The 72,089-nt window shown below is 40.8% G+C and overlaps 1 protein-coding gene and 1 non-coding gene across 2 annotated transcripts; both read left to right on the forward strand.

Moving 5' to 3' along the window:
- The first annotated feature begins 14,431 nt into the window (after window positions 1-14,431).
- LOC145415346 (galactosylgalactosylxylosylprotein 3-beta-glucuronosyltransferase S-like) lies at window positions 14,432-29,810 on the forward strand. Its single transcript, XM_080284622.1, has 6 exons — window positions 14,432-14,573; window positions 17,769-17,923; window positions 18,258-18,434; window positions 19,776-19,886; window positions 25,255-25,349; window positions 29,630-29,810. The coding sequence occupies exons 1-6, from the start codon at window positions 14,432-14,434 to the stop codon at window positions 29,808-29,810; spliced, it is 861 nt and encodes a 286-aa protein (XP_080140748.1).
- A 15,799-nt stretch (window positions 29,811-45,609) lies between these two features.
- On the forward strand, window positions 45,610-45,728 carry LOC145415514 (5S ribosomal RNA). Its single transcript, XR_013900110.1, has one exon. It is a non-coding gene; the product is annotated as a 5S ribosomal RNA (ribosomal RNA).
- Window positions 45,729-72,089: the final 26,361 nt, after the last annotated feature.

The raw sequence follows: 72,089 nt of genomic DNA on the forward strand, positions 1-72,089 counted from the left end.
CGAACTAGAAAAGAATTTATATATTTAATCAGTCACATGTCCAAGAGGGTGTTTGTATCTGCTGTGTACCTTTAACGATACAGGTCTGCCAGGTCATACTTCAGCGCGCGCACACACACACACACACACACACACACACACACACACACACACACACACACACACACACATACACACACACATTATATGTGTGTGTGTGTGTGTGTGTGTGTGTGTGTGTGTGTGTGTGTGTGTGTGTGTGTGTGTGTGTGTGTGTTTCCAGTGTTTAGTTATGTACTGTTGCCACTTTAACTTAACCGAACATTGCCATGTCTCTGCAGTTTAAATGCTGAACTGTCATGTGATGTTACCGCTAAAAGACAGTGATAATCTGGAAAAATTGTCATGAAATGTTATTTGAGTTTTAGAATTACGTGAAACTCTGGCAGATTATGGTGGACAGCCTGTAGTTAATGATCTGTTTGTTATGCATGTAGGGATAGTATGACGTTAACTTATCTCAAATGAGCACGATAAAATGTGAAATTATGGCCACTTAGCTTGGAACTGTGTCATGGAGCTGTCTTGTGAAGAGGGTGGTATTTTATGCAAGCAAAGTTTTTCCATTCATTAGCCTCCATTAATATTATCTTTTGAGGCCGTACTCCTGTGACCTTGACTTTCGACTGATTGTTCGCAGAATCGACCTACCTCATTCCTAATTGTCTCTCATCCTTTCCACCAACTTTGGTTCAAATCAGAAAAAAAATAATGATTTAGGTAACCCTGCTATGATCCTTGACTATGACGGATTGTTCTTAAGTTTGAATCCCGTCGCCCTTGCATTACCCTGATCCCTTCCATCATGCTTGGTCTGAATCATAACATAATTGTAAGGGTAAAATTTGAAATTCCATATGATATTGATCTTTGACCAATTGCTATCAAAATCACATCCATCCATTCTTTCATTACAATGAAACGTTCCACCAACTCTGATCGAATTGATGTTAAAACTGTATGTGCCAACCTTGCCATGTAACCTTAAACGTTGATGTATTGTTCTTCAAATCATTATGTCAACCTCTCTGACTGTCAGTCAGCCTTTACACCAAGAATAGTCGAATCAGATCATAAAGTTTTTTGACACACACACACACACACACACACACACACACACACACACACACACACACACACACACACACACACACACACACACACATTTTTGAAACAATAAACCTGAGAGCCAGCGCTTCACCCACTAACCCTTCTCACCTCATTCTCGCGCCTCCTACTTCCTGACTCCGCCCTTCTCCCGAGAAAACGATTAAAGCGTCATCTGTGGCTGAAAGCTCTAGTAAGCTGAGTCTTAGATTTTAAGCCTTAGAAGGTACCTCTCTCTCAGGTAAAGCAAAACAATTAAGAATTTTAAAAACAAAAAACTAGTTTTATGAGAAAGTATAACTCAGAGTATTCATCATCATCATCATCATCAGCCGTTTGAGCGTCCACTGCAGGACCGGCCTATCCCGACCGAAGTGGGGACGATACAGCCTATGTATCTCTACCATGTGGCTTAGGCTGTCTGGTTGAGATTGTATGTAGGGTAAGAAGTGCTTGTGAGTGTGACTGTAATGCTGCAGTGGCTTTGGATGTGTATGTAGTCTATGAACCAAGTATAATCAGCCCGCACAAGCCGACTGGGTGCAAGCATACTTTCTAATATGCGACACTTGTTCAACCACAGCACCCCGTATGTCTGCCGAAGCTGGAGGAACGCTCCCAAAGTTTATTACCCCGAAGGAAGCGAACCCTGGTTCGCACACTCTACCAGCGTACCACAGAGGCTTCAACTTAGGGTATTACTTAATATTATTTGAAATGCTGAATTCTCTCCAGCTTCATTAACTTAGCCATTATTGTTTACTTGGAAAAATAGAGAAATGGGAATTAGGGTACCTTCCTGCATCAGCTCACACGACATAGGAATTTCGGGAAACTGCTATGTAGATTTAAAGCTTATCACTGTCTCCGCCGCCACCATAGTACACACAGTCTTACAGTTTCAGTGGAGTAATTACATACCTGGGATGAACAGAGGGTTATGAAGACCTCCCGAAATCCGCACTGGAAAGGGCAGTTATTACTATGACTGCAGCCCTTCTCCCTCAGTCACTACGAACGTTGTGTTTGAATCTAACTTCCTGGCTGGGAGTAAAGTATCATATGACTCTCACAATGACGCCGGGAAGACACAAAACTCATGGATTTAATACAACACTTTTTTATTCACATGAATATATTATCCCTTTCACTAAACGTTTGGTAATGATGATTTTCGTCTTAATGCACTGATATTTCACCGTTGTGTTATAATATTTTCCTGTATTAGTTGATACACCGTGCTACAATGGCGAAGCTTGGAAAGTGTACAAGCAATATAATGTATAATACACATAAAGTACGCATGTATGTATCAAATTAGCATCTCACAGTTCCTGCCGAACACATCAGAGTGCGGCCACACTTGCTACAAGCATGTGATCAGTAAGAGGAAAAGAGGCTCAGAGGTTCAACCAACACCCAGAATCGGAAACAACAGGTCCTTCGTTTCATCTTGTCGATCTCATGTTTCGGGCAAGTGTGGCCGCACCCTTAGAGTTACATTCGGACTGACACCCTTTCATACCTGCCCATACTTACTCATGCTAACTCTATCATCTGTAATTATAATTCTTATGTGGATTGAATTATAGTTACAGGTGATGGAGTACTGGCAGGTGTGCAAGCGTGTGAGACGTGGCCAAGAGTAATTATTATTTCAAATGGACTATATATATCACCACTGACACCTAGGCATTACTAGTGATGTGGTACACGTGTATGGTGCTGTTCCTGGGGCCTGTGGGTGTGCTTTCTCCTTAGGTCCCATGACGCCCTTTTCTTTGTAGTTAATACACCACTGTACGATTATACTCAGCTTCATTTGCATCTGTTTTAGTGACAGGGGTAACTGAAGGTTGTATCTACCTGCAAATTTCGAAAAATCTCTAGTTGAATAAATTTGTCTGAAAGAAGAGAGACACAAGAAACTCTCTTCATAGACCTGCGACGAAACTATTGCAGCCAACTTTTTAGGGAGTCTCACTTTGAAACTAATATATTATGTGAACATGTTTTATTATAATGCCTCCTTATGGTCAAAATTGAAAACTGCTGAATAATCAGCTGATGCAACAGCTGACATGTCAAATAAACTCAATATTTTAAGCTGAGCAACTTTTTATTTCAAAAGAAAATTGCTCAGAGCTCTCCAAAAACACATATTCGAACTTTCCGTGAAGGAAATAGAGAAAAAAATAATCCCCAAGGTGTGCCATTTATAGACCTGTGGGCTTCGTCGCAGAAAAAACGGGGAAAAATACGCCATCGTAGTAAAAAGGTTAAGCTTCTGGGAATGAACCCAATTTTCAATGTCTATATTCCAACAGCCACTTAAAAATAACGGATATGGTAAATTCACATCTGGTATCACAGCTGCGCCTCGTCCGTGTCCCTCCATCCCATCTATTTCTCCCCCTATATCATCAACCATGTTCTCTCCTCCCTCCACACCCGCCCACGCACTCTCTCCCCTTCCTCCCCCACCCCTATCCCCTCAACCATCACCACCCCACCCTCCCTCACCCCAATCACCCCTCCCTCCCTCCCTCACCCCCTCCACCCATCCCACCATTCCTGACTCCCCCACCCCTCCCATCCTCCCTGATCCCACCACCTCTACCTCCCTCCCTCCCTCACCCCTTACACCATCACTAGCACCTGTCTCATTTGACACGTAGAACAGTACAGTACTGTATTCATTTACGTATAAGACTGCTCCTTTATACAACTATTCACTCATACAACTACCAAACTCTTCACAATTGAAGCAAGATAGAAAAAAGTGAAGAAATAAGACTAAAAATATCCAGTACTTTTTCACTGCTGTACATGATTCTTCAGTGTTAAAACTGGTTAGACCCCTCCGTGAATGTTGCCAGTGGTACTCTCCCTTATTCTTTTTCAGTACTGTCGCCTTCTTTACAGCTTACCAGTTTTAGCCCGTAATATTAGCTCGGCGACTTTATGACTGCTGCTACAAACATGCATATAACTACAGTACGCAGCAGAATGGCATTTTACTACTAATAAATATACTAAACCTTACGTTTCAGAATATCATGTCATAACTAAGTACCGTCCTTCATCACGTTTAATCTGCTGACTTGTTAATAGGGATGAGTTCAGGTTTAGCAGTGTTGGTCTGAGTCTGTTAACGTTAGTGTGTGTTCTCCAGTCAGTGGTGACCCTTAGACAGCCTAACTCTCTTTGACAGATATTGTGAATTTATATACCAGATCTGTTACTAGACTGTCATCTGCTTCTGTTACTGGATTATTGTCATCTGCTGTAACAATCATAAAAATAAAAATAAAGTTAATATGCGACTCTTCATAGTTATGGTTTTGAAAATTAAGAATTATTACAGTTTACAGGCTAGAAGGACAACGTATCCTGTATTATAAGATCCAAATAATCTTATACCACAATGTATAAAGCTCCCTACACAGACGTAAATATATCAATAGCGTCAGCACCATAAATCCGGTGATGTCCTTTTGAGTTACACCATTGTTAACTCCAGAAGCTTTTGTTCAACATCGGGTTATCTATGTCTTATGAAATGCTAGGGACACTTTCCATTAGCACTTTTCCTACATTAGCGGTGGTTGATTAGTCAGCATCGCTGGCTAAGGCTGCCGGTCCTTTAACGCCAGTGTTCGAACCCTGGCACGGGCAGTGGTGTCCATTGACTCTTTATGGGTTGGTAGGTAAAACGGATAAGTAGGGGAACACCTAGGAGAGGTAACTGTGGTAACCTCAATTATGTAGTGACCTTGTATCCCAGGATACTGGATGAATAACCTGCTACAAGCTCGAATGCCTAGTTTATACATATGAGCACCGTGGCTAAGCAAGCCAAGGCACTGTCCCCACCTTTACCTTACTTTGCCTTTTAATACCACATGGGACTCCCAAAGCCAAATTAAATGATCAGAGAGTAATGAGATAAATTAAGATACGTGGGGGAGGGGAGGGCTGAAGACGATAAAAGAGCAGTGCAGTCTAAGTGTGCGGACTCTACTGTACCATTAACCCTTTCAGTTCGAGGACGCCTTCCGTTCTTGTTATCTAGCTATTTACGAGAAAGATCTTGAACGAGAAGAGTTATAATTTAGTCTTCATTAATATAAAGCACGGGAGACGCCATTCCTCATTTTTACATTGTATAATTCATCGCTGGTAGTAAGCAGTAAATAAAACTATACCCTGTTCATATTAACTAGGCGTAATATTGTCATCTCACCATCTGGAATGCCGAGCAGTAACAAGGGATTAGCATTAGTATATGATGCAAGTCTCGAAGAAGCAAGGAAGTAGTATGGAAAGGATTTAGAGCAGTAGAAGTATCTTACTCTGCCACTGAGTTATGAGAAATGAGCAGGAAAAAGACGAAAATCTCTGCCAAACCAAAATGAACGAATCATAAACATTATTGCGCTGAAGACCTTTATATAAATGACAAAAAAGTGGTAGCAAGAACAAGGGAAAAAAAATAGCCTGAGTGAAGTAGTTAACATGAATAAGCGTCATCTACATAAAGCCTTTCTTGGGGTTATTTTCATGGGGCTGATGACGGTGACCTTACTTGACCTAAGCTTCCTCCACACAAGACGTCGCGCCCATCCTCGCAACGTTCTTAGACCACCTGATCCATCCACTGGGTAAGGGTCATTGCGATATTTATACTGTATCAATATTCATTACATATATATATATATATATATATATATATATATATATATTATTCTCTCCTACAAGGTGAGTATGTTATCACCCCTATTTGTTCGTTCGTTTGTTTGTTTGTTTGTCTATTGGCAGGATTACTCAAAAACTAAAAGAGAAATTCGGACCAAATTTGGTGGGTAGATAGCCCATGTCCCAGGACACAACCGATTGACTTTTGGGACCGACCCGGATCACATTACAGATTCTGGATCCGGCAAACACTTTTTGCGAAACCCTAACCAGTGGTGGGAAAACCTAACCCATTATGAAGAGTGGTCTGGAAATTATGTTGCCCTTGTCGGAGAGATGCGCTTCAATAAGTATCCCTCTAGTTTCCCATAATATCTGTTCTAGGTTAGCTGCCTTGGTATTTTAATGGTTTTTATTTATTTAATTTTTCATTTAATTATTTATTTATGCTTGCTATTAGACGCTGTGGCAGGTTGCCGTTCGAAAACAGGAGAAATCCACGTCATTCTCTTACATTCAGCCACTTAAATGTCACATGCAACACCCTTTGACCTGTCTACCAGCGACCCATGAGGCAAATGTGGTTCACTATACACGTTTTACTTTAACTTAGCCTGAAATTGGCATCACCCCATCTTGAATGCTGAGTTGTAGCAATGCATTAACACGAGAATATTATGCCAGTCACGAAAACCTTCTATGGAACGGATGTAGAGCCGTAACACTGTCATTTTATGCCATAAACGTACGTGGACGTAGCTGCAAAAGGACGAAAATCTGGGCCAAGTTAAGGGGAAAGAGCTATAGCAATTTCCATACAGCCTAATATGCCACAGTATTTACCATCACCCCTTCAGCCTGAGGACACAATCTTAGTTTTATTCTTGCTACTTCCAGGGCATGTCCATAAGCTTTAGTAGTAATACTGGTAGTAGTAGTAGTAACCTCAAGTTCACCTAAAACATGAACTCAGTGGAATGCAGGCTGAACTGTCCTTCCACATTCCACCATCTTCCAGCTGGAGGTATAGGAAGAGAACCGAGGGATAACAGGGCAGTGCAGCCATTCAGTACATCAGTGCCACCACGTGAAGTTGTTCCTCTCCAGCTATTTAGAGAGACCATTTGTAGTGACGGGGCTAAAAGCTGTAACCATTAACCTCCTCAGAACCCGACTGCTCTCCCTAAACTGAATATAACTCTCTCTCTCTCTCTCTCTCTCTCTCTCTCTCTCTCTCTCTCTCTCTCTCTCTCTCTCTCTAACGAATTTACTTATACATCGTTATTTTCGTTATGACCCGTATTATTAGGATCTCGGCTCAGTAACCACAATTATTCCAAATGTTCATCTTAATACATTCAGTCACATCCACGTCCATACCACAACGCTTCTTTATTTCGCTTTTTGTCTGTGTCTCCATGTAGCTCCACATGCTCCTCTTTGATAACGTATATTTTAGTTATCCATATATAGGTTTCTATAGTTTACATATTGTCTTACTTATCAGCACCTGATTAGTTCTTTTAATGAAATATTTATGATTATCATATTGTCTGAATAACTGAATCTCATTAAAACAGACTTTGCTGATACACCACAAGACCCAACGACGTCACACACACACACACACACACACACACACACATCATATCAGTCCTGAATGAAACAAGACACAGCATAGTCTGTTGGCAAGCGCGAAAACCAACAGGAGTGAAACAGAAAATATTAATCGATGCCAAAAACTAAATAAATAAGTAAAAGAAAAATTAAAACACGCTTTTGCGGACATAAATACAGATCCACCTCATTAAGATAAGTAATGAGTCAATGATCAACGACATTTTATACCTCGTAATGCAATATTCAGAATTTACAGATTTCAAAAGTTTATGCACTCGTTTTATAATCGTGTGGCTGAAAAGTGAACGAATATCATTAATTAAAACAAAAAGAAGTGTAAGATACATGGGATTCTGTGACATACAAGCAAGAACACAGACTCTGTACCCTGCCTTAGGAGTCCAGCAGAAAAATATAAACAAAGGGTGTTATGTTGCTGTTACCGTAGCTTGGCCTGAAATTGCCACGTCTCCGTCTTTAACGTGTAATAAGAGATTAACGCTAGAATATGAAGCTAGTCACAAAAGAATGCTTGAGAAAGGATGAAGAGCTGTATCATTATCCTTTTCTGATGTAGAGCTGTAGCATTATCCTTTTCTGATATAGAGCTGTATCATTATCCTTTTCTGATGTAGAGCTGTAGCATTATCCTTTTCTGATGTAGAGCTGTAGCATTATCCTTTTCTGACATAGTGCTGTAACATTGTCCCTTTCTGATGTAGAGCTGTAGCATTATCCTTTTCTGATATAGAGCTGTACCATTATCCTTTTCTGATATAGAGCTGTAGCATTATTCTTTTCTGATATAGAGCTGGAACATTATCCTTTTCTGATGTTGAGCTGTAGCATTATCCTTTTCTGATGTAAAGCTTTATCCTTTTCTGATGTTGAGCTGTAGGATTATCCTTTTCAGCCACTGAGCTACGTGAAATAAGCTGCAAAATGACGACAATCTGGGCCAAGTTAAGGTGAACGAACTATAATATTCTGTTGTTTATCGTTATGACTGTAGGTTATACAAAATATAAGGAGAATATTTTGCTTCAGAAGTTGAAGTAAGTTGTTGTCAGAATATAAAGGATACGGAGAATAGGCCCACAAAAGAATACGGAAAGTGAGCGATGATTTAACCTATCAGTTCAGGTGGCGTCGTTATTAACTTAACCTTGGTGGATTTAGACGAGTTACATAGCTTTGACAGCGGCTCGCCCTTCATTTCGAAAAGCCTCCCATCGGAATCAATAAACCCGTCCGGTGACAAAGAGAAATTAATCCATTAAATGCAATGACATGTTTTTTTCCACTCCACGGCGTGCGCGAGTGGGCGAGGCAAGACCTTTTTCCAGGCTGCTGCTGCTGATGACGATGATAATGATGGGCAGGAGGAGGAGGACGAGGAGGACGAGGACAGGAGGAGGAGGAGGAGGAAGCGAAGGAGGAGGAGGAGGAGAAGGGAGGGAGGTGGAGGAAGAGGAGGAGGAGGCGGTTCTAATCGAAAGCTTTACCTAGCAACCAGTAGCCTTACAGAAAGCTTCGTAAGGTATGGTATTGTTATGATATTCTTTGGAAGTCTTTTAAGGGTTAAATGTGGTATTGTTTGTGTCAGCTGTGAACCTGTGCATTTACAGGGTCACTTATTACTGAGCGGAGTTCCGTAATTTCAATGTGTTTGTATATTTAAGTCACTACCATCAATCAAGTTCAACTACAGGAGGGAACTACAGTAATGAAATGGTTTACGAAGTCTGTATTGAATCCCTTCAGTTCAGAAATTATTTCTTAACAGCCTAAAACAGTTGAGGTACCAAGGATACACTGACACATACATCATCATGGTGAAGGGGTTAATGAGAAAGACGTCAGAATATGATATCCTCCAGGCCACCCAGCCCAGAGACGTACCCCATTAAGAAGATCAAAGAGAAGAAGGAGCAGGGGGTCTGTTTTGAGGGACGAGGTACTTTAACTCGCAAAAGTTCGTCGACAAGAACCTGCCAGTAATATGCCCTGTCTTTCACAGTTCTCATTCCTCGCCGAACTTCAGAGAGCATCCTTCCTTCTCACAGGATTTTGTCGTGTGTTTCATATTACTGCCGCATGAGAATATTTCACGTAACACCTTCCACCACCACAGCCGGCAGGGGGATGTCTGCAATTTTATTTTCATTTATTTATTTATATTTTATCAAGATAGTACGAGAGAGCAAATTATCTACTTGTATTATTTATTTTGTGGCTGGTGATTTCCCAGTTGGTGAGGAATAAAGAAACCTGAGGCGGATGGACAAAGACATGATAAAAGTCGGCAAAACCTGATCTCCTTTTCCCCCTCTTGAGGGGTAAGGGCCCAAAACTAGGCCACCTTAATCCAGGACATTTAAGGCTAGATGACCAGAGCAATTCCCTTGGTGGCATTACATGATCAAAAAGCCTCCAGCCATCTCTTGGACTGAATTAATGACAGGCCGTCACTCCGACTGGGACGTACTTACCACTAGACCACCGTACGCCAAACTGAAGTGGAACCCTGTGTAAGGACGAAATTCTGGAGTGAAAGTTGGGAGAAGTAAAGATGTGATATTTGAGTTCTGTGAAGTTGAGAGGTTCGGTGATGAAGTGTGTGAGAAAGTTTAATGATATGAGAAGAGTAATTAGCAAGACTGATTGAACCGATCATAAAGTCAGAGGGGGTCCAGCAGAAGGAAATGATTACAGGTAGAACTTTGAGTATGAAGTTAACCCCTTTATCATGTGACGTATTTTATCAGTATTTTTTCTTGCCACAACTAATTGATTTTAGTCAGGTTAGAAGATCCCTCTAGTTCTGAAGGGAGTAATAAAGACTATATTCAACTCTTTCGATCTGAAGATTCTCTGTTACGGTAAATTAAATCGGCTGTGTATACCAAAAATGAAATATACTCGTATAAGACGTCAGTGTGTGAAAAATGTTGTATTCCAGCAGGAAGCTATGCTGTTGTTATATCTGACATAATGGAGTAAAACATGAACTGAACTTACAGGCAGCAAGGCAGAGAGAACAATTAAGATGACTTATCTATCGGTCTATATACCTAGCCTGCTTCCCCCAAGGAAAGGGAGGTAGCCGATACAGGACGACACACTCCCAATTTACTCATCCACTCAGTCACTTCCATTCGCACGTTAGCCCGAAGGGGAGAAGGGACAAATCCTCACCGCACCACACCGCACGAAGGTCAACTGCGCAGTGCAATCAGTGACATCCACAGCAGGGTCCGACAGCAGTGTTGGTTTACCCCTGCCACATCATAATGGACCCATCCCCCTACCCGCACCTGACCTGATCAGCCGATCAGACCAAATGCGGGAGATTATCCCCTCAGGGCTGTGTCGTCATTTATTCATTCACACTTTCTCTCCATTTATTTCTGTCAAGCACAGCCACTCTTCCTTGCTCAACAGACATCCCTTCCACATCCAACGCTCCCTTCACACTGTCCATCCATCGTATTCGTGGTCTTCATCTCAGCCTTACACCTCTTACATCAGATCTAGCTATCTTTTTCACCAATCGCTCATTATCCATTCTCTCCATATGCCCAGACCATCGCAACACCCTCTGCTCAACTCGATCAGCCACCTTCCACACAACTCCAGTTCTCCTTCGCACTTCATCATTGCTCACTCAATCCATACACGTCACTCCACACATACTCCTCAGACACCTCATCTCCATTACATTCAAACTTTTCCTTTCTGCTGCACTCATATTCCATGTTTTAGCCCCATATAACGCAGTCGGTACCACAACGCCCTCATACAGCCTTCTCTTTACATCCATTCTAAGCAAACGACGTCAATACACTTTTTTCATTCCTTCCAGCACCTTTCCTACTTCATTCATTCTAAACTTCACTTCCGTATCTATTCTTCCATCCACAGCAACATGTGACCCTAAATACTTAAAACACTCTACCTCCTCAAGCACTCACATTTAAAACTATATTTATCCTCCTACCATCTACCGACCTCGTACACTTCTTCACTTTACTCTTATTCTCATTTACTTTCAATTTCCTCCTTTCACACACCCTTCTAAACTCCTCTACCAACTGTCTCAATCTCTCCTCTGAATCAGCCACCCGTGCAGTATCATCCACAAACAGCAGCTGCTTCAGATTCCACTCTCCACCATCAACATTCACCAGACTCAGACCTCCACCTAACACTCTTGCATTCACCTCCCTTACAACACCATCCATATAAATATTAAACAACCAAGGCGACATCACACATCCCTGCCGCAGCCCCACTCTCACGGAAAACCAATCACTTACAGTATTTCCCACTCATACACACGCTCTACACTTTATATAAAAACTTTTCACCCCTTTTAGCAACCTACCATCAAGTCCAAACAATCTTAAAACAGTCTACAGAGCCTCCCTATCAATTCTATCATATGCTCTCTCTAAATCCATGAACTCCCCAAACACATCCTTACCTTTCGCTAAGTACTTTTCACACACCTGTCTCACACATCCCCTCCCTCTCCTAAAGCCACACTGCTCATCACTAATCACTCCCTCTGTACCCTCTCTAACTTTCTTAATTAACACTCTACTATACAGTACACCTTGCCCACAACACTCAACAGACTTATACCCCTAAAGCTAGTACATTCATACTTATGACCCTTACCTTTATACATCGAGACCACACAAGCACTTGCCCAGTCAAATGGCACCATACCTCTTACAATCTTACTAACCAGTCAACAATAGTCGCTCCACCACCTTTCAGGCATTCCACAGCACACCCATCCATACCTGCAAGTTTCCTTGTTTTCATCCCCTTTACTGCCTCTTGCACTTCCTTCATCGTGATCAAAAAATCATTTAACTCTCCCAACACATTTATTCCTTGCACCCCTCCATCTGCTACAATCTCAGCCTCCCTTTCCTCCTCTACATTTAACAATCTTTCAAAATACTCCGCCCATCTCTTCCTTACTGCCTCTATCTCAGTTAGCATCCTTCCATCCTCTGCTTTTACTCGCTGTTCCATCCCAGACACTCCCTTTCACACCCTTTTCATCTTCTTCCAAAACATTTTCTTATTCTGTTGAAAATTCTCAGTCAATAATAATAATGATGATAATAATAATAATAATAATAATAATAATAGTAGTAGTACGGTAATGATAATGACAATAATAATAATTTTAATAATAATAATAATAATAATAATAATAATAATAATAATAACAGTGACAATAAATAATCATATCATCATTATCATTATCATTGTCATCATCATCATCATCATCTTAACCCTGTTTCCCATTTATACCTGATGGTGGATGACTTACGGCCACAGGGATGCTAAGTACAAAAGCAGAACAATCAATAGAATGCCCGGTGACATAGGCCATGTATCAGTTCACTCACTGCTGAAGCCTTCGATATTTCCGACTCCATCATAAGCCCATCGATCTACACACACACACACACACACACACACATACACACACACACACACACACACACACACACACACACGTTATTGATAATACATAAGGGCCTATGGGAAAAGGATCATTCCATCCACTTCGAAGTAATATATATATATATATATATATATATATATATATATATATATATATATATATATATATATATATATATGCATCTTCATAAATACTTTATAATTTATAATTATATGTCTCTTTCTGCTTCCATACATTACCTACCTACACATTCACTTTCATCCATCCACTTTTTTCCTTCACGCCCGTGCCACCACCTACGCTCACACCATTCACCATCCTAATTACATCGATCCCTTCAGTATGACGCAACCATCTATGCACACTATGACCTATCGCAAGATCAACAGGCCGCCTCATTCTACATATTTCAGCCCTCATTAGCTGTGTGTTAACGATTTTTTTTTTTTGGGGGGAGGGGGGCGTTTGTACCTTTTTTTGCCTGGTGCACCATCAACGCGGCTAAATACAGCAGAGTGCCTATCCTTGTCTTATGTGCTCGAATGTTTCTGCATTCTTTCCTCATATCACATAATGCTAGAAGGACAGAATCATGACTGCAATAGAGACCAGTTACTTGAAAAGTGCATGGAGGACTGAACAAATAAAGCCAGAAGACAAAATGTAGTGCACTTTGTAGATGTGCTTTGCCCTGACGTGCTAAGGTGGTTTGGACTCATAGAAGACATGATGAATAGAGAAATTAAGCATGTGTGTAAACGGGATATTGATGGCAACATGAGAAAAGGATAACCAAGAATAAGAGTATATATAAAGCAGAGGGATACAACAAGATATTTTTTGGTGAGAAGGCTGGGAGTGTCGGAAGGAGATAAGATAGGAGAGAGAGAGAGAAAAAAAGTAGACACTGTCACCACCACAATGGATAACTTCGGCTATTTGGCATCTCTTAGCAGGTGAATTGCTAAAAATCGATAGTCATAAGGTATCAATGACATTTCCGCTGAGGGTTTTGCAGCTGGATGTTTTTTGCCGGGGACCTCAAGATTATATTCAATTGAGATAAATCCTACATATTAGAGGCTTCAGAAACCATCTCCAATGATCCTTTATCTGCCGTTGGTACACCCAGACATTTTATTTAGGCTAACACCAGACGATTTTGTTAAGGCGAGAGAAATTCTTGAATTAGGAAGGCTAATCCCTTCAAAGAAAATTAAAAGTTTAGTAGTATATTCTTGCTGTTGATAGACGATTTCATTAATCTTAGAACACTCACAGTGAAGAGAGCTATTGAAGGTAATATTTAACTCCTCAAGTTCGAAAATCTATCCTAAGCTGAATAAGCTCTTTTGGCGATCCGCAAGAATACAGTAAATAGTATGTAATGGCAGTAAATGCGTGAATTCAGTCTCTGGAAATTTTTACAGACGGACGATCTATCTCGTAACCTCGACCTCGCCTCGGCCAGGCCAGATGGCTGACATCATTAGGCTGGCACAAACGCTGCTGCTGGTACCTGAACTCCACTGGCTGGTGGCAGAGGAGACTGCTGCTGATAACCCAGTCCTGCTACAATACCTACTGTCAATACGGCTTGTTTTCACCTACCTCAAAGGTTCGTGACGTCAGTGGGTTGTGTGTGTGTGTGTGTGTGTGTGTGTGTGTGTGTGTGTGCCGTTATTACTGTGCACCAGTAATAATGAAGAGAAAAATATGTTAGACTCCTTCTCAGCGTAATATTAACATCGCAGTTATTCTCTGTGTTATTTATTAATTTCAGTGCACTGAGGGAGTTACAATTTCCCCCCAATATCATTTGGAACAATGTTTAATATGATGACAATGTTTCATTATCAGGAACCGTTTATTTCCTCTCTAATTAGTTAAGGATTCAAAGCTACTTTCATTGTTTCTCTATCACTGAAGTATTTTTTTTTTTTTTTTACATTCTTCTCATCTTTCTTTTCGGGGGGGATAGGGCTCTGTGAATGCAATATACCTGATATTATTGTCTACAGCGTTTTCATTTTTGCATCTCTTTCATCAGTGTCAAGCTACAATGATTTTCTCAATACCCAAAGACTTCTTTCTTCAAGTTCCTATATTATCAAGCTCTTTAATGCCCTAAGCAAACTCTTTAGCTGGATACAGTACTAAGGGGGAAGGTGGTATTAGCAGACAAAGACGAGAGCGATTTCATATATGTATATAGATAGATACAGTAAATATATATATATATATATATATCATCATCAGCCGGTGAGGTCCAGTGCAGGACCGGCCTATCCCTACCGAAGCAGGGACGATAAAGCCAATGTAGTCCCTGAATTGTTGTTTTAAGATTTTCCACAATTCAGAATTTTTCTAGCTGAAGTACGAGATAAATAGATTAAGAGACAGACAGACAGACAAACAAACGACAGAGCGATTTCATATATATATATAGATAGATAGATGATTAGACAGATAGATACATACATACATAGATATAGATACATATAGATAGATATAGCTATAGATATAGATAGACAGATAGATAGATAAACAGAGAGGGGGGCGAGGTTGAATCTTCCAATATTTTCTCATTTTCCCCCTCAGACTGTGGTAATCATCTATTCTATTGCCAGACGCCTCAATCCCGTTTGGGGTGGCCACAAACAAACAAGGGTGGCCACAAACAAATCGCCTCCAAGTCGCCCTGTCCCCCGCCATTTCACTCCCCTGCTCCCAACTCACACCCCCCTCTCTCATATACCTCTCCACCCCATCTCTCCATCTCATCCTCGGCCTCCCCCTCCCTCTTTCCCCCTGCACCTCACTCACATACACTCTCTTCGTCAGTCTTTCACCCTCCATCCTCTCCACATGGCCAAACCACCTCAGTGTGTTCCTCATAACGCTTATCATGCCAGTCTATAATTAAGAATGTGATAATGATTAATAAGTCCCGGATATGAGCAGACATTCATTTGGACTCAAGAAACAAAGCCGAGATACGTGGAAGGACCAAGATGATAACTGACCTGCCACTTCCCAGATTCAACGGGTCTCCCCTGCACATCTCCATTTTCTCTAAACCTTAAATGAACAAGTGCTACCAAAACTTTGTCCTGCATGAAAGCCATGGTAGTCCCAGTTTCAACAGCTTTAACACGAAAATTAACAGTTTGTTGAATAAATCATGGACGTCAAACACCAGCAGGTCCGGCAATGAAGAGTGTCAGGGTAGTAGCCTAATAGGAGCATGTGGCACTATATATGCCCGTGCAGAGTCTCCCTGTAAAGGTCCTATTTTCTTCACTGGCGACAGGACTTTCTAGCACGGGCTACACCCACTGAGCTCAGTGGCTACACCCCGGTTATGCAGCTATAATGAACTACACCTTGAAGTAAATAGGGTACAAACAGAACACTAAGAAGAGAATTAGCTTCTTCGTCCTTGCTTACCATGAAGTCAAACTTACCTCAAGGTCACAGCTTACCCAAAAACAACATATGGGACGGCAATGAAGAAGATTGACTCTCTTGTTTGGGCTTGCCTCAAAGGCATAGTTCCAGTAAAGACCATTGCCAGTGCTGGACAAGTTACCTGCACATCAGTTCTCCAAATATGTCATCCGACAGTACCAGCACTCATTAAGGTGCATTGTCTGTTGTACGGGCATCTCTTGCTTCTTGAACCATCACTAGGGTTTAAAAGCAATCAAGATGCCCTGAACTTTGTTATCCTGGAGGAGAATACAGCGCCCCTGTGAAAACAAATTATTTCATACCTATGAATTTCCAGCACAACTAGATCTTTACGGGAATAGATACTACACCAAACACCCATTTACCGAAGAATTCCTCACACTCCATAAATTCTTATTCCTTCTCCCTTTCCGAATTTATATAGCAACACTTAATACCTACTGTAGATCTAGTGAAGAGAGTGAATCTTTCTTTGGTTAAGAAGTAATTTAAAGCAATCCTTCAAATGTTAGCCTTATAAGAATATTGTATATATTGTGTTTTTGTTTTGATTTTTTCTCCTTACAGCCGTAGATCAAGTACGTTATCACTTCCCATTTACTTGGCGGCTTCATTTTTAGTAATATTTAAGTATTCCCCATAGGAAGTTTTATAGTTGAAGAGTATTTCAGTGTTATATCACAGATGGCACATTTATGTCGTATGGAACATCAGTCCACTTAAGCTTCTGAAGGTTTGCTGTGAGATGCTCAAAGAAAGGTTAAAAGTATATATTTCTGAGGGTCATTCATATATATATATATATATATATATATATATATATATATATATATATATATATATATATATATATATATATATATATATATTAAGTGTTGCTCAATCACAGTGTTCCCCAACAATACGGCTCACAGTATTCAGTGTTAGATTCAGGTTCTAACTGTATCACTTGGGACAGGGGTAAAACAAACAAGAGTTTGACCGGCTTGAGAATTGAGCTCAGGTTCTCTCATGCGGGCTACCAATGCTCTACAGACTCCATCAAACATCTATCCATGCATCGTGTATCTTGTTGCTTAGATTTTATAACGCCACTTCCACAGCAATTTATTTTGTCTCTTATTATTTTCTAGCCTATAGTATTGAACGTTACTGAAGCAGAGCATGTTGATAAAAGGAAAAAATAAATAACATACAAAAATAAATATTTCAAGTTTAATGCGCTTACTAAATAGCTAAGGAAGTTGGGGTGTAATATGCACAATAAATAGCAAAGGAAGAAATGTTGCGAAATCTCTGAAGACACTCAGAATGTGCCCCTGAGCTTCCCCTGCCGCAGCACCCCTGCCAGAAGCCATGAGGGACTGGCCAGTAAGACCATCAGGAGTACCAGGCCACCGCGCTGCCCTCGCCTGGATAAGAGGAAACGCTGGGAATGGCGTCGTTATTTTTTCACGTGATGACTCCGCTTTCGACTACAGAATTTTTGAGGAGGTAAGATTTAGCTAGGCATTAGAAACTCTCATTCCCTATCCGGGTCTGCCACTACTTTTATGGACTCTATTTGGCTCCAAGGCTCTGAAACAGCTTGAATAGAAGCACATTGTATATGTAAAAATTTTTGTTAGAGAGGTAGTTTGCTCTTAATGTTATATTGCATACCACAGACCCTCTACCCCATTCTAAAGGACTAGATGATGGATAGTTTGTGGATAAAAACAGTGAACGCAGGTGGTAGACAAGGGTATATTTCTCTTATTACTGTTATTCTGCACACCAAACCATCTATCGATTCTAAAGGACGGGATGATGGATAGTATGTGGACAGATACGGTGGACGAAGGTGGTGTCGGTGTTCCCAGTGGGGTTAACGAAGCGGCAGGATGTGATGTCTCCTGTGGTTCGTGGTGGTCGTTTCCTGGGCTGGTACCCCAACACCCTCACCAACACACAGTATCCTAGCCACGTGGATAATTTTGCCATCTCTGTGGAACGACTGAAGCAGGTTAGATATGGGTTTACAATACTCTTTCTAGTATGTACAGTTGGCAATACATGAACCTGGGACAACATTTATATCCATATCAATCTCTCTCCCTCTCTCTCTCTCTCTCTCTCTCTCTCTCTCTCCACACACACACACACACACACACACACACATATATATAGATAGATAGATAGATAGATAGATAGATATGTTTGACAGCTTTGACATAATCACATATTTATTGGTGACACTAACATGAAAGGAAGTGTCAAATGTTAGTTGAAATGACCATGTGACTGTGATGCATGAACGTCCGCAATTGTAGGTAGACTTCTTCCCACAGGCACTGTCTCAGGTTCATAATTATGTAGTCCACTATATCTATAAACCCAGGTTCATCTGAATGTGATCCCAGTGAACTGCAGGCGGTAGCTATCCCTCTCCTGCATCCTACCCTTCCCCTTCTGAGGAATGGGAGCTGAGGGATATTTGTGAAACTGGTCAGCACTAACGTCCTGTTATATCGGTGCCATTATGTTCAGGCGACCCTCTCCAGCACCATCCTTTGTAGCATGAAACTTGTATTGGCACCAACGGTATATTTTGAATATTTCTAAATATCTTTACGTGTCTCTGCCTCTTTCTACTACACACACACACACACACACATATATATATATATATATATATATATATATATATATATATATATATATATATATATATATATATATATATATATATATATATATATATATATATATATATATATATATAAATATATATATATATATATATATATATATATATATATATATATATATATATATATATATATATATATAGATAGATAGATAGATAGATTATTCATAAATTATTAAGGCAATTCAGATTATATCATTGCATGATATAAAGGATCAAAATTCCGCCAGCCAGCGGTAATGCTCATAAGGGTTGATAGCTTTATTGTTTTCTTTACAATACAGCAGGAGATTCCTAAGATAAAGTTTTGTGAATCCAACAGTAGTCTTTTCAAATTAACAGATAATTCATGGTAGCCTACTACCTGCCTATTTCGTGGGTCACAGACGATACTGTTAGGAGCGTTTTCGCTATGAGCACTATGATGCAATTTTCATATATTTTTGCTGTCTTTAGGATGTTATTTTCGGTTCATAAGGGAAATGTTTTAGTGAAAGAGGTAAGGAAGACCCTGTTCAACTCACTAATTACAAGTCTCTCCTAAGACGATTTAAAATCTCAGGATATTTGTTTTCTATTCCAATTAACGTTAGACGATTTAGTTCAGTTAAAAGGCTCCTGGGAGTTAACATGACTCATACGGGTTTTCTGTTGCAGCGGCGGAGGGCGAACTTCCCTTGGTCAGAGGAGTTTGGAGAGCAGAGCATCATAGCCAAACTTGGGGTCACGCCACAGGACATGGAATTCAAAGCAGACCAGTGTACGAAGGTATGGAGAGAGAGAGAGAGAGAGAGAGAGAGAGAGAGAGAGAGGATGTCAAAAATAAAAGCAGGACAGATTTGTTTTTTTTTCTTTTTTAATCTCTCTCTTAATCCCTTGACTACTATTATATTTTTTCATTTAAATCTTACCATCTCAAGACGACCGTATTAAGCTTAAGGTAAACATCTTATATGGAAGGGGTACAGTTGCACCTGATTTCTCCTCTCGAAAAACTTGATAAAGCCAAATATAGCAGTCTCGATATGGCAAGAATTGCACCATAGATACATCAGTGGGAAAACTTGATCGCATATTTATTCTCGTTTGTTTCGCAATGCCTAAGCTCTCTATGCGTCGATATTCTGGTATGGCAGTATTAACATCCTCAGTCCAATGGCTTGTTCTGACTATATTCTTTTTGCCACTTCTGACGAATTAGTTCAGATTCAGAGGGAATTTCCGAACTGATGCTATTTATACAGTCTACTTTATTCCCCTCCCCCTCTTACTATTGGGGACCTTTAACAGTATTTATTGATATATTGGTAATAATGTAACCGTCTATGTAACTTAATCTCTTCAGTGGTACATATTGTGTTATTGTGTTTCATGCATTTAATACAGTGACTGATATGTATCTTTATCCACAAACGCGAGAGAGAGAGAGAGAGAGAGAGAGAGAGACAGAGACAGACAGACAGACAGACAGACAGACAGACAGACAAACAGACAGGCAGACAGACAGACAGACAGACAGATAGACAGAGACAGAGAGAGACTGAATGAAGTGGCATGTGATAGTGTATGTAAAGTAGGCGTACACTTTGGTTTCAGGAGACGAACACAAAAAAAATGTAAGCCACTCCTGTCTATACCGTTCTGACGCAAATGTAATTCTGTGACACGTGTTTCAAATTTATGCAGTTGTCATGCTTCACTACGCTCATGGTCTTAATGTATCACTTACTGGGATTGGTGTAGTAGCCTGTCAGTCTTTATCTATAAGTGCTATTACAGTTAAAACCCAGCCAACACCTTCCTGCGGCTGTGGCACTGCAAGGTGATACAGAAATAATATTGTATAGGGTTATAGCAATTTGAGGTATAGGTCTCTTCCACCAAACAAGGAACGCTATACCATTATATCTTTTTAACACTGTGTTTGCTGATGATACAGTATTGTTGAGTGAAGATGAATGGGAGTTGCAAGGTTTGGTGAATGAATTCAAAGTTATGGTGTTTGAGAGGAATGAATTCACCTACTTACTGGATGGTGAGGATATGGGGAATTTGGGTTCTCACTATAGTGTTTGGTGGAAGGAACTTTTGTGCACGAGAGTACACACAGCAAGGAAGTACCAGGAAAGATATTATCTGGCGTTCAGGAAGAAATGAGTGTAGTTCCAAACACAAAATGTCGGCTAGGACTATTAACATATTTTTCTCTAGGCAGTACCTAAACCTCGGAAAACACACACACACACACACACACACACACTGAAAGTTCCTTGTTTTTACAAACAGGTACATTATGACCATATTAAGAGAAGGATGTCAGAGATTTTCAACTAATGATTACTTCCATTATAGAAATGTCAAACATATTTCCTTTTTGATAAAATTAGGCAGACCACACTCCTCGGGCATACTTGTGGAGAGAGAGAGAGAGAGAAGAACATGTGGCAATAGTGTCAACTGGTAGCCCGCGGGCCAGATCCGGCCCTCAAAGAGGAAAAGAGTGGCCCGCGATGACTTAAGAAATAATGAGAAATGACAATCGGAAAATCCCATAAAATTTGTCATATGATCAAGAGAAGAAATATTACAGCACTATTAGGAAATATTTCTTGATAATTTGATAAAAATACCATTTGAATAATTTATTGGTGAACAAATATGTCACGAAACAGTTACGCATTTAGATTCCATTCTTAGATTTGGCATTTCTCTTGTCAGTCCAACTACTGACCAGCTTGTGGATGCAAAGCGCCTACAGTGCATTGTGAAACGATAAAAGCTTTTGATTCTAATAAACTGATGTATTTTATGTGTTACTTCTAACTGTTTCTAGAATTATATTTAATCATAAAATAGTAGATGTAGACACCTCTCCCACAGTAAAATTACATTTAAATGTATATTTATTCATATGAAATGCAGGCACTGAAGAGGGAACAGAAAAGTATGGTTATAAACTTATTTGTAAACCACCTTCATTTGTTTTCTAAATAAATATATTGGAACCCACTTAATGTAGACAAAGATAGGCCTCTCCTACTAGGAACTATTATTTTTACTTGATCTCAGAAAAAAATGTGGATTGGAGGGGAAAGTGAAGATGTTATAAATTAAACCTTAAGGTGTAAACCACGACTGTTTTTAAATTATATGTCTCACTTCACTGTGTACTCCTTTTATATACCTACGCTGTTTTCGATAAGGCTAGGTTGACTTGGCCCTCAGACGATCAACAGAAATGAAGTGTGGCCTTTGGGAAGAATTGAGTCTGAAACCACTGACTTATGGTAATAACTGTCTAAATCTGGATACGGAAAAAACACTGATAAATTTATAACGATCCATAAGCTTACACACAGTATGATTTTCCATGTATTAAACCCCATAATAAACCACCAGTAGCTAGATATGGCTTTTTCAGAGGATGAACAGAGAAAGGAAAAACAAATTGAAAGAAACCCATAGACCAAATTTCAGGCGGCTTCCATTAAAAAAATATGTAACAGTTGCACTTGAACTTAAGTAATCACTGTAGTATAAAATGCCTTCCTTAAGTACAGAGTAAAGTCGGCATAATATTGATGGATTTATGCACACTGCTTAGCAATTCCCGTTCAACAAATCATTTCACTCATTCCCCAAGGTGATTAATAAAAAAGACAATCCATACCACTATTTTCGTGCGTAAAGTACTTACTGTTTATGTATCTCTGCAAATTCATAGTATATTTGCCATATAATTGGATGCCTCTGAAACCTTCCGAACTGTAGACAAACGTACAATCGGCATCAAAAGTCCTGTCGCCTCTCCTGATTTTCCTTCCATGCACTCTGAAAATCAGTGTGGTGAATCCGCAGCACCTGACACTGAAAACCTCAATTGGCCTCAGATCAGTGCCATAAGTGTCGTTCACTGCGAGTCCACACTGATTTCCAAAGACCACGGAGAGAAAGGCAGGAGAAGCGACAGAACTTCTGGTGCTGACTGTACATAAACGTCGGATTGATTTATGCCATTAGGTTGTCACAGGAACCCCAGACTCAGGCTTTACCGCATGGGTGATCAAGTTACAGGCCCCTCACCACACACGTGACTGACAAGAAGAACACGGAAAAATGTGGGAATGAAGGAGGGAGACAAAGGAAGAATTGGGCTGAGGCAATACTCAAACTGATGGAGGAAAGGAAGGGGACAAAGGAAGAATTAGCTGGCGGGGAAATACCAGTATTCCTGGACGGGGGGAGGACAAGGGAGGAATTAGTTGGTGAGGAAATACCCAAACTGCTGGAGGATAGGAGGAGTACAAAGGAGGAGTTAGATGGTGAGGAATTAACCAAAGTGCTGGGTGAAAGGATGGGGACAAAAGAAGGATAGCTGCTGAGGAAGTGAATTTCAGTAGAAAGTGTCGGTGTATGATCCAGCATGCGTAGGCAGTATTTCGTAGGACAGTGTATGAATAACCCGAAAAAAAAAAAATCCCATACGTACTTGGCCAGCATGAGGAAGAAGTAATTCTGGTTTATGATTAATGCCTCTTGACTTCACAAGGACCATTGAAGCAGACAGCCATTTTGCTTAGTTCCAGTCTTACGCTAGAATATGACTCACAGGGTTTAATACTGCATCCAGGGTAAACAGGGCGAAGTTACGTAAACATTGTCCAAGAATCAGACCGGCTTGAAAATAAAACTCGGGTTCGTCCAGTTCCAAGCTGTACGTGCTGACCAGTGCACCACCGGCTTCCCTAATCACAGACTAGTCTAAAATGAGTGGGAGGGAAAGCAGAGGAAAGGGCTTAAGTTTTTTTTTTTTTTAATCTTTATTTTTTTTTTTTCATACAAATCCCATCTCTCTGAGGAGGGACTCTGTAACGCTGCAGAAACAAAACACTTGACTTTCTTGTGTTTTCCACCCCAGCTATTTTGTGTAGCTGTCACTGTGAATCGATCATAGTATGGTGTGTGTGTGTGTGTGTGTGTGTGTGGCCAGTTAGTCTTGTCCATACCGGACCCGTTTACTAGTTCAGATGGTGGTGGAGAGAGGCGCCTTCACGTGGTGGCATCGATATAGCTGGGTGATGGAGCTGCCCAGTTACCCACACATTCCTCAACTACATCCCTATCCCTCCGAAAAGAATGGTGAAGAGCGGTGGGGGGGTAACTTCAGCCTGCAGTCCAACGGGATCGCATTTCAGATAAGCCTGGTGCTAGAACTTCTGCCATACTCTGGCTTCTGGGCTGTATCAATGATCAGCACTAGAATATGATGCTAGTCACGCTGAGTTGCCACTGAAAGATTGCATAACCACAGTATTGTCTAATTGCGTCACTGAGCTACGGGAAATAAGCTGCAAAAGGACGACAATCTTGACCAAGTTAAAGTCAGTGAACTACAGCAATAAAGGCGCAGCAGTTTCGTAGGTTGAGATGGTTTTTTCGAAAGTTTTTATTTTTAATACTACAACTTTTTATTCTCATATACGTGAATTATATGTTTCTGTATCCACACTGATCACGTAAACAACATACGATACGAGAAAAGGCACCAATTACAGAAAAATACAAGTAAAGAAAAAATGCAACGGAGCCTGCTTAGCCCTCGAGAGTACGAGTCTGGATGTCATACAAGTTCTGATTAGTCTATGTTTGCTTTCATTTTTTATAACAAAGTGCCCCTAAGAAAATAGTAGCTAAATATAGTAACAATATTAGTGAATAAAACTGGACCAAAACAAGATTTAACAACCAGGGGCACTGTAAAAAAATAAAAGCTAAATTAACAAGTACTATGTTTAAATATTGTTTTAATAAATAAATAAATAAATAAAACGTTCTTGGTATGCAACACTAGAGATATTTGAGAGCTACTTTGTGTATTCAGGTTATTATTATTATGTATGTGTTAGTAGTAGTATATATGTATTTTTTCACAGCTTTGCAGTTCTGTTATAGGAAATTAAATACTACAAGTAGGCTCTATAACAATAAATTTCTTAGTTACTCCACTGAAAATATCCTACTTCTAATCATATCATGTTTCTAATAATACTAATCGTACATCCAGCAGTATTTTGCAATTCAGCGCCTTCGAACTTTGATGATCAATTTCAGATATTAATGTTTTATTACTGTGCAGATCTGGGTGTGGTGCGGGGAGAGGCCACACCAACCAAAGTACACTCTGGGCTCTGTGGATCTGGAACGAGAGGGATACCACGACACCAACATCAGGTAGGTAAAGCTAACATCAATTATCATATCGCATTTCCTATTTCTCTCTCCATGGGCTTGGAAAATGAGGCTGAGAAAAACACAGCAATCTACACTATACCTTCACGTCACCTTGAATGCTGAGTTATACATGTAAAAACACAGGCTATGTTGCTAGGCACAAAGAAGTGATGTCTAAAGGATGCAGAGCCAAGCCATAGCGTTATCTTAGTATATCTTGAGTTTCCTGAAGTACGTGGTAAAGCGAGAAACATCAGGGCAAGTTAAGCAATGACAAGGATTCATAAATAAATAAATAACTGTCGTTTGCTATGGATTTATATGACTAACTTTTCGCAGTCCGCACACACACACACACACACACACACGCAGACGCTCGAATGTTGTGGTGGACTAAGGAGCTCATTTTCAGTCGTCTATGGATGATAATATGCAGCCTTTTACCTACGGCGATAGCCAGTAGGACAATGAGTGGCCAGCGTTCTTCTTCTTTTTCTTCTTTTGCTTATGGAGGATTTATTAAAAGGCGGCCTTTGAAGACATGAAAGTGGTACCACATAAGGTAATTTGACATGGAGAATCCAAATCTGCTATCAGCTGACACCTGAGGTGGCGCCATCTAGCGACAACTTTAGTAGAAGTACATAATAAAAGCCTACTGAGACAAAAGTGGTTCCATATATGGTTAAATGACAAGGAGAATCCAAAAATGCTGTCAGCTGACACCTGTGGTGGGGCCATCTAGCAACAACTTTAGTAAAAGTTCTTCATTTAAGCCCATTGAGACAAAAGTGGTCCGATATAAGGTTCTTTGACATGCCTAGTTACATTTTACAGCAAACTGTTTGAAACAAGAGCCTCGCCGCAGGTTCTAGAGCAATTCTATCCTTGTTCCAGTAAGTTTCTTTCAAGCTTCTAAGACTTCAGAAATGAGAGAGGGCAAGAAAGTGGAAGGGACATTTGCATTTAACTGAACACAGAGTACAATAAGTATTGTTACGGACGAGCCCAGTGAGGTTCATACTAAATCAGCCGGCCGTCTGCAGGAGTGATAAGTGTGAATGTGTGTGAAATGCCAAATACGAGTTCTGTAGAACTGTGCATAGGATATTTAATGAATATAATGAAGGTACGTTAAAGCTAATCCTGCACTGAATATAGGAGTTTTATAGAACAATGTATCTGGTGTGTCAGTTTGTTTTCATGTGCAAAAATTGTGTGTGTGTGTGTGTGTGTGTGTGTGTGTGTGTGTGTGTGTGTGTGTGTGTGTGTGTGTGTGTGTGTGTGTGTGTGTGTGTGCGCTCATTCGCGCGGGCGCACTTCCTGCTGTGAGGATGAACTGCTTTCGTCTGTACCATAAACATAAGCTTAATTTCTTTAATCCTGTAATATGGTTTGAGTACTAAGGACGCCACACATATTGAATGGGTTTACACACAAGCCGGATGGAAGGTTTGCTGTCTCGGTATATAAATTTCATAGCCGAAGGATAAAATTGATGACTGCAGCTGTAACCTCAAGTTTCTTGAGCTTAGGATCGTATTACAAGTGACTATAATTCCTTAGCACTTCTTCTTTAGCGACTTTTTCTGCTTATTACCCCTCAGTATCGTGCATCATGTGAATAAGGAAAATTGTGTCGATATGAAAGAAAAAGATATAACTAACACACAAGAGAATGCTAAGGTGTAATATATAAAATAAATCGCTAAGAAAGAGGTTTTACGAAGCCTTCCATACCACTTGTAATATGGCTCTTTGTCTCATCAGCCCGAAGACGCCTTGATTAGCTTAGGAATGCAAGCTACAGGGCCTGTCAAAAGTAATATGGATTTCAGACTAGTGTGAGAAACACAAAGCATTTGATTCAAGGCGGTTCTGGAAAATTTTATTCAACAAGAACAACTAAAACAATAACAACAAAAACAACAGCAGCAAAAGCAGCAGCAGCACTAACAAAAAGTACTCTATATATTCCCGATTTATGTCAAAGCTGATTTCTGTTTCACTGATAAGTCTTATGACCCGCACTCCAATCTGGCATCCCCACACTACTTTTGCTGACCCTGTAGCCATCAAGGAACTAAAAAAGGTTTCTATCCACCCCCGCCATTTTTAAAAACGTTAAGTAGAGCAAAATGAAAAGGAAAAAATAGACGTTCATGGGCCTCTCGTATCACTGAGTTACTGACTTACTTTATTGTGGACACGATTTGAATACAACCCTTTGCATCCCTCCTAGAGCCTACAGTACAGTCACAGGGGCCATCCTACGACACCTTAGATGGTCTCCAGAAGCACCCTTATTTACGGTTTGGGGGATCTTTTTAAGTACTTTATTTTTTACTTTTTTTAACCACAATCCCCAGGAAAGGCGGGCATATTATTATCAGTTTTTATTTTTCTTATCTGTTAATTTTCCTGGTTGATATAGGATTGCGTTAGCATTTTCCCCGAGGGTCCAGTTGCAGACAATTTGGTTTTCCTACTCTTTAATCGTACAGCCACCAAACACATCTCAACTCAGGAACAATTACGTGAAAACACAATTGTAAACAACGTTTTTAAATATTATTATATCATTATGGATTTGGAGAAAGCATATGCCAGGGTGGATAGACAAGGATTGTGGAAAGTGTTAAGAATATATGGAGTAGATGGGAAGTTGCTGAATGCTGTGAAGAGTATGTACGATGGTGCGAAGGCTGCAGTGCGTGTGGATGGTGAACTAAGTGAATTTTTCTCACTGAAAGTTGGGTTGAAACAGGGATGTGTCATGTCTCCATGGTTGTTCAATCTGTATATTGATGGGGTAATAAAAGAGGTACAAGGTAGGGTAGTGGATGTTGGTGTGGCCCTGGTGAGAGAGGAAAGTGTTTGGAAACTCCCTGTACTGTTGTTTGCAGATGATACTGTGTTGTTGAGTGAAGACGAAGCGGAGCTGCAAGGCTTGGTGGATGAGTTTGGGAGAGTGTGTAAGAAACGGAATCTAAGGGTGAATGTAGGGAAGAGTAAAGTGATGGTCTTTGAGAGAGGTGAAGTCAGTGAATGTACAGCGAGGTTGGATGGTGAGGAATTGGAAAATGTGAGTACGTTTAAGTACTCGGGTAGTGTGATGAGTAAGGATGGAGGTTTGGAGGGTGAAGTGCTTGAAAGGGTATAGCAGGGAAGAAAGGTTGCTGGTTCTTTGAAAGCAGTGATAAGAAACAGGGAAGTGAGCATGGAAGTGAAAAAGTTACTACATGACAGTATTGTGATACCAACTCTAACGTACGGAAGTGAAGCTTGGACGTTGTTGGAAGGACACAAGTCAAGAGTGAGAGCAGTGGAAATGAGTTATTTAAGAGGAGCCTGTGGAGTCACATGGAGAGACAGGCTGACGAATGAGGATATAAAGGAGCGTTGTGGTGTTGATGTGGATGTGATAGGAAGCGTTATGAGGAACACACTGAGGTGGTTTGGCCATGTGGAGAGGATGGAGGGTGAAAGACTGACGAAGAGAGTGTATGTGAGTGAGGTGGAAGGGGGAAGAGGGAGGGGGAGGCCGAGGATGAGATGGAGGGATGGGGTGGAGAGGTATATGAGAGAGGGGGGTGTGAGTTGGGAGCAGGGCAGTGAAATGGCGGGGGACAGGGCGACTTGGAGGCGATTTGTTTGTGGCCACCCCAAACGGGGTTGAGGCGTCTGGCAATAGATAGATAGATAGATTATGGATCATATAATTACTGAACCTTCATATTGACTAGTTATTCTTAAGATTAACTTTCACTATATGATTTTCTTTGTGTGCAAAGGCTATTACCAGAGTGTTTCATTTCAGTTAAGAAGGACCTCCATTAGTGAAGGAGTTAATGAAGGCCATGTCTAACTACGCTAGTCTCCCCAGGTTGAAAAGCAGTCTAAAAGTATCAAGAATAGAATGCAAATCATCACCAGATGGAGGGGAGTTGAGAAAAAACATCTGGGGAAGGAAGAAATGTAATGAAGTAAAACAAATAAAACAGAATATAAAGTAAGTCATCTTGATCAATGTGGATGTTGTTGTTGATGTTGTTACTGCTACTGCTGCCCCAGACTCATCTGCATGTGAATCTGGTGGGCTGCAGGCTGAAGCTACCCTTCTACCCCTGTCCACCATCCTACTCTTGCAGGACAGAAAAGTAGGACGTTTATATAAAGGTCAGTGGAGCAAGCTGGTTATATCGGAGCCACCGAGTGTAGGCGTCCCTCTCCAGCACCAGTCAGAGGGGTAACTGAGCCATCAGCCTTAATCCCCTCAGGTGGTTACAGCGTCACCTCCGCCTCCCCCGCACCCCGCCATCCGCTGCCTACGTCCTAACCCCGGACACTGTGGTGAAGATGAAGGACAACTACACTGACGATGACGACGACGACGACGACGAAGACACATTTATGCTCTCCACCTCACAATATGATAATGCTCCGGACTATGATTTCTAAATTAGAATTCATTTAAATTTAGTAAGCTTTCATAATGTAATTTCAGTTTAGTTATTCTTAAAAAGTTCAATCATGCTCTCCACCTCACTGTGGAATCATACTCCAACTATGATTACTGTTCAGCATTCATTACCTGTTATCATATTATTCTAACATATACATTAAGAAACAGGAGCTCTTAAGAATTACTCTGCTTTTACATTAGACTATGCTATAACACTGTGGATTATGATTACCAGATTAGCTTTCATTTTGCCTTCTAGTAAATACCTGTGTCTAATTAGTGTTCTCTTTTAGTTGTTAACTTAGGTTGCGATATGCACTCTCAGCCAAATAAAATAATCTTTTAGCTGGAAGAAAATACTAGAATTCTCTGAACATTAGAGGCTTAGCGTTGACAGTATCACCGTTAAAAATTTAATAACTAACTGGCAGCTGAATATTATCGACTGGGGTTAGCAGGAACAAAACACGAGGGAAGAAGAGATTCACAGAGATGAGAATTTTGATTAACTAGGACATATGCCCTGGTTTCTATAATGGGGTACATGATAATACTTCATATTATAACTGCTGGATTAGCTCTGATTACTTTTCTGTAAATGCTGGTATCAGTTTATTGTTTCAGACTTGTTTTAAATCCCCTTCGCTATGGTGACGTATTTTTTTATATCTCAGGCTACCCCAGACGATTTTATTCAGGTTCACCTACACCTTTATTAGTAATGGTTATATCGCTGGCTAATGAAGACTATAATACCTCCCACTCAATGCGTCTGAAGATAATGCAAATGAAATAAATAATGCCGTTTCCAGGATGACGAGGTTAAGACAGGCCCGTATTCTCATCGATTAAAGAAGCTCCCTGACACCTCTTTCAACACGATTTACATTGCTTAGTGTATCTTGCTGTCCTCATATGTGCTACGTAACTCATCATATTGACACCACACACTATATAAAGCAAAAAATGATGTTAACTGGCCATATCCAAAATTCAGTCGCTATGGAAGAGGTGTTAGGGTTTCCTTAACCAACAAGAATACGGATTTCACTCTCTGCGTTCTAAATGTACTACAGTAATTTGCCTGGCACAATAACTCTTCTTAACTGCTGTTGTTAATTAGTATTTTTTAAACATATTTTCCAAAACTTTTTATTATCCTCATAGCAATAATCCACCCAGACAAAATCCCCTCCCAGCTTAATTAACAATATGACAACTACACAGGTTCTCATTAGCATATTTTGTGTATGTGGGTCGTGGAATTACTATATAACCAAGCTCTGTAAAAAAAAAACTGTCATGACATGTTTCTGAGTCTGGTAATAACACTGAGAAAAGAGAAACACACACACACACACACACACACACACACACACACACACACACACACACACACACACAACTCCGAAAATAATTTATGCAGTCCATTCCCTGAGGCCCAGTAGTCCTCCCACATGTCTCAGGCACGGACAAAGACCACGCTGATGTGATGACCCTTCTAAATAATAATGTCGTAGCAGTTGCCGAGCCTTTCCAAAAATGTGTTAGACTGTAAGGATTTTTAAGAGGAGAGAATATTAAAGATGTTCTTGTCGTGGATGGCAGGAGAATGATAAAGATGAGTCTTGGGTTTGACTGCAGTTCTATTTCTCCAGAGGAAGAATCTTCACGAGAGCAGTATTGAGGCAAGAGTGGTTTGTGTTTGCTAACTCCGTGCACTCTACTCCTGCCCTTCCCACCGTGCCTCTTCTCTCTCCTAAGCCTTTCTGCCCTGTCTCCTCAATTTGCCCTGTTTATGACTGGTTGGGTCATGCTTGAGGGCACGTGTTTCCACACTTGTGGAGTCTTCCATCGGGCATCATACTGCGTTGCGTGCGAAATTCCCCAGCTAGAATGTGCATTGTGGTTTCCTCTAGATCTCTTGAGTTTAGGCACGACTTTTTTCCAACCCCTATATTACATACTAACAATATATACGTCGTTAGCTGTTATGTAGTGTGTTATGATATTTTAGTGTCCTGACACATTTTTTTTTTTTTTTAATGCGAGGAAGAAGGAACCAAAGGCCATGAGCCCGCAGTAACAGTTCCCTCCAAGAGAAAAACAAAATACAATAGAGAGCCAAATTCAAGATCCGATCATTTTGAGATGCCTGGACACACTGCGTTTGAAAGACTGGAGATCATAGGCAGCAGGAAATACAGACAGAGGGAGACACTTCCAGAGCTGACCTGTTGCATAAATGAAAGACTAGGAGTAACGGTTAACTCTTGCATTAGAGAGTTGGACAGAAAAGAGATGAGAGTTTGCTGCCAGACGGGTGCTACGCGCCCGTCGTAGAGGTGGAGAAATGCAAGCAGACAGTTCAGAGGAGCAGTGACCATTAAAGTAGCGATAGAAAAGAGATCAAGATGCAACAGTGCGGCGAAGAGACAGAGGTTGAAGGGAGTCGGTAAGAGGAGGAGAGTTAATGAGACGAAAAGCCTTTGACTCCACCCTATTGAGAAGAGCTGTATGTGGGGAGCCTCCCCACACATGAGAGTTGTACTCTACACAGGGGCGGATAAAACCCCTGTATAGAGTCAACAATTGTGCAGGGGTAAAGAAAGAGCGGAGTCGGCTTAGCACACCCAATCTCTTGGAAGCAGATTTTACAAGAGATGTAATATGATCTTTCCAAGATAAGTCCCGAGTAAATGAAACCCCAAGCATGTTCAAGGATGATGCAGGATTAAGCTGAATATTATTAAACATTAGTGGGTATACCTGTGGAAGATTTTGTCGGGTTGATAGGTGTAAGAACTGAGTCTTAGATGCATTAAAGACAACCATATTATTTTTACCCCAGTCAGAGATACGAGCCAAGTCAGACATTAGGTGTGCCATAGCCTCATCCCTTGTTTCTTGAAGTAACTGTTGAGATAGGCGTTGCAGGAACCGAATGAAAAGGTGAAGGGTGGAGTCATCAGCATATGAGTGGATAGGGTTAGATGTACAGCTTAGAGGATCATTGATGAATAAAAGGAAGAGAGTTGGTGATAGGACAGAGCCCTGAGGAACACCACTGTTGATAGATCTAGGAGAAGAACGATGGCCGTCTACAACAGCGGCTATAGAACGACCAGAAAGGAAGCTAGCGATGAAGGCACAGATAGAAGGATAGAAACCGTAGGAGGGCAGTTTGGAAATTAAAGATTTATGCCAGACTCGATCGAAAGCCTTTGAGATGTCAAGTGCAATGGCAAAGCTTTCGCCAAAGTCCCGAAAGGAGGATGACCAGGAGTCTGAAAGGTAGGTGAGAAGATTGCCAGTGGAGCGTCCCTGACGGAACCCATACTGACGATCGGAAAGAAGGTTGTGATAGGAAAGATGCCTTAAAATTTTTCTATTAAGAATTGACTCGAAAACTTTTGAAATACAGGACGTTAACGCAATTGGACGATAGTTGGAGGGTTGGGAGTGGTCACCCTTCTTTGGGACTGGCTGAATGAGAGCAAACTTCCAGCAAGAAGGAAAGGTACAAGTTGACAGACAAAGGCGAAAGAGTTTGCCTAGGCAGGGTGTAAGCACAGAAGCACAGTTCTTGAGAACAACAGGAGGGACCCCATCAGGCCCACATGCCTTGTTAGTACTGAGGCCAGTGATGGCAGAAAATACATCAACTGAAGACATTTTAATGTCAGCCATGAGGAAGTCAGAGGGGGGAAGTGATGGAGGAACAGTACCGGAATCGTCTAAGGTGGAATTGGAGGAGAAAGTCTGTGCGAAGAGATCTGCTTTATCAGTAGAAGAAATAGCTACAGAACCATCAGAGTAGAAAAGAGGAGGGAAGGATGATGAGGTAAAGTTGTTAGAAAGATTTTTGGCAAGGTGCCAGAAGGAACGGGAAGAATTCGAGTTGGAGAGTTGAGAGCATTTAGTATGGATGAAATTATTTTTAGTAGAGCGAAGAACAGACTTAGCACGATTCCGGGCAGAAACGTATAGATGATGTGATTCAGGGGTGGGTTGGCTCCGGTACCTTTTGTAGGCCTTCTCCTTGTTGCGGACAGCATTAGAACATGCGTGATTAAACCAAGGCTTTCTTGCGTTAGTCAAATGATATGAGAAAGGAATGTATGCTTCCATGCCCAAGAGAATAACCTCCGTAATGCACAAGGCACATTCAGATGGCTCACGTCCATGGAAGCAATAATCATTCCAGGGAAAATCAAAGAAGTGCTGCCTGAGGGCCTCCCAGTCCGCGGCTTCAAAATGCCACAGACGACGTTTCCCTTGAGGGTCCACAGGCCATACCGGAGTGATAGGACAGGCTAAGGTAATAAGGTTGTAATTGGAGGAGCCCAACGGAGAGAAAAGATTAACAGAGTAAGCAGAAGGATTAGTTGTGAGGAAGAGGTCAAGTATGTTGGAGCTCTCTCCAAGGTGGTCAGGGATACGGGAAGGGTGCTGTACAAGCTGCTCTAGGTCATTAAGGATAGAAAAGATGTAGGCTTGTTCACCAGGTGGATCCGTGAAAGGAGAGGAGAGCCAAAGGTGGTGGTGAACATTGAAATCTCCAAGAATGGAGATTTCAGAGAAAGGAGAAATGGACAGAATGTGTTCCATCGTAGAAGTAAGATAGTCGAAGAATTTTTGATAGTCAGTAGAATTAGGGGATAAGTAAACAGCACAGATATATTTAGTCAGAGAATGACAGGAAAGCCGAAGCCAGAGTGTGGAGAATTCAGAAGAATCAAGATCAGGAACACGAGAGCAAGATAAGTCGTTGCGTATGTATACACAACAGCCACCTTTGGCTTTGAAATGAGTATAGAGAAAGTAGGAGGATACAGAAAAGGGTTTGCTGTCAGTTGCCTCAGACAGCTGAGTCTCCGTTAGAAAAAGAAGGTGAGGTTTAGAGGAGGAGAGGTGGTGCTCAACAGAGCGAAAGTTAGATGAAAGGCCGCGAATGTTGCAGAAATGAAGAAGAGAGTCAGACAGTGGTTCCAGGCACCTCGAGTCGTCACCGGGAGAGGGGCAGATGGCGGGGGCATTTATGGTCCCTGCCCTGGGGACTCCGAGGCTTGATGAATCGACGCCATTTTTGGTGAATTTTGAATAGGAAGTGTAGTGTGTACTGTGCATGTAGTTTGGTGAAGATAGTTAGAGAAATTTGTACTGGAGAGCTTGCTGGCCTAGTCTGTGTGTAACTGAAACACTGAAAAAGTTCAGCAAAGGGGGATGGTCAGGAACTAGTCCTGAGGGCTGATGAAACGGGAGCTCCAGCACTCCCTGTCATCAGCTTTCCATCCACCTCGGGAGTACTGCCCTGCTCGACTGGTGCTACAGCCTTCACATGAGATGGGACAGGGTAGGGAAACCACCTATTCCTATATTCTTACACTTCTCCATCATCTTTACCTACAATATGTCTACTGTATTATCCTCCGTCTCCTCCCATCTACTTACCTAACACAGGAACTCCTCTGTTCAAAGAGATAAGCAAGTTACACTAATATAATATCAAATATTATTTAATGTTAATCAAATATTATTTGATCAACATCCTAGATCCCATAATCAGCTAGAACAATTGTAATTCATGTCATTTTCATTCCAGAGTCAAACATCTTGGATTGTCTGACCATGAGTTTCCTCAAAGAGCCATTGCATATTGGAAGCCTCTGTCTTTGCCGATACCAAATCCCTACCTCTTCCTACACTATCAGTCAAATACTAACCCATAACCCTTGCTCTGAGTGAGGGAAGGTTGGGAACATAATTGTGACCAATACATTATATTACGGTGCTTGAAAGAGTTGCCATCTCGTGGTGGCGTCGACGAACCTAGACAAGAAACACACCTGGACGAGGAATCAACTCAGCCCTGATGGAGGAACTGCTTGAACCCGTAAATGGCCCTTGTCGTTCCCCATTCGCGAAAGGAGAATCATGGGTTGCAGCATTGGCACCAAGCCTGGAAATAATGTACTCTACCAAAACCTAAGTTCAGAACTCACAGCATTGTTCAGGGGTATCCTAGGGAGCTCAGTCCTTTCCCCTACATCTCAAACTTTTTTCTACACGACCTCCCTCCCCCTCCCCCTCCAGTGGCAATACTTCACAACACTGCAAAATTTAACAAGCTGCAACTCAGCTGCAAATGTACGGTAGTTATACTCGCTAGAACATTGACTTAGCAGTGGTTCCCAGATTGAGAGTAATAGGGTAATCTTAAGTATCTTAAGCATCTGGATTCACTGGTGAGAGAACATTTATTATAATTTTCCCGTGACAAATATTTATTTATCCATCTCGTGCAGAGCATGCCTGGAGGAAATGAAATGCAAGATAAATTCCTTGAATTTCGGAAGTTACCCTTTGCCTTAAGACAATCGGAGATAATTATGAACCTGGTGGAGTGTGGGGTGAGAATGGGACGCAGTAGCATGCTGGCTGCTGGCTGTTTGTGTCTTTCTGTTGGTCTCGTCTATCTGTCTCTGCAAAGCAAAGCTTTCCAAGCTTTTAAGTATCAAGCTGAAACAACGTAATCATTTCAGAGTGGAAAATGATCTCATTTGTACCCTTACTATTTCGCCAGTGATAACTCGGCTCGAAGCAAAGATGTAATTTCGAAATTAGGTTTCAGCTTCTGATAAATGTTCAACGAGCATGCAACGCATTTTTATGTTTTATTACCAGAAGTATTAAAATCTTATAAAGAATGTCATTCAGGAGAAGTGCTTTGCATGCACAAATGAAGACGTAGATGCAGCCATGGATGCGTTCGTATTTTATCCGAGAAGCCACGGAACGAAAACGTTTGGGAACAACGTATGTAGACAAAGCAATAACTACCTCACCAACCAAACAAACTTTTATCCTCACCACCCTAGACAGACATACTCGTAAAATCTCATAATTATACACCCTCAAGTTTTCCCATTTAACTAATCACCGCCACTGGGAAAATTACCAAAAGTGCTAGGATTTTCTTTGCACACACACATGACCTTTTCTCAGCATGCAGGCAACAATGATTCAAAGGCACCTTGCAAAAACTCAGTGCCCTTAAAGTCACCCATATGCACTATATTAGACGATAGAAAAGATTTCCTGAAAACAGTCTGCAAACGATTCATTTGAACAACAATGACTTACTCCAGCCAAATCTGGATCCCAGACCAACTCAAACATTGATTAACTTGAGAGAGAGAGAGAGAGATCTTAGGAATAACACTAGAATGCACTAAGATTAAAAATACAATCCTCTTGCATAAAGAAACAAAAATACTTCCATGAAGGACCATCCTCAGTCTCTCTATAAGCCGCTCAGTATTATCAAAATATAATGGTTATGAAGAAGAAAACGAGAGATTAATGTAATACTTTATTACAAGAGGGTCATTAAGTGTGACAATCAATGCTAAGTCACAATCTTCTCCAAGAATACAGTCCAAAGCAATTAGTTAACATCCGCCTCCCCAGTAATAAAGCTGCGTGAACAGGGTGTAAGGAGAAATGATAGTCTCATAATTAAATGCAGACTGATCAGTTAGTTTATGGTGGATACGAAGCATAATATGTCTTCTTAATATTCTTTATTATTATTATTATTATTATTATTATTATTATGCAGGGCTAGAAGTTTCCTGCTCTCACTGCCACCCCCCCCCCTCTCTCTCTCTCTCTCTCTCTCTCTCTCTCCGGCTTTCCGAGACTAACAAACACGTAGCACTTCGAGTAATATCGTACTCTAAACTGAACTGGACTGAATAATGGATTCCTAGCGCCAGGTATCAAATTCCACATGGCACTAATTGACTTATATATACACTTATAACTGGCAATGGAACAGAAACGGGGAAGATGTACTATCGCCGACACTTATAGCTGGTACAGTCAGCGTTGTCAATCCTTTTTTTCCTTGGTGTGAATCCCGTGCAGCTCGACTCAGTTTCTCCGAATCATTTACTGGTAAGAGGGAGAGTCGTTGGGAGATGTCTGACGCAAGTGTGGGGGTGGTGGTGTTGGGGGGTGGGATGTTGGGGGGGGGGGACGTGACTGAGTAAATTCGGCACAAGTGTAATACAGATGTGACACCAGCGTATTTGTTAAAAGCGTAGGTTTACAATGTGAATGAGCTAAAACAAGCTCTTATTAATGGTAACGACACTGAGTAATGGATTCCACTTGTATCTCAGAATGCTACTACAATCTGTGTGTTGAGGTTAACATATACAGGAACTGTCATTTAACGACAGTGCCAGAAGTCTGATAAATGCTGACAATAATCGGGGAAACTAATTACATTTTTAACGAACAAGCGGCAAAAGGTATTGCAGTAGCATCTGACTTTATAATAGATAACTCATAAAGAACAACTACAGTAAGTTGGCATAACAATTTTGACCATACTCACGATAATATGAGTTTCTCAGGTGTTCGATATAAGTTAAACTACACAGTGCATAGGAAATACCGCAGATATCGATTCCTTGATGGTTCCATAAATTTCGAGTCAGATAATTATAATGTTAATGGAGTTATCATGTTATGGGCATAGATCAAAATATATCTTTTCCTTTATCTTATTTGTATTCATGTATTCTTCGCCATGTGAGTCTTTCACTATTGTCGGAGTGACAATTGGCAATTTGTAACACTACAACAACAAAGTAAACGCATACAATATTATGGAAACGATAACACACATTTTGTAATACTCATTCTATATAAATGTTCAGCCATACTCCATTCTATAACCTCTCGGAGAATATGGGTCTTGTTCGAATCTTTCGTAGTCATAGGGCAAGTATAAACCAAACGATTTAGGGCGAGATAGAACAATCAGCTCCACGTTCCAGCACTCTTTAGGCCTTGTGTCAACTGCCAATATGTCTGCCTGCAGGGACCAACCTCCAAACCATGCATCTGGCGATTGCCAACCTCAACACCTGGTTATCCCTTCAAGGTTTGCTAAGACCTAGGGTATACTTACTTGCAAACACCGAAGGGGTTACAGAGATACGATACACAAATCTAAAGTATGAGCCGTATCTGATACTATTTGGGCTAAAAATAAATAATCATGTTCGCTTATAAATGCCCTAGCAATGGCAAGATTAATGTAACAGTTATTCATGAACAAGTAAATATAGCATACTGCACAATGAGTCAGTCCTAATCTCATGGCAAACATTATAATTATCTAGGTCAAAAGTTAAGGGATCATCATGGATTCAATAATTGTAGCCTTTCTTAAGCAATGTCGAACACACTTGAAAAAATCATATTATTGTGGGTATGGTCATAATTATTATGCAAACTTACTGCAGTTGTTCTTTATGAGTTATCTATTATAAAGTCATATGCTACTGCAATACTTTTTGCTGCTTGTTCGTTAAAAATGTAATTAGTTTCCCCGATTATTGCCCTGTCAAACCTATATAACATGCCACCACTTCCAACTGTCAGAATTTATCAGACTTCCGGCACTGTCGTTAAATGACAGTTCCTGTATATGTTAACCTCAACACACAGATTGTAGTAGCATTCTGAGATACAAGTGGAATCCATTACTCAGTGTCGTTACCATTATAAAGAGCTTGTTTTAGCTCATTCACATTGTAAACCTACGCTTTTAACAAATACGCTGGTGTCACATCTGTATTACACTTGTGCCGAATTTACTCAGTCACGTCCCCCCCCCAACATCCCACCCCCCAACACCACCACCCCCACACTTGCGTCAGACATCTCCCAACGACTCTCCCTCTTACCAGTAAAAGATTCGGAGAAACTGAGTCGAGCTGCACGGGATTCACACCAAGGAAAAAAAGGATTGACAACGCTGACTGTACCAGCTATAAGTGCTGGCGATAGTACAAGCAGCTTTGGCGAAGTGGTCTTGGCGTAGAAATGCTCTTGGCGTTGAAATAGTCTTGACGTTGAAGTGGTATTGGCGTTTAAACAGTCTTGACGTTGAGGTGGTCTTGGCGTAGAAGCGGTCTTGGTGTGAAGTAGTTATGGCATGAAGTGGTTTTGGCGTTGAAATGGTATCAGCATTGAAGTGGTCTTAGTGTTAAAGTGGTCTAAGCATTGAAATGGTCTTGGAGTTGAAGTGGTCTTAAAGAAAAAAAGTAATCTTGTCGTAGAAGTGGTCTTGACATTAAAGTGATCTTGGCGTAGAAGTGGTGCTGGTTTAAAAGTGGTCTTGGTGTAAAAGTGGCCTTGTCATAGAAATGGTCTTGGCGTAGAAGTGGTCTTGGTATAGAAATGGACTTAGTATAGAAGTGGTCTTGGTATAGAAGTGGTCTTGACATAAAAGTGATCTTAGAATAGAGGTGGTATTGGTGTAGAAGTGGTCTTGGTGTGGAAGTGGCCTTGACCTAGAAGTGGTCTTGGCGTTGGCGTGGTCATGGCATAGAAGTGGTCTTGATATAGAAGTGGTCTTGGTATCGAAGTGGTCTTGGCGTTGAAGTGGGCTTGGCATTGAAGTGGTCTTGGTTTTGAAGTGATCTTGGCAATGAAGTGGTTTGACGATGAGATGACGATGAGATGGCTTGGCCTTAAAGTGGTTTGGCGATGAAGTGGCTTGGTGTTAAAGTGACCTGACGATGAAGTGGTTTGGTGATGAAGTGGCTTGATTGGTCAGTTGGTTGAAAGGCTTGAACCAGGAAGGGAATAATGGTCGAGTCAGTGGGAGGTCCTTAAACTATTCACGCCATAAAACCAAACGTCTTGCCAGATAGGAATAGGAAGAAAATAAAGGCCGGAGGAAACACGGAAATTTCAATAAGAGGGTAGGGAAGAGAGGAACAGGACAATAAAGAGAGTACGATTGAAGACAAAACGGTCCTCTTTAGTTGCCTCTTACGACAAGCAGAACTGCGTTGCACCAAGCTAAAGATCAGTCCTGGGGTAGTGGAGATAGTGGTGCAACCACCAAATACTTGAGAAGCGAATTCGCTTTCGTTTTAGATACCGGGTACCCTGTTTTTAAATATAACAAACGGAAGGACACCGTCGAAAGTCTGTGACTACTGAATCACTGATGAGAGTACAGGTATTCATAATTTCTCGAAAAATTATCCAGAAACGGGTAACTGTAAACAGCTTTCCAGCTAAAGATCCTCTTGATGCCTCCAATTTCGAAGACAAAATGGGATAGACGATCACTCTGGAAGTCATTGCGGAGGTAATATGAAATATTGTTCCCAGAAGTAAGGGGCACAAAAGAATTATCTTCGCGAGAAAATGTCTAAACAAATCCTCAACACGTGCAGTTTAATTCTGTAGTGTCTTTATTTTCATAATGCGAAAACTCAATGCTTAATAAACATGGTGATGATATTGAAATAAACACTTCAATAACATCCTGATATTCAAACCATGTTTACTGCCTCTAAATACAATGGAAAGTATACTTGTAAATGGAGTTGCTTTATCATAAGCATGAGTAGGATCTAACTCTAAACTATTCATAGTTTTCAGATGTTGCAAGAGAGACCCACCTCTTCAAAAAGTTTCGACCATGACAGGGGTCGCGACAACTCTTCATGTCTCACACTGTCACTCCCGAAAGTTCTGTTTCGCACTGCGGCAACACAGCCCAGGGAAAATGGGGAAGTAATTTTTACTCCTCCCCTCCATACCTAGAAGGTATCGTACGGAAAAGCATGGTCATCTGCGTGAAGTTCGTATCCAGAACGCCACTGCAGGCCTAAAAGATGTGTGACCGTTACGTAATTCTGATATTTTCCCAATTGAATCTAATTGAAAAAGTCATATTCACTGTGCAAATTCTCGATTCTCATCACTGTGCAAATTCTCGAATCTCACGATCAGCTCACTAGCGACACTCGACAGCCTATCGATGGTACAGTTTTCACTTTTCAGCAAATATCTCACTGAATCACATTCTTTTGCGAAATGGCAAAACAAAATGAAACTGTAAACTCGTACAACTTCCCTCTCTCTCTCTCTCTCTCTCTCTCTCTCTCTCTCTCTCACACACACACACACACACACACACACACACACACACACAAGTATCATAACCAAACTTTCTATATGGTAAAGAAATGTGTATGTACACATTTTTTTTTTTCTCACCAGTCATCGGTTAAACTTTCGCTTGTTAGTCGTCATTCCTCACAAACTTCCTCTACCAGTGCCGGTCTAGTTAGAGCTGCTGTTCCTAGTCTTCCTCCAGTTGTCTTCCCCTCTTCTGCACTGCATTTTTGATGTAATCTTTCCATCTGGTTCTAGGTCTTCAAGGCGGCCTACCACCCTCTGGGGTACAATAATATTATCTCTTTGGGTAGCGTTGTTCTCCCATCCTCTTTACGTGCCCGAACCAACACAGTTGCCTCCTCTCCACATAGTCCTGTATGTTTTCAACTCCTAGAGAAACTCTTATTCCCTCATTCCTGATTTTATCCATTCTTGTAACTCCAAGAATTAGTCTTAGAACCCATGCTAGAGCTTACTTTTAGACTTGTTGTTAATAGACCAAGCTTCATGGCCGCATGTCAAGCCTGGTCTCAGGATATAAGTGCAGATGCTTGTCTTTACTTTGAGGGGTACATTTTTGTCTATCAGGAGTGGGTAAAATAAGTGGAAAGCGTTGTTAAATTTGCTAATTCCATTGTGTAGCTCAAGGGACATATCGTTTTCTGTGCCAAAGACATCAAGATAATTAAAGGTCTTTGACTACTTTAGAATATGGTCTCCCAAGGTGATGTTCATTACCTGTTGGTTTCATGATAGATGTATTACTTCTGTTTTGGTTCTGCTGATCTTCATCCCATTTGCGAGCAGTTCCTCATCCCACGTATCTATGAGTTGCTGTAGGGTTTCCTTCGATGATAATATCAGAGCAAGGTTGTCTGCATAGCCAAGGCTTTCTTGATTCCAGTAAAGTTGTTCAGTGTTACAGCTGCAAGAATCCATGAAAAGAATGAAGGATAAGGGCAACAGCACACTACCTTGCCTAACTCCTGTTGCTACAGCAAACCAGTTTTTGGTTTAGCTGTTGCGTTTTGACCCTATATTTGTTGTTTATGTGTATACTTTTCATGCCATTGCGAAGTTTTGCAGGGATGCCATGTTCTTTCTTTGCTAAAATGTTCCATAGGATTCTTCTAGGCACCCTGTCAAAAGCCTTTCCAAGGTCTAGAAAGGCTATATATAAGTTCTTGTTCCATTCCCAGTTTTTCTCATATACCATCTTTAAGCTGTTGATGAGGTCAGTCGTTGACCTACCTGGTCGGAATCCATGCTGCCATTCTCTTAACTTATCCTCCACCAACCCTCTCAGTCTTCTCTTCAGGACCCTCTCATAGGCCTCTGCCATATGGGGCATAAGAGCAATCCTTCCGTAATTATAGCAATCTGTCTTGTTGCCCTTTATTGTGAACTGGGCAGATTAAGGATTAAGAATCAATGATTTATTCCAATCGTCCCGATTCTTCACCATGCTTGCTGTTTAGCATCCTTTATTGCTCTCTCAGCTAGTCGCCTAGCCTCTTCGTATGTCTGTCTTTCGTGCTGTCTTCTGGTCTTCATCCATCTTCTGAAAGTAGTAATTTTTCTAGAGACTGCAGATTTAACCTCTTCTCTCCATCATGGTGTTTGCTTTTTCTTCTTGACACACACACACACACACACACACACACACACACACACACACACACACACACACACACACACACACACACACACGTTGCGTATAACGACATTTGTCATTCGTAAGTTTATAAGAAACTGTATTTCTGTATAAGGACATGCAAGATCAAGTACTGTCGAGTTAGGGCCCGAATACACTTGCCTCCGAACAGGTGATCGACAAGACGAAATGAAGAGCTGGGTTAGAGCTTCACCTGTAAAAGATTCACGTGTAAAAGTGTTGAAGCAGGTGTGCTGATGATTGAGTAAGATGTTGAGATGGAGGTAGATTTGTCATTACAACATGCTAATACCCCCTTAATGATCAAGATACTTAGCATCCATTAAGCCCCGTCCACACAGTGCCTAATGAATTGCCATATACAATGCCAGGAACATGTCAGGAACATGCTAGATACATGCTTCCGAATATACCACAAACATGTTCGTAAACTTGCCAGACTAAAAAAACAAAACTTCACAATGCTGCAAACATGCTCCGAATATGTCCACACCATTGATGATAGCATGTCTCAAACCAAGTTTACCAGTTTGAATGTCCAGAAAAGATACTTCGAACATGTATGCAAACAAATCCGAAGCAATGTTTCAAACATGCTTCAAAACTTGTTTCTGGGTCGTGTGGACGGGGCCTTATTCGCGCAAGACCCCGTATAGCCTCACAGAACTAGCATTTATCTATATATGGTGTGAGAGCGAGTCAGTGTATTATCACCTGAATGTCTTTGATCTGAGAGTAGTGTGTGTCTGAGGGCAATTCAAATGGCTCGTAATTTGTCTGAAAAAATAAACAAAAAAATGCTTGTATCCAAAGTGAATTACTGTGGGCTAATCCTCTTGTTCGACACTCATACTCAGTGAGCCAGTACTGGTTTCCTACCACAAGGATACAAAAGAGAGAAAAAAAAAAACTTCATTAACATCTCAAACCAATTGCCCCCTCTTTAATCGTTCCAAATTTTAAAAAAATTACTAGATGATGTTTATACATGGTAAGTTTAACATAATAATTCGCTGCAGCTATATGGCTTTTGGTATAATCCTTCACAGACAGTGGGAAATTATTTTGAAAATCAGTTACAGAAAATTTGATTCTTGTGAGATGTGCTTTATCTCCATGAATAATATATTTTTTAGAAATTGTTAGTTTAACTATGCTCATATACACGAGAGCTGGATAAACAGAACACTCGCCAAGACATGAGTATGAGCGAAGCTTCAGACCTCCGACCCTTCCGAGAGACAAACCAGTGGTCTGGAGGGGGAGGGTGGTGCGGGGAGAAATTGTGCTATTAACCGGTCATCTATCCTCACACTTTTGCCGTTTACCCTGTTCCTTCGTTAGCGGCCACGGCTGTACAGTGTAACAATTAGCTTCATTTTGGCTACTGTTTTGAGAGAGAGAGAGAGAGAGAGAGAGAGAGAGAGAGAGAGAGAGAGATGAATTCGAAGCTCACAGCTCGAACGAGTAATTTACTATGCAAAACTTTGATACTTTACACCATTCCTGTATTTACCTTTCTTACTATTCACTTGAGTGTACAATCACTGCATTTTACGGAGTTTCTCATAAGTTTTTACTTGTTTTACCTCCCCTCAAATCCGATTTTAACAAAAGTGATAGGCATGTTCAGATCTAACCTTTAGCATTACGGGAGGATGGGGTAGTAGACGGAACCTGGTTTTTGTTCAGCTGATCTTCATTGTGTGTTCCAGTTTTGCACATTCTTTAGCAATGAAACTCTAGATTAGGCTCAGTTTGTTACTTAGTATCAGATTAGATTAGTTTGTTAGTAAGTTAGACTTATCTGTTAGGTTCAGATTGCCTAAGTTAGGTTAAAGTAAAAATAAGAAGAGAAACATGGAAGAATGATAATCTCCGGAAAATCAAACTTGGCGCGTAATGCAAAAATGGTATTTAGAGCGGAAATCTGTGTTCGGGTAAGGGATCCCCGACTACAGCCAGGCCTGTCACAATAATTAAAACGACTCTATTTCATTATTAAAACGATTCCAAAAAAGTGTGTTCAAGCATTAAGGCTATATGTCCCTGATAATTTATGTTATCAATTTGGAATTCGGAAACACCCAATATTTTCTAACTATTTTTTCCCTTGAGCCAAGGGCCATACCACGTTGAGTACACCGCTTCCCGTCCGATCAGCGAAGTTAAGCAACGTTGGGTCTGGTTAGTACTTGGATGGGTGACCGCCTGGGAACACCAGATGCTGTTGGCATCCCTACCTGTCAAGTGGGGTTGGTGGAGGATTAGTGCCCCTCCCTGTAAAACAATTAACTCTAAGCCCCTGGCCACCTCGTTTGGGATACATGGCGTCTGGCAACGAATGAATGATGATGATTTTTTCCCAATGTATTTTCTTTGCTAAAATCTGATGATAAATGGCAGTTCAAAAACAGGGCACAATTCCTTATCACATCCATCTGCAGCAAAGAGCCTGTTATATATTTATCTTATTGTGGTGTTGAAGAGCGCTCACCATCCACTCACTCGATGCAGTGCTGCTTTGGGTGTCTACCCTTTCCTTCTATCGTTCCTCTTGTGTCTTTCTTTCATTCTTTACTCCTCCTTCTGCCTACGGGTGGCTTTAAACTCCTTCTTCTTTCTTTCCTTCATTTATTCCTCTTCCTTCTGCCTATAGGTGACTCTACATTAAGTGACAAGCCAAATGGTTTCCCGTTCACTAGGAAACCATTTAATACGCTGGATGGTAAACCATATAACCAAAGCATGGCGCCTGGTGGTTTAGTGGATAATTAAGGTGCTCCAATCGGATTGTGCCTATGCAGTTGGGGTTTATTGCTCACGTCATGCCACTCAGGGATGACTGAAGCTGGTCACCCTCATCTTAAATGTCAGGACCAACTTGCCTAACCTTGGGTACCTACGCCTTTCATGGGGTGACATAGGATTGGATGACTGATGTATGGAATGATCAAGAGCGGCACCTTAACAATAACATTCAACTTTAAAAACACAAACCTGGTTAAAACTGCAGTCTCGAATTCAAAATAAGCATCAGTTTATCTGGGTGTGTTTGGTAGGAGTGAGGGGATATCAAAGGCCTCAGGGATTAAGGTTCATGTCACCTAATCAGAGGTCCAGCCTCCTGCGGCGTCCTTGACCTCATGTAGATACCTAGGGACAGAGTTAACAAGATCAACACACATCCCCTAGTCGACGGATACCGAACCTTAAACAGCCACACCTTCCACTGGCACACCTATACTACCACACCTACACTGCCACACCTACACTGCCACACCTATACTGCCACACCTTACACTACCAAACCTACACTGCCACACCTTACACTACCACACCTACACTGCCACACCTTACACTACCACACCTACAATGCCACACCTTACACTACCACACATATACTGCCCCACCTTACACTACCACACTTGCACTGCCACACCTTACACTACCACACCTATACTATCACACTTTACATTACCACACGTATAATATCACACCTTCACTGCCACAACTTACATTACCAAACCTTACACTGCCACACATTACACTACCACACCTTACACTACCACACCTACCCCACCACACCTATCACTGCCATCCCTTACACTATTACACATGCTTCAACAACTCAGATTTTACACCTCACATTGCAAACTTAACACAGTAAAGACACAACTCATACCCAGTTCAAAGAGAATTACATATACTTTATTTCTATAAGTAGTAAGGATTTGCAAAAAAAAAAAAATGGAATATAAGCAGCCCATAGTGTGTCTAACTAGTGCATTTTAATTTATCAGCTCAGGCATAGCAGGACCAATACTATAGTTGTTACCACAAGTCTCAGTTTACTACGTTTATATCACGGCCACTTCCATTATATTTTCTCTTATCCGGATTGAAAAACCCATTCTGTCAGATGATGTATATTTTCATTTTGTTGTCGCTGTTTCCAGACCGCTTTATTCAACTTTAGAGAAACTCCTCGAACTGGAGAGGTAAGATAAAGCCTTCATTTACCCCTCCGCTGAATGAGGCCTCCCAAAGGCTAAATAAAATCGTCTCCAGGTAGGAGAAGTAAAGTGAAAAGGACGTCACCAGGGTAAAGGAATTAGCGGTTATTGTTAAAGAAATTTCAAGATATTATAATAGTGTCACATTACCCATTTAGTCTCAGTGTAACAAGTTTATGGTTTCATTCAGTATCTCCACTCAACTCTTCTCATTTTTCCTCCTCCCTCCTCCTTACTTTCCCAGCCATTCATCCCCCCCCCCCTCCCCGTCATACCCGTTACATATAATATATGGAAGACATATGTTGGCCTCCCAAGACAACTTCTCTGTCTACTTCGATGACTGAACCTCGCGGGATTCGGGTGCAGTGTGTTCATAGACAGAAAGGTTTTTTGTGCTGCATACTATCCCCATCCCAGGATAAATCCCTTGGGGATGATCTGTGATTTATTTGCAATGGGAAGAAAACAATAAATAAATTTGAATTTCCATGCAAAATGAAGATACATATAAACTTATTTCACATTTAGTAATTTGTTCAAATTTTTTCGTACATATGACAGCTAAGATACAGTATATATATATTTTTCATTCACACTACATGTATCAGATATCTCACTAAGGCACAGGAACCTTAGACCTTGCTGGCAGCGTGAAATCCAGCAGGACTCAGTCTAGTTTCACCGCTCACACCTTCGCCATAAACCACACTTTATCACGGGGGAGACAGACCTGAGACTTGAGTGTATCCTCTGGAGACCAGCCTTGACCCTGTGTCGTCCTGGAATTTCTCCAGTTACAGCCGCACTGCACATTGGGCTTGTGAAGGCAGCGCAGCCACAATTCTAGCAGCTTTTTGGATGTTACTTTAAAGATTTCCCTATTCTTTGTCAACATGGACCTCTGACCCACAAGGAAACATACCAGTACCACAAGCAATTCAAGGAAAAAAATAAGGGATAGTCACAGATTTCCAATGGGAACTCAGCTACGTGAGTAGGGCTTGTAAACTGAATACGGCATTAACATTCGCTACTTCTGAAGCAAACATTTTAATTCACAGGAATAAAGTTTTCCTAAGCAAACAGCCGCGTACACTGTGTCGTGATTAAAAAAAAAAAAAAAAATGACAGCGAGGTGACATTGCTCGTCAGTACATAAAAACACCTCACTATTTACATTAATATATATGAAACAGAACCTATATAACTACAGGCTGTTTCTTGTAGCATACAGTCCTAACCACTATCACATAAGTCGTTGGTCAGTTGTAGTCAAATTGGAGAGTCGGCCTGACTAGTAACCAAGGACACTTATTCTTGATTCATATCCAGGGCTTATAGATTTTCATGCAAACACAGTTTAATATTAAACTTATGAAAGTGTTCCAGTCCCAACAAGTGAAAGCGAGTCAGTATAAGATGTACCACTCCAAATCCATAAGAAGCTAAGCGTTAAACTTTTCAGTTCGATAACATGTTTCACATTTTGCAATTACTACTAATAGACGAATTCAGTTCGGGAGAGCGCTCCTATAATGAAAGAGATAATGGAAACTAAATCTAACTTTTCCAGTTCGAAAAATTTCTTGTAAGTTAAACATAGTTATCTCTGTTAGCAAGAATATCTTGAAAATACATCATAGAATTTAAGGACTCCAGTTAGGTACAGTACATTCTCATTATCCAATTCTGTGCGGTGATGTCTTTTTTATTCTTGCTATCTACTGATAATTTTATTCGAGTTAAGGTGGACTTCCAAGCTGAAAGGATTAGATGCACCCTTAATAAATCCCGTCAGCACAAGAGGCAATTCTTATGATATTTCAAATCATGTATCATCATGCGTAAACTAAAAAGGACATGACACTAAGGGTTAAGAGAAAATATGAATACGAATGAATGTTAGGACAGATGTTGGTCATTTGCCACGGCATCTGTGTGTAAGGCAGTATCAATATCCAGTCTTTCTCCATGCTTTTAAAAACCTATAACTGATCAAAGACTATAAAATTACTCAATCAAATGCTCTCACTTGAGGCATGTTGAGGCAGCCACCCGATTTCACAGTGATGAGGACCGTATTAAAATCTGAGGAATAGTAATTGCAGCCCCAGGTTCAATTGAATGTGATCCCAATGGACTGCAGGCTTAATCTGTCCTCTCCTGCAGCCCACCATCTTCCTTTTGAAGGACAGCAAGGAAGATGAGTGACGCCTGTATAACCGAGATGCTCCATCTTTTATATCGGTGCCACCACATGAAGGCGTCCCTCTCCAGCGCCAGCTTCATCCTTGGCTAAACTTAACTGTTCGACCTAGTATCATATCAGTCTTAGTTTGAGTTAAAGTACTGAATATTTGACCTTTTGCCGTATGACCTTTGCCTTTGATAGACTTTTCTCAGATGTTATCACTTTACCATTTCCTTTCCCCCAACCCCTCCACCAAGTTTGGGCAATATCAGAAGGAAGATGTTTGAACTGATCTTGTCCTTCACGTCTGACTTCTGGCTTTTTGCTAACAAAAACTAATCACGTGTTATACTAATGTTCCCCATTCTTTAGGTCAAATATGGCCCAAATTACTTCCGGCAATTTTTCAATAATCTTGCTAACAGACAGACATACAGATAGACAGAAGGAATGACAGACAGACAAACCCACAGACAACCAAACAAGACCAAGCACATAACCCCCTCTAGCTCTTTCGCGTACGGATGTAACAAATGAGAACTGTGTGGTTTATGCCTCGTTAAGGAATTAGGCTCTCGTGAGTGAGGAAAGCCTGCAGTGTTTGGTGTCTGACCAACCCCACCGCCGCAGTTACTGGCTCTCCGCAACCTCGTATTTACAGGTCCACAAAACTTTTTCACACGGACACAAAAAGTGGTCGGACTGTAAGGTAGACAAATAAAAAGTTACACAATTAAAAGTAACTTCGCCTCAGTTACCTCAAGCGAAGTTCTGTAACTGTGTTAGAGCGAGTCAGAAGGAAAAGCTTTTTATAATCCACGTTTCACGCTTACAAAAACTCTATAACTGTGAACGCAAGGTTTAAATATAACTCACAACGTATTTGACGCACATTGCGCTATAGCCTATGGTATTATATCCCAAGCGATAACAAGCTGGCATTTTACCAACAAAACCAGTCAAAAGAATACAAAATGCAACAAATGCACTGATTTCACCCATCAAAGAAGCACATTGACTAAGATAGTATTGTTAATAAAAAAGTGCCAATCCCTGTCTCCTAACATTTCAAGTTAGGAGAACGGCCTCCGTCCCTAACAGCATTACTTGGTCGAAGAAATTCTATATACTGTACTACCTTCACACAAGTTTATTAAATTTAAGAGAGTATGTTCGGGCTGTTTGGGTAATATTTAACGTTTATTATGCTTTGCAATATTAAAGGTCCTTCCAAGTTTAATAAAAAACATTATGAGGTAGCGAGAATGACATAAAAATACCTTGAAATAGTAAGAATAGAATAAAATATACATCAGAGTGAAGTAATAAAAAGAGTACCGTAAAAGTGAGAAGCCATGGGGGTGTTGAGGTACCATGCCGAGGTATTAAAAAAAAAAAAAAAAAAGAGCGGAGAGTAACCTGGACCTGCAGAAAGATTTGCTGTTGGTTGGTAATGCCAACACTTTATCTGTACAGTATGTACAAGAATTAAATGCAGACAAAAAAAGGAAAAGGTCCCATTCCACCCTGCCATAACGAAACTGCCAGAAATATCTTTAGCTAACGGCTACCAAAAAAAAAAACAGAATAAATATCTTGTTATATTTTGAGGAAGGCAGATGATATTTATGTTTCCATTCATGTGATCATATGTTGCTTTACGCCGCATCCTGACATTTTTAAATACTCAAGATCATGAAACCCCCTCCACTCGAATATACTCTCCTTTATTCTTCCCTTTACACGGTATATATATCCACTACATATGGTTGTAGTCGTTGTCTGCATAAACTAATATTAAAAAAACTTGCTATAAAATATGGAGTAGACAAGAAGTTTTATATCATCTGTAATCTCGTTCATAATAAGCCAGTCCCTCATAATACAAATGATGTCCACACAAGGAGGCCGGATCATTTCCCAGGAAGATGGATTGAGAGTCGCGACGTTCATAAATGGCCTCCTCTCGGCCCAGACTTAAGGCTTTGTGATTTTGTCCTTTTGGGGTGGGCCAGGCAAAATAATTTTTCTCACGTAATAAAACAAACTAGAAGAAACTGAAGATATATCGTCGAATGCTCTTCCCTATACAATTATTGGGAAGAAAGTGGTACAGTACATAGGGTTTAATGGGGGAAGAAATCATTGTCTGTAAATCAAGGTAATATCTGGCTACATTTGTAAAAAAAAAAAATCTCACATTCGCTCAATAAAATCCTCTGAAGGTACCAAGAATTAACTAAAATAATGTCACCAACTAAAGGGTATATCTCATAAGCCTAGTAGGAAAGGTTTTTGGAAAAGTATAACAGATGACAGACTGCCTGGGGAGTGACTATGTAACTGCAGGGATTATGTTGCGCTAGAGAGAGAGAGAGAGAGAAAGAGAGAGGGGGGGGGAGTACCGGTATTTGATTTTTATGGATCTGGATGAAGCATTTGGCAAGGCGAACAGGGAGGAATTATGGTGCAGGAAGTAAAGTATTTAATACAGTAGTGTTTATGATGGTGCAAAGCATGTGTAGGACTAGAAAGGTGTTTTGGTGCGTGGATCAGTATCAGTGTTAGAAATGTTGAACAATGGTAAGGAATTGGCTGTATGGAAGTTTCTGTTTGATGCTGATGATGAAGTTGCGTGTTGATAATGAAGGGGATTTGTTTGGACCGCTTCAAAGTTTTATTGATGTTTTTCAGCAGCGGTCTGAAAGTTCCTGTAGATTCGAGCAAAATACTGGTTACGGAGAGAGAGATTGGTTTGAATGAGTAATGTTGATGAATGAGAAAGGACTGGAATCAGTGTTAAATTTTAAGCTCTTGAATCCAGTGGCGTCTTCTTTCGTTTGACTGTGATATCTTTAGATATATTGCTCAGATTAGACAACTCCCTAATGGTGCAGATGTAAAACCATTCTATGTAACATGTAACTGGGAAAAAGATAAGCTAATCTGAATAATACACGTACTGTATTAATCGTGAGGACATAATAAGAATGAAGATGTATCACGTTCTCGGATTTACGGAACTATACCTTTCCGCAGTGATAGAACAAGCGCAAAAATGCTAAGCAGATGTGAGACCATTATGGTCGTAATACGGGGTTTCGATAAAGTCCACGGATGTGAAGCACCGCGTTCGAATAACCATGGGGAATGACTGGTGGACACGACTGTTTCAAGAGATGCTCAATAAATCTGAAGAAGAATCACTGAAACAATGAGCACTCACAGAGTGCAACACTCGTGCCCACCAACTAGTTTAAAAGCCGATGGCAATGCTCTGCAGCCTTAACTATCGACAGATTACCCTCAAAACAAAACTACTTTTCGTCTTGCCATATTCTTAATCCTTCCACCGATTTTGGCTGAAATATCAGAACTATTTTAGTTGACTTTGTCCAGTGACCATAACAGTTGATATTCCGATGACCTTGACCTTTGAATAATTGTACTAAAAATCTAACTTTTATATCCTTGTTTTAACCTGAACTCTTCTTCAGAGTTTTGTCTACAGTGGATAACAACTTTGAATTGACTTTGCAATGTGACCTTGACCTTTGACCTGTTCTAAAATCAATACACCAACCTCTTGGATGATCTTCAACCTATCCACTAAGTATGATCCAAATAATCAAAACTGTTTCACTTGTTCGCTCACAGGCATGGGTCGTACATGGATATTGTCCTGCGTTCTTGGCATCTAACTGGTTGCTCTCAAAATTTTTACCACTCGTTCTTGTCTGACCCTTAACTGTTGCAACAAATTTGGTTGAAATAATATGAAAACTGAGTTGAATTTGCCCTGTGTCCTTGTCCTTTGACCTTTCCTTGTGATCTCGACTTTAAGTTGGTAATTCCAAGCTTTGTTTGACTACACAGATACAGTTGGCAATGGGACTGTTAATCGCTCAGTCAATATATGCGTTGGTCTAACAAAGGTCGTCTTCATTTGGTGAGATCCTGGTTACGACTTACGTTCAGCCAGGGGTAAGACTAAGGTGAACAGAAACTATGGTTCACAACTAAGATTCACAGTTGATTCACAACTATGATTGACATCTATGATTGTCAACTGATTCACAAGTATGATTCTAAAGTATGATTGACAACTCTGACTGACAACCACAATTCACATCAATGACTCTCAATTGATTCACAGAAATGATTGACAACTACAGTGGCAACTATGATTTACAACTATGATTAACAGCCATGACTCACAACTATGATTCACAGCTATGATTCACAATTGTGCTTCACAGCTATGATTCACAGCTATGATTTGCAGTTATGATTCACAGCTATGATTCACAGCTATGATTCACAACTGTGCTCACTTCATTCGCAAGGTGAGTGATGCTATGAATCTCTAAGAACTGTGAGAAGGTTATGCCCCATTTATCTCCAGCCATACTATTGATTAGGTGAGAGTATGGACAGTACTGCAAGTGCCTTAGGATATTTCTTAACACCAAGAGATTTAGTTTCAGTATTATACCAGTAGGACACATCGCAGATCCCTTCCTCAGCGAATAATTTACATATTACGCCTTTTTATCCTCTCATTGTTAAAAATATAGGAACACCACAAAGATGCACAGTGTAATAGGCATAGGAAATCTGTAAATAAAGTGTGACAGAGCCCATACCGCCAATTAGAATATTACCCTAAGACATTCCGTATCGCATTCTCAGTAACTGGGATTACGTCTTGTTCAATATATTCCTGGCAATATCAGAAGCTTTTATTCAGGTTATGGGAAGAATTCTCGATATACAAGAGTTTGATATATCCCTCATTATTCTAATCAGTAAGAGAGATTTCCCTTGTTTTTATTTTTATCGTAGGAATGAGACAATTATACACTGAACAAGTGGTGTCAGGTACAACAAACCTCGTCCGGCTCAACCAGTTTCGAGTTATAGCCCCCTGAATATCCGTGACCTTGAGTTTGGCCTTTCAGAGTCACTTGAGGTCAAAGGTCATGGTACCAATTAAAAACCCATATGGGACTTTCTTTATGATGATGATAGTAAATCTTTCTACCTTTATCGAGTTTCGAGTTAGAGCCCCCTGATTGTCCGTGACCTTTAGTTTGACCTTTCAAGGTCACTTAAGGCCAACGCCCATGGTACAAATTAAAAGCCCATATAGGACTTCCTAAAAGTCCTATCTATCTATCTATCTATCTATTGCCAGATGCCTTAATCCCATACGGAGTGGCCATAAACAAATTGCCTCCATGTCGCCCTGTCCCCCGCCATTTCACTGCCTTGCTTCCAGATCACACCCCCCTCCCTTATATACCTCTCCATTCCACCCCTCCATCTCATGCTTGGCCTCCCCCTCCCTCTCTCCCACTCCACCTCACTCATATACACTCTCCTGGTCAGTCTCTCACTCTCCATCCTCTCCACATGGCCAAACCACCTCAATATGTTTCTCCTAACGCTTCCTATCACATTCACATTCACACCACAACGCTCCTTCACATCCTCATTTGTCAGTCTGTCTCTCCATGTGACTCCACATGCTTCTCTCGAATAACTCATTCCACTGCCCTCACTCTTGACTTGTGTCCCTCCAACAACGTCCAGGCTTCGCTTGATAATAATATATCCCTATCTGCAACCAGTTCTGAGTTACAGCTCCCTGAATATCCGTGACCTTGAGTTTGACATTTCAAGGTCACTCAAGGCCAAGGTTCTTGGTGCCAAATGAAAGCCCATATGGGAGTTCCTGTATGTTGATAATAGCAAATATCTCTGTCTTCAACCGGTTTCAAGATATAGCCTTCTGAGAATCAGTGACCTTGATTTTGACCATTCAGAGTCACTGGATTACCTCCAAAATTCAATCACTTCCTTGTGTGACAAGTGCCCACATATCCTGAAAGTTTAGTTTAATTCAGTCAGCCGTTTCTCAGCAGTGTTGCTAACAAACAAACAAACTCAATAAAAAACAATCCCTCACCAGACTCCGGGAGGGGTAAATATGATTCACTGGATTTAAAGATTACTCACAACTACTGTACTACTATACTGAGCATCGTATCCTCTTCCTTATCGATGTAATAGACTTCGTAGTTTTGTCCCTTTAGGTTGGGCCATTTGTACGTTATATATGTCATTTTAATATCAATATCTTTACTTAAATAATATACGAAGAGGATATTAAGGAGTTTCTCCGATCTCATAAAGAATTTCTTCAAAGACATTAAAAAAAAACGAGGAGGGTGTGTGTGTGTGTGTGTGTGTGTGTGTGTGTGTGTGTGTGTGTGTGTGTGGTTTTGTTTCATAAGCAACATTCTAGGGTCTTCTGGTTGGTTAGTTCTAATATCAGCCCTCCTTCCTAAACACTAACCAAATATACGAGTATATATATATATATATATATATTGTTACGGAACAGAGAAAACTGTCCTGCAAAGTTCCAGGTTCAAAACAAAAGAGTTAGGTAAAATTACAAGTTAAAGTTTAATGCTCAAACTAACAACTAAACATTCAGGACTCATAAGGATAATGTAATGGCAAAAACAGGTTAAATATATGGTTAACTGCAATAGCCTCTATTAACACGAAATTAGCAAGAGTAAATTTATCTAAGTCAGCCCTGATAAAATGAGAAAACCAGATAATCCTCAGTGAAGGCAAGATATATTATTACAGATACAAAATATTATTAATAATGGCTGACACCTAAAACACATGAATCACAAAAACCTCGCTAGGCCTACGAATTAACACCTTATGCTACACAGTACAAGAAAAAATGTAATAACGGCTATACTTAAATTACACAGCTGCTAGATGGCTGGAGACTTCCTGAGCACTCACAATAATAACAACTGTACAGGGGAGGACAGAGATGTGAGCAAAATGAGGAGTAGATCTAAGTGGCAATTAATGCAGAGACTGAGCTCATTATATTGGGGCCGGCAGAGCTTGATACAACTTGTAAGAAGGACGCGCAAATGAAGCAATAGGGGACAAAGAGTTGACACTCCTGCTCTGAACAACAGAAAGAACGACTTCCTCTACTATAAGGGTAGAAGGGGGGAGTGAGGTAGAACACGCTCGTGATCAAACATACAGCATACTGTACGTTAGAATTACACAAAGGATGATGAAATCATAGGCTATGTAACACCTCCCCACAAAGAAAAAGAAATTTACAAAGGAAATTTTTTATTACTCTAAAACAATCTGTCTAAAGTCTAGATATGCAATCTGCAATAACATTTTCTTTCCCCTTGATATGTTGTATGTCTAATAAATACTCCTGAAGAAGTAGACTCCATCTTGTCAATCTCTGATTTTTATCTTTAAACTTACTAAGGAATTTCAGTGGGTTATGATCGGTATAAATGACTATGGGGTCAAAACCAGAACAAAAATAAGATGAAAAATGCTGTAAACCCAAAATCAAGGCCAAAAGCTCTTTCTCAATAGTTGAGTAGTTCTTTTGAGGTGGAGTGAACTTCTTACTGTAATAAGATACAGGGTGTTCAATACCCTGATCATCCTCTTGCAGCAAAACAGCCCCAGCTCCTGTATCACTTGCGTCAACAGACATCTTAAAAGGCTTAGCAAAATTTGGAGTAGCGAGCACCGGCTGACTTAATAGGATAGCTTTAAGTTTGCTGAAAGAGGATTCACAGTTATCAGTTCAGACAAATTTAACTCCCTTTTTCAGTAGGTCTGTAAGTGGTGATACAAGAATTGAAAAGTTAAGAACAAATCTCCTGTAATAACCTACCATTCCCAAAAATCCTTGTAGCTCTTTCCTACTTTTAGGTCTGGGAAGATCACTTATAACCTGAACCTTAGCTCCTGGTGGTGCAACATGTCCATCACCAATTACATACCCAAGGTACTGAACTTTAGCTTGACCAAACTCACACTTTGATAAATTAGCTACAAGATTAGCCTGAACCAGACGCTCAAGAAATTTACTGACATGGCATGGGTGATCTTTCCAGTTGTCACTGAAGATTAATACATCATCAATATTAACAACACACTCTGCCAAACCCTCTGTTACAACATTCATGAGCTTCTGAAATGTGGCTGGTGCATTCTTCATACCATATGGCATTACAGAACATGCAAAAGTCTTTCCTAGTGTTACAAAACATGAGATCTCCCTAGCACGTTCAGTCATAGGTACTTGCCAGTATCCCTTTAACAAATCAAACTTACTTATGTACCTAGCCTTTCCAATCTTGTCTATGCAATCTTCCACGCGAGGGAGAGGGTAAGTGTCTGTTTTGGTTATCTGATGAACACGTCTGTAGTCAATGCAAAGCCGCTGTGACCCACCTGGCTTAGGGACTAGAGTGACGGGAGAACTCCACTCGCTCTGACAGGGCTCAATCATCTTGTGGTCCAACAGGTAGCCAAGCTCCTTCTGGATGAGAGGAACTTTCACTGGGTTCACACGGTAAGGAGGCAGTTTAATTGGCTTTGCGTCTCCAACATCGACATCATGCAGCAACACAGTGGTTCTTCCTGGAGTGGCAATGAACACTTGCGGGTACTCCTGCAGTAATGCCGAAACTCCTGCCTTTCCTCGGGAACTAGATGAGAAACTTAGTCTGAAGATCATTCATGATATCAGGATTCTTCCCCAAACTATCACTCAGGCTCATGCTGCATGGGAGAACTTCACTTGCAGACTCGGGTGGAACAGCTACAGTGCAGACTTGGTTATTTTCATCCCGCCTGTGATATAACTTTAGCATGTTGATGTGACAAAGTTGCTTGTTCTTTCTACGATCTGGTGTGGCGATGACATAGTTGACATCACTGAGTTTCTTCTCCACGAAATAAGGACCACTAAACTTGGCTTGAAGAGGTTGCCCATGCACTGGTAGCAGAATCAAAACCTGATCTCCTGGCTGAAAGTGGCGTAACCTGGACTTCTTATCATACCAAGTCTTCATCTTCACCTGAGCAGCTCCTAAATTCTCTCTCGCCAGCTGTAAAGCAGTGGACAGCCGTTCTTTGAACTTCATCACATACTCCAGCAGGTTGACGTCATCTTCCTCCGACAGCCAGCATTCCTTGAGTAGCTTAAGGGGTCCTCTTACTTCATGGCCAAACAGTAGTTCAAAGGGTGAGAAGCCCAGTGATTCTTTTGGAGATTCTCTTGTGGCAAATACAACGAATGGAAGACCTTTATCCCAGTCTTTCTGATGTTCCAAACAGTATTTCTTGAGCATCGATTTGAGTGTTTCATGATATCTCTCCAACGCTCCTTGGGTCTGGGGATGGTAAGCTGAAGACGTGATCTGGGTGATGCCCAACTCTTTCAGAGACTGCTTGAAAACATTTGACATGAAATTACTTCCCCGGTCTGACTGTACCTCCTTGGGCAGACCAAACTTTGTGAAGAACCCTAGCATTTCCTTAACCACGTTCTTTGCTGAGATATTTCTAAGTGGAATGGCTTCAGGATAACGAGTAGCCATATCAATCAGGGTCAACACATAAGAAAATCCTGAAGAAGTCTTAGGAAGAGGGCCCACAATATCCACCAACACACGGGTGAATGGTGCCTCAAAAGGAGGAATGAGAACTAGAGGTGCAACCTTTTCTGTCTGATTACACTTCCCCACAACTTGACAGGTGTGACAAGACTTACAATACCAGGAAACATCCCTGAAGATACCTGGCCAGTAGAAGTGTTTCAAAATGCGTGCCACAGTCTTCCTCACTCCAAGGTGTCCTGCCAAACTGGAATCATGAGCCACTCTAATGATATCCTGCCTACAAACACGAGGGATGACAACTTCATGTATAACCTCCCATTCACAGTCGGCTGATGCTGTTGGGGGTCTCCAGTTCCTCATAAGTACTCCTGACTTTATATAATAACAAGTAGATGCACCAGCTGACCCTTCCTCACTGCAAGCAGAGTTAGCTAGACCTTTCAACTCAGGGTCAGCAACCTACAACCCAACCAACTCTTGACGAGACAAATTATCAATACTATGCGGTACTGCCTCATCTGGTGAGTGGTCCAAATTAGCAAGAAAAGTGTCAGCTAGGATAACATCATCATCATCATTATCCTCTAAGTCACCAGTAACTTTAGACTTAGCCCTAGTGACAGCACATGCAGGGAACACATCAGGGACATCACAATCCTGGGCCGCGGCCACGGGCTCACTAGACAACTGAGGAGCTGGACACACTTGACTTCCACCAATATCATTTCCAAGTAAGAAAGTTACACCTGACATTGGGAGTGTCTCAACCAACCCAACCATAACGGAACCATTAACAAAACCAGACTCTAAATTCACTCTGCACAGAGGGACAGAGAAGTAATTATTCCCTACACCTTGTAAGATTACAGTTTCATCAGAGAAATTAACATTAGAGCCTAGAACACTGGTCAGTATAAGGGATTGGCAAGCACCTGTATCACGATATATTTTAACTGATTTCCTGTCATTACTGTCCAGAGGACTGACAAAACCATCAGACAGGAAATTAGCACATGAACTCTTGACAGTGTCACCCACATTACTGCTCAAAAGAGGAGCTTCATCATGAGAATTTAATTTACCCCTCAAAGCAGGTTCAGTTAACTCAGTTAAAGAATTCTGGGAACTCTCAAGGGTGGACACTAGACCAATTGACTGAATATTTAAAGACTCCTTTTTGTTCACATCACGCTGTCTCCTGAAACATTTCTCCGTAGTATGACCAAGCTTACTACAATAAGTACATTTACTTTTCTGAAATCTAGAGGTGAAGCTGGTATTTACTTCCTGAAAAACATCATCTTTACTCTCTTTCCTGTTACCTGTACTCTGAGTAGAGACAACGTACTTACTCTCAGCTTTCCTTTTTTCTCTAGAATATCTCTTGTGAGTGAGAACATATTCATCAGCTAAAACTGCAGCATCAGACAAATTACCTATTCTTCTCTCATCAAGATATAGGCTTACATCATTATTAATACACCTTTTGAAGTCCTCCAGCAAAATCATCTGCTTAAATTTACCAAAATCAGAATCCACATTCTTAGAATTTAACCACTGCTCTAACAGATCTTCTTTGATTTTTGCATACTCAACATGGGATTGCTTATCTTGCTTATAAGTTGTCCTAAATTTTACTCTATAGGCTTCAGGAACAAGCTCATAGGCCTTAAGAATCAAGCTCTTAACTACATCATAATTATCACATTGATCCTGAGGCAAAGATGCATAAGTTACTTGAGCTTTACCGGTGAGAACAGTTTGAAGGAGTACTGGCCAATACTTTTTGGGCCAATTAAAACCTGTAGCTACCCTCTCAAACAACTGAAAATACTTTGTTAAATCAGATTCATTAAAAGGAGGGTCAAGTTTAACATTTTTAGCCACATCAAAATCATCAGAGCTAGATGATCCAGTTCCACCTTGTTTCATGCGATACTCATGGTCTGCCTGAATCCTAGCTAGTTCAATTTGTGCCTGAGCCTGTGCCTGTGCCTCCTGAATACGAGCCTGAGATTCAGCCTCCTTAGCATTTGCCTGAAATTCAGCCTCCTTAGCACGAGCCTCCTGCAGGGCTAGCTGTAACTTAGCAAATTCAATCTGCATTTGCTCATTTGCAGGAGTTACATTAAACAAGCTTTCATTAATCATGTCAACAATTTGATCTTTAGAATGATGAGAGCGAACGGCAATTCCCAATTGTTGAGCAACAATCTTAAGTTCATTCTTTGTTCTGTTTTCTACATCACACACTGTTTTCACATTTGACAAAAAATCTTTGGCTTCATCAAGAGTAGTAATAGCAGACATCATGAATAAATCACAATCACAAAATATCAAGCAATATCCTTATGATAATATCCTGAATATCCTGATAAGAGGTCACCAAATTTATGTTACGGAGCAGAGAAAACTGTCCTGCGAAGTTCCAGGTTCAAAACAAAAGAGTTAGGTAAAATTACAAGTTAAAGTTTAATGCTCAAACTAACAACTAAACATTCAGGACTCATAAGGATAATGTAATGGCAAAAACAGGTTAAATATATGGTTAACTGCAATAGCCTCTATTAACACGAAATTAGCAAGAGAAAATTTATCTAAGTCAGCCCTGATAAAATGAGAAAACCAGATAATGCTCAGTGAAGGCAAGATATATTATTACAGATACAAAATATTATTAATAATGGCTGACACCTAAAACACATGAATCACAAAAACCTCACTAGGCCTACGAATTAACACCTTATGCTATACAGTACAAGAAAAAATGTAATAACGGCTATACTCAAATTACAGCTGCTAGATGGCTGGAGACTTCCTGAGCACTCACAATAATAACAACTGTACAGGGGAGGGCAGAGATGTGAGCAAAATGAGAAGTAGATCTAAGTGGCAATTAATGCAGAGACTGAGCTCATTATATAGGGTCAGGCAGAGCTTGATACAACTTGTAAGAAGGACGCGCAAATGAAGCAATAGGGGACAAAGAGTTGACACTCCTGCTCTGAACAACAGAAAGAACGACTTCCTCTACTATAAGGGTAGAAGGGGGGAGTGAGGTAGAACACGCTCGTGATCAAACATGCAGCATACTGTACGTTAGAATTACACAAAGGATGATGAAATCATAGGCTATGTAGCAATATATATATACTTTCAACCCGATGACTTCATTATGTAGCAATATATATATATATATATATATATATATATATATATATATATATATATATATATATATATATATATATATATATACTTTCAACCCGATGACTTCATTCTGTTTTATTGTCACTATCATAAAACAGTTTCATTAACCTCAGAGGAGACTTTTCGAACTGGATTGTTTAACGTAGCCTTCAATATACTCTTCAGTCCGAAAGACCTATTCTAAAATAAACATAACCATCTGAAACAAGAAACTATGCATTATCCTAAAGAGATATCATTTATGAACACCTGAATGATGTTTCGGAAAGTCTTCGTCTGATACAGCATCCAGCTATAGTCAAATCACAACAGCAGTTTTTTATGATACATGTATAACAGTTTCAACAGCACTTTTAATTCGACCTCGTCCCTTACTATAACCACTTTTGACACCAGAAAAAGTGGGCTCTATACCTTTATTGGATTTTTTTGTTGAGGGGGGGGGGAATGTGATCGTTTCGTGCTTGATATTTTGGTAGTTCTGTGCAACTCCTATAGTTTTTTTTACCATAGTCAGTAAAAAAAAAAAAAAATCTGAGAAAGGTGTATCAAGATAACAGGTCCACCTGCATGTAGAATCTCCATCAAAAGTCATGTCGCATCTTTGCCTCTCTCACCACGGACTTTGAAAATCAGTGTGGTGGACCTGCAGCAAACGCTTATGGCACTGATCTCAGGCTAAATGAAGTCGGCAGCTTCGGTTGCTTCTAATTCACCACACTGATGTTCAAAGTGTATGGGCAAAAGAGAGAGAGAGAGTGAGAGAGAGAGAGAGAGAAGAGGCCCTTTTGTGCACACTGTACAGTAAGTTTTTTAGCCAATCAGCCTAGAAATAAAATTGTGGGGGCTTGACGACGAACGGTGGCAAGAAGAACAAGAGTATTAACAGCAATACCAAGAAATCTCTTGAGAAACCGTAAAAGTTCATCCCCAGAATCAAGAAGTTAAGCCCCTCCCCGTGCACCCCTTCAGTCCGATGAAGTATTCTGTATCCTATTTTTGTTGCCATCTAGCGATTTTGTGCGAGAGATTTTCAAAATACAGAAGTTGGATGCAGTCTTCATCAATCCACTCAGTAAACAATATCAGTTAACGAGATCCATCTAAGCTGAATTACATCATCTAAAGAGAGAAAGAATACATAAGTAAAAGTCGTTATCGGATTCATGGGGTTATACCCTCTGGGGGTAGGGGGGTTTCAAGAATACTCCCCCAGTATCCCTACTTGTCGTACGAGGCGACTGAAAGGGTTGGTGGTGGGTTAGTGTCCCACCCCGTAAAAAGAACTAACTAAACAAGCAAATAAAGCTCCTCGGACCAGGACGAACCATACGTTGACGACTAAGGAACGGAAAAAGGACATTCTGAGGGTGGGGACATTGAATGTGAGAGAAGTGAATGATGAAGTGAAAGAGAGAGAGATTGTTCAGGTGCTTGAGAATGCAAGAATGGATATATGTGGAACAACTGAAACTAAATGGAAGGGTGAAAGGGTGAAAGAGTGGGAATATGTTTTAGGTATATGTGAGGGAGTTAATGAGAATGAGAGGGCAAGAGAGGGAGTATGTCTGATGATATGCAAGAAGTGGAAGAAGAATATAAGAGAGTATGAAACAGTGGGTGCAAAGATTGTATGGGTGAGGATGAAAGTAGGTATACAAGCGTGGGCGATTGTATGTGCGTATGCGCCGACAGAGGACCAAGTGGCAAGAGTGAAGGATGAGTTTTGGGCGAGTGTAGAAGCATGTATGGACAAATTTGAGAGGAGCGAGAGAGGGCTTTTGACTGGAGACATGAATGGCAAAATTGGGAATGTACGAGTGGATGGAGTGATTGGTCAGTGGGGTGTGCCAGCTGAAGTAGATGGGAATGGTAGTGCAATGGTGGCATCTGTGCTGGTAAGGGGTTGGCAATAGCCAACACCTACTTTCGGCATAAGGTGATCCACAGGTATAAATGGAGAGTAATGATGAGGATGGATGGTGAACTTGTTGAACGAAAGGCAATAATAGACTACGTGTGTGTGGATGAGCGAATGAGAAGACAAGTGTTGGATGCAAGAGTGTGGGAAGGGTGGGGGAATGGAGACTCGGACCATCACTTAGTGATGGCCAAGGTAAGGCTGCAAAGAAAATGGTTGAAGAGACAAGGGGAAGACAGGAGGGAACAGCTCCTGTAAGAAGAGTGGAGAAATTGCAAGATAGTGAGAAAATGGTAGAGTATAGGAGCATAGTGGAAGAAAGATTGGGAAGGTATGAGTTAGTGCAGATGGAAGGGGTGGAAGACGTATGTAAGATACTCACGAAAGAGACAGGCGCAGCGTGTGAGGTGGTTTGTGGAGTAAGGAGGAGATCCAAGAGTGTGCAAGAGACAGCATAGTGGAATGATGAGGCGAAACGAGCTGTGGAAGAAAAGAAGAAGGCATATAGTGAATGGCTAGCAAGTAGAGTTAGGGGAGAAGATGAGAGAGAGAAGAGAGAGGTATATGTGAGCAGGAGAAGGGAGGTGAAGAGACTGGTGAAGGAGAGTAAGAAGAAAGTGGATGAAGAATTTGGGAGGAATCTAAGTGAAAAATGGAGGGAGAATAAGAAATTGTTTTGGAAGGAGGTAAAGAAAGTAAGGCAGTGCAAAAGGGGAAATAGTAGGGGAGTGAAATATAGGAATAATAGATTGTTGATGAAGAAGAAAGAGAAATTGAGGAGATGGAAGGAGCACTTTGAGGATTTGTTGAATGTAGAGAGTGAGAGCAGTGCGAGTATAACTGGTTGGGGAATGGCTGGGAGAAGAAGAGATGAGTGGAGTGAGGAAGAGATCAGTAGGTCGGAAGTAGTGGAAGCAATGAAGAAGATCAAGATGGGAAAGGCCCCACGAATTAATGGAGTGTGTGGTGAAATGCTGAGGTATGGGGGTGAGATTGTTGTGGAGACGATATGGAAGTTGTGTAGATTGGCTTGGGAAGGGGGAAGGGATCCAGAGGACTGGAAATCAGGTATAATTGTTCTCTTATACAAAGGAAAAGGGGAGAGAGAGAAGTATGTGGTAACCATAGAGGTATTTGCCTTCTTAGTATGACTGGAAAAATATATGGTAGAATACTCATTAATAGGGTTAGGTATATGACAGAATAGCTAGTTGGAGAAGAACAAGGGGGATTTAGGAAGGGAAAAGGTGTGTAGATCAGATATTTGTTCTAAGATGTTTAGTGGAGAAGTATCTAAAGAAGGGAAAGAAAGTGTATACTGCCTTCATGGACTTGGAGAAAGCTTATGACAGAATAGATAGGCAAGGTATGTGGAAAGTATTAAGAATATATGGAGTGGAGGGGAAATTGTTGAGTGCTGTGAAGAGTATGTACGAAGGAGCTAGGGCTAGGGTCCGAGTGGATGGTGAACTGAGTGAGTTCTTTGATCTCAATGTGGGACTGAAACAGGGTTGTGTGATGTCTCCATGGCTGTTTAATATACATATATGGATGGGGTTGTAAAGGAGGTGCAAGGTAGGGCAGTGGATGTCGGGGTGGCTCTTATGAAGGGTGAGATTTGGAAGATTCCGGTGTTGCTGTTTGCTGATGATACAGTATTGTTGAGTGAAGATGAATGGGAGTTGCAAGGTTTGGTGAATGAATCTGGGACAGTGTGTAAGAAGAGGAATCTGAAAGTTGATGTAAACAAGAGTAAAGTCATGGTATTTGAGAGGAATGAAGTCACAGAATGTACAGTGAGGTTGGATGGTGAAGATATGGAGAATGTGAGTGCATTCAAGTACTTGGGTAGTGTGATGAGTAAGGATGGAACGTTGGGGGATGAAGTGCGTGAAAGGGTACAGCAGGGAAGGAAGGCTGTTTTCCACTGAAAGCAGTGATGAGAAACAGGGACGTGAGTATGGAAGTTACGAAGTCACTGCATGATAGTATTGTGATCCCTACCCTGACATAGGGAAGTGAGGCGTGGACCTTGCAAGAGGGGAACAAGTCAAGAGTGAGAGCAGTGGAAATGAGTTACTTGAGAGGAGCATGTGGAGTGACATGGAGGGACAGATTGACGAATGAAGAAGTGAAGGAACGTTGTGGGGTGGATGTGGATGTGGTTGAGAAGATAAAGAGAAATATACTGAGGTGGTTTGGGCAGGTGGAGAGAATGGAGAATGAAAGACTAAGAGGGTGTATGTAGGTGAGGTGGAGGGAGGGAGAGGGAGAGGTAGACCGAGGATGAGGTGGAGGGATGGAGTTGAGAGGTATATGAGGGAGGGGGGAGTGGGTTGGGGGGGTAGTAAAATGGTGGGTGACAGCGACTTGGAGGCGTTTTGTCTGCGGCCACCCTTTGCGGGATTAGGGCGTCGGGCTATAGTTGGATAGATAGATATTGCTACCACTCGGGGGTTATTTCTCACACTGTCTACCATTAGCTTCACTGAATACTAAAGTTGTTTTGGTCATAGCAGGAATAATATTGGTACTTTTGGCAGCGATAAAATAAAAATGCTTAAAGACCGCCAACACTCCCAGGGGAATGTAGGATGATCCCCGCACAGCTACAGTAAATTGACATAACTTTGAGCAAATTATCAATATGATTAATGAACATACAAAGCCAAGGGATCCACAAATTTGTACGTTTATATAGTTCAGCCTTTGACCTCATAAAGCCCTATAAAAGACCTACAGAAGAAGAAAAAGAAGAAGCGTAAGAAGAAGAAAGAGAAAGAAAGAAAGAAAGAAAAAACTGTCTGGGGTATTTTTCCATGGAACAATTTTGCCAACTTTGAAATGAATTAGAGAAGAGAAGTAAGAATGGCGCCACACCGAAATGTGTTTGAAAGAAGAAAGAAACTGAGCAAGTACAGTAAGAGTGTATCATAGTATTATGGCCTAAATACTGATGTTAAAATACAGCTGCAGAATAACTCGCTGAAGAGTGCTACGTCCCTTTAAGAGGAAATTGTTGTGTGCCCCATAAAAAAATATGTTATCCTCTCCAGCCACACATCCACACATAACATACATTAACCCTTCCACACCCACACATCCCCACACAACATACATTAACCCCTCCATCCACACATTTCCACATAACATACGTTAACCCCTCCACATCCCTACATCCCCACATACAATACATTGACCCCTCCACCCCACCATCCCCACATAACACCGCCAACATTCCCACACAACATACATTAACTTCTCCAGGCACGACATACCGCCACGCATAAACCCAGGAAGGTCGTGGTCGTCTGAATCACAGGAATAAAATAAAACCAAGTGCAGGCGTGTGGAGGCTATAACCCGGCACGGCCAGACAGGAGATGGATGCACCCACGACGGCTGACTCTACCTTGCATACAAAATTGAAATTAAGTCCGGGAGGTGTGTGTTACAACCGCGACGTGTGAGCCTGTGGAGGTGGCAGGCGAGGCGGCAGACGCAGCACAAATAGCAACACGGGCCCCCAGCCTCTGCCTCTCCAGATTTTATTCACCTAAAGAAATGTCAAGGGAACACTTGCTTCTAGGACTCCAGATGAGCTACATCAGCGTCTTACATGCACTGCTTCCTAAGTTTCGTTTCATTAAATGTACTGACTTGGTTCCAGGGCTTGGTTTAATATTAAGTAGTTACTTTTATTATTTATTGTATCATCATGATCATGATCATGATCATCATCATCATCATCATCATCATCACCATTATCATCATCATGAATAGTATGCCAGGTGAAATGGGCCAGACAATCATTCACAAGCCATTCAAACCCAAGGAATCCTGGCTCCAACTCACAGACCAAACCATCTGGAGATTTTTTATTCATATTTTTTTTTTATTTGGATGCACTACTCATACTAGACTAAGTAAGTCTGTCAGCTGTCAGATAAAAGATCGGTTCCAAATCCTTGTCACAGCTCCTTGCATATATTAAGCTTCCCCGTACATATGGCGAAGCTTATTGTTTTGGTATTATTATTTTTCTTTGCACTTCTTTCTTAGATCTTGATGGTATTATACAGAAAGGTACCCTAAGGTAACCCAAGTACTTGTGTCAAATATAAATGAACTGGACCTATTTTTGAAGCTCATGTACTAATTTTTGTGTAAAAACTGCATATTTGAAATTGAAATTTCTCGGAAATTAATATAGATACAGATATTTGGTCGAAAATCCTATGATAAAAATGTTTCCTAAGAAATTGGTCTGAATTTTTTGCCATTTTGCGTAGTGAAAAGTACCGAATTCAAAGCTGCTCAGTGTTTATTTCGTAACATGTTTTAGAGAAAACCACAAAAGCAGTAAATCTGTAGCTTTATAGAAATATAGTTGTGGCCCCTCTCATTATCTGAAAGGAATATGGTTACAGTTAAGCATACAGCTATCCAGTTATTGAGACACTCGTAAGATGTACCTATGCTCCATTTATTTCTTCAACACCTTTGTCTTTAGATCTTGTGGACATTACACAAGAAGCTACCTTAATCTAAGAACAGGTTCCAAATATGAATGGTCTTGAACTGCTTTTAAAGGTCACAGTTTATGATGCCAAAACTTCAAACCTAATAATTAGTAGATCTATGCTGTGCTCATATGATATTTTTAGGCAGTGAACACAAAAGCAGTAATTGCATAACTACAAAGACAATCACATCCATAAACAGTTATTGCGAAGCTTCCTTATTGTGACTACAGAGTAAGTAAATAGGTAACTATACTCGGTTCCACGGAGTCTGACGCACTGATTTTGCCAGCCGAGGACAGGTGGATCTGGTAACACTGCGCGATGCACTCGGGCGGTGATTGGTGGATTTCCGTTGTGTTTGAACGTGCGCCCTGTTGACTTCGTATTCCTGCCACCCCCCACATTTATTTGTAAGATACAGGATTATAAAGATATAAATTAATGCAATGATATCTTTAATGATAAATATGTCCCTTTTAATTTATTAGAGATAAACCTGAACGACACTGATAACAAAACTAAGTAAAGTCGCAACTGGACGTATACGGACAAGTGTTGGCGATTGTCGCGGGATTTCAGACGTTCGGAGCAAGGTGGTTTCGTAGGTCCTTTGAAGGCTCGAATGTTTTTCCCACTACTACTACACTGTCACAGTCTACACCATGCCCTTCATTACCTCATCTACTGTAACAATTTTTGGTATCTTTAGTCCTAACTTTAGTCCTAACTTAGTCGTAGTGTGTGATGATGCTATGTACAGTTCATAATTCAAAAATTGTTCTCAAGCAAATACTTTCTGTACTCTTCCGTCGTGTTAATATTCATCGTGGGTTGTAGTTCCATTACTTGTTGGTAATAAATAGTAATAAGGAAGAGCGATTATACGAATTAGTACGATCAGTTATAGCAGTGCTGGTGTAGAGGTAACAGCGAGCGAGACAGTAGGCCATGTTTGCGAACGTGATAGCGCCCGAATATGGCCTGTAGGCTAGCTGCAAATGCCAGCTCAACTTACGTAGCCCTGGCTGGTAGGTTAACAGAAAGGAGCAAAAAATATCTGTAGATTTTCTTAGTTGTGTTATATAGACATTACGTAAGCATCCTTTAAAATTTATGAAGCTGTTGTAATAACCATGTCAAAAGACTTGACTGCCCAAAATCCTTTTTAAATAGTGCCATAAACACTGCATAATTGATGACCTACAGTATATTATAACAGAAAGCAGTTCAAGAATCAAATATTTCATAGGTTTCCCATACTTGTTAGAAGTATGAAATTATTTTTATATAGTATAATCTTTACGATTGACGGGTTCATCTGTAGGTTTTTAGTTTATTTTTAATATATTCCTGTTTAGGATGTGTTGCCTGAAATAAAGATTTGTCGGCAGGTATGTATTGGACAACATACATGGACCCAGCATGACATTACCACCACCACCACAACAACACTAACAACAACTACTACAGCAACAACAAGTAGTAATACTACCACTACCACCACTGTTACTACTGCTACCACTACCACTAATACTACCGCCACCTGCACTGCAAGTACAGAGCAACACACAGGCCTTAACAAAAAGTTCCAACGGTCCCCTCACAAATATGGAAGTCAGGGACGAAATATTGTAATGAACGTTCACCGATTTTTTACAAGGGAGGGTCAGTGTGAAACACAACTACAGGTGACACTGAAGACAGCAAAAGCAACTGGAGTCAGCTACAGAACTATCCAGAGGATAATAGCAGAGGCTTCTAAGTCACCGAATGGTATAATGTGTTCACCTCCTAAACGTGTACGACCATCGCCCATCGTAGGAAATCTGGACAGTTTTGACCAAGGATGCATCAGAAGAGAGCTGCTGGCATTTTATGAACGAGGTGAACTGCCAACGATTTCGGCTTTATTAAAGAAAGTCCAGGAGCCTCCAATCAGTTTCAAGGGGTGTCGAACTTCATTATTAAAATAATAAAGACAACTGGGATTTCAGTATAAGAAGGTGCAAAGTGGAAGGAAAATTTTGATGGAAAGGAAGGACATTGTGGCAGCCAGAAAAGAATACCTTCGAGAAATGAACAACAACAGAGCAAGTTCCCATCCCCGTCCGGTGGTCTTTTTGGATGAAACATGGATCAACCAAAACATCTGTGTTGGGCGTTGTTGGACTGATCCAGACGGAACAGCTGGCCCTAAACTTAAGACGGGGAGAGGTGCCAGATGCATCATAGTTCATGCTGGTGGTCACCAAGGCTTCATACCTGGAGCTCTTTTGATGTTCCGGTCCAAGAATGGATCAAAGGGGGACTACCATGATGCTATGGACCATGAACGGTTCAAGATCTGGTTCCAAGAACAATTACTTCCCAACATCAGTGAAGGATCACTAATAGTTTTAGATAATGCACCATACCACTCAAAATTCACCTGTAAAGTGCCAACAACCAGCAGCAGAAAAGATGAACTACTACAGTGGTTAGCTTCAAACAACATCTCCCATGATCCCTCCGCTACTAAAGTACAGTTACTTCAGATCTGTAAAAAACACAAGTCAAAGCAAGAATACGAAATTGATCAGATAGCAGTTAGTCACGGACATAGTGTACTCAGGCTACCCCCCTACCACTGCATGCTGGACCCCATTGAACTAATTTGGGCACAGGTGAAAACTGAAGTGAAGCAGAAAAACTCTAATGGTAACCAGTGCCTGAAGAGAATTGAGCAAATAGCCTACCAGGCAATCAACAACATAACATCTGAACATTGGCGGAAATGCATCGACCACACACTAAAAATTGAGGCTGAATTCAGGGCCAAGGACATTGCACAAGATCATTATGTTGAAAATTTTGTAATTAATGTGGCATCTGACGAAAGTAGTGTGGACGATCCAAGTGAAGAGGAAAGTGATATGGAGACCTAAATATACAACCTTACCTTAGATATGCTTAGCTTTTCTTGATTATGATTTGTGTGAGAACACACACACACACACTCACACACACACACACACACACACACACACACACACACACACACACACACACACACACACAATCTCACTGGGATCAATACATGCTGTTTTTAATAAACACACATTTTCAATACCTTCATAGGTAACAGCAGCTTTAAAGAGCTACATTATTTTGTTTGTATTCATAGTCAGATTCAGTAAAAAAAAAAATTCTTACAGTAATACGTTTGGTGTTTATTTTCCTGAGCCATTTCATAAGAGAGA

The sequence above is a fragment of the Coenobita brevimanus genome, chromosome 102 (genome assembly GCF_032717465.1).
Source record: "Coenobita brevimanus isolate Jiangsu-jjx chromosome 102, ASM3271746v2, whole genome shotgun sequence".
Taxonomy (NCBI): Eukaryota; Metazoa; Arthropoda; class Malacostraca; order Decapoda; family Coenobitidae; genus Coenobita; species Coenobita brevimanus.

Excerpts from the sequence above, each read along its gene's own strand:
- LOC145415346 (XM_080284622.1), top strand. The coding sequence starts at position 14,432 with ATGGCTGACATCATTAGGCTGGCACAAACGCTGCTGCTGGTACCTGAA. Across the intron at positions 14,574-17,768 it reads TGTTTTCACCTACCTCAAAG|CACCCCTGCCAGAAGCCATG; the intron begins GTTCGTGACGTC and ends CCCCTGCCGCAG. Across the intron at positions 19,887-25,254 it reads AAGCAGACCAGTGTACGAAG|ATCTGGGTGTGGTGCGGGGA; the intron begins GTATGGAGAGAG and ends ATTACTGTGCAG.